This window comes from Rhodamnia argentea, chromosome 11 (assembly GCF_020921035.1).
Source record: "Rhodamnia argentea isolate NSW1041297 chromosome 11, ASM2092103v1, whole genome shotgun sequence".
In the NCBI taxonomy this organism is placed as follows: domain Eukaryota; kingdom Viridiplantae; phylum Streptophyta; class Magnoliopsida; order Myrtales; family Myrtaceae; genus Rhodamnia; species Rhodamnia argentea.
Genome location: NC_063160.1, coordinates 8,730,065 through 8,802,153, shown reverse-complemented (window position 1 = coordinate 8,802,153; position 72,089 = coordinate 8,730,065). Strand labels below are relative to the sequence as shown.

The following is a 72,089-nucleotide window of genomic DNA, read 5'->3' as shown; positions in this document are numbered from 1 at the left end:
ATGTCGTGATATGCAGTATAAAACTAGGAGGAAATGAATCTGAACTTACATCATAATCATCATGATATGAAACATAAGGGAAGCAACTCTCTTTTGATTCTCCAATGAGATGTCAAGAATTCACGCCAATAGAAAATGGCTGTGTTTCCCTTCAAATTTCTCCTCTCTCTTTCTCTCTCTTTCTCCTTAAATCATCAAAAGCCCAACGCACGGTTATCGACACATTGTACTGTTTACGAGAACGAAAGCATGTGGAAATTCGAAAAATGGTCTCGGCAAAATGCTGTAAACATCGGGGTGCGAGGTTTCGGATGCATGTGGAAGACAAAATGCTGCAACTCCCTGCTCGCCTGAGCCCCCCCATGGATTCGCGTTCTTCAAGGAGCTGCCTCTGCTATTTTACTTTCACTTCTCCGAAAAAATATTCTATATAAACTTAATAAGTGATTTGACGGTCAGAATCAATTATAATACGTTATTAACATTCTTTAGTCATATCCAATATAGATCTCATATATTCTTGAGACGTGATTGATTTGATCTAGCAGATTTATGCTAGTATTTTTTATATATTTCCCTCCGCCGGACCCTAGAGATGCCCTGAACAATATTTATCATTAAATAAGTACAAGTATCAGCTTTCCAACTACTTAGCGTCGTTGGGCCAAAACATAATGAGACTAGCATAACTAAGAAAGTGAGTGTGACCAAACTACTTAGCTTTTGGATCTTAGGGCAGCTTTTCCCACGTTAGCTTCTTATTTAAAGTTTTTGCGGCTGCAAACAATTCAAACAGTATACCTTACCCAAAAAAAAAAACAATTCAAACAGTATATTGACCCATTGGAAGCGTCTGGCGCCGTCACATGCACTTGTAAGAGCTGCATGCCCCATGAGCCGAGAGAAAGAGCCAATCTCCGGGCCTCGAAAGTGGAACAGCACCAAGAATATTCACTACCAGTTGGAGTATCTCGTGGAATTTTATGTGCTTTCTAACCTTATATTTCCCCAGGTTATTTTCTTCTGCTCATGATTAGAGAAATATTCCTACTCCTACATCTATATCTTTCTAGCTTGCAAAGGTTATTTCGCAAAGGAATATTACTTCTGTGTGTGAGCTGTATTTAATCACTGGGATTCTTAGACAAGATAAAATAAGCAATTAGAGAGAGCAGTATGTCTTTCTATTGGAAGATCGGATATATTATGGAGAACTATTGTCCCGATTAGTGTTTGTTATAACTCACACTATACTAGAGCTAAGAAATTAAAAGAAATTAATAGACCCGCCCTTCTAGTGGAGAGAGAGATGCTGATTTCATCTATTGTAGTTGTTGTCTCACATCGCTTGACAATGGGCTCCATATGCTCTTTATATTCATGTGATCACCTCCACCTATTAACTTTAGCTTTTGGGTTGGATAATCTAACATGGTATCAAAGCCGGTGTTATTCCTTTCGCGAATGTGTCTCTACTCCGATTAGTCAAATTCCATGTGCCCTCTAAGTCTTGCTGACCCCATGATCAGTCATTACACCACCATGAACTTAGCATGACTCTCTCTCTCACACACACATACTAAATTCCTTTTTATTTTCTTTTCTCTATCTCACGCGAGAAATTTTATCTAGGCTTATTCGACCCTAAGTGGTATGCTTTTTATCGTTGGTCCATTTCCCTAACAAAATGTAGGGAATATTATCAAAAAAATCTTTAAATTATTATACTTGTGCCAATTCAGTTCTCAACCTTTTAATATGGCCAATTTAGTCCTACACACTTTGATAATTTGTCAATTAAGTCATTCCGATCAATTTAAGCCGAAAATCGTTGACGTGAACACCGGTCGTCTTATATAACATCGCCGACGCCGACGTGGGAAATCATTCTAATTTGTTAATTATTTTGAATTTTTTTCTTTGCTCTATTATTTTTTGTGTTGTCGAGGGTTGCCGGTAACCCTCGACAGCCGCAAAGGCCTTGAGCAAGGTCACGATGTCCTCACCACTAGCAAGAGAAGGCCTTCGCAGCCAAAAGGGCTGCAAAGTTCGCTCCCAAGGACATCGCGGCATCATCTGTTGAGAAAAATCCCTACGCGGTTTTGAAATTGACAAAACAATCCAAGTTCTCTTTTGTTTTGAGATAATGCCGTAATTTACTTGTTTTGCATATTATCCTTTGTTGCGAGGATGCACGGGATTGAATCTGATAAAAGGATTTGGCTCGGATGTTGTTTCTGAGAGTCTCAAACGCTGGTTCGAGCTCGGACGACAAGCGGGGATAGCTCGGACGTTGGAATGATGCTCAAGCTTTGAGAGAAGTACTTCATGAGCAGTAATCAAAACCTCAAGAGGAATACAAATTGAGCTTAATTGATGCACATCAACGAACGCCATCGAACTGGATCATTCTTGAAGATTCTCGGTGATAGAGATCAATCAAGGATACAGAACCAAGAAGACAAACAAAGACTTTCCAAATGGAAGAAACCATCTATGGAAACCCGGGATCATAATTGTATTGGCGATTTGATCAAAGTGGGGAAGACTTTCCTTTGGCGATCCCCAACGGCTAAGAGATCTTCTTTTGGTAATCATCTCGTCCAAAAGGATAGATTTGGAGAGATCTCTTCCGGATGCCTTGCAACGGCTAGATTGGAGGTGGAAGAGTACAAAAGACATCTCGAAGACGAAGGGAGATGAGATCGGCGTTAAGAGGGAAAAGTGTTCATAATTCCTAGATAGAGTGAACTCCATTTCAATACACTTCTTGATCCATCTATTGTAATTGTCGGGAGGTGTACACACGAGTATTGAGCACTAGGTGTGAAGTCCTGCGTATCAAGGAGATCACCGATCCAGAACCTCCGAGCAGCTTACTAGTGGAATCCAGCCGATTGGGCACGGCCCGAAGAAGTCGACGTAGGCTTAACCAAAGCCAAACCACTATAAACCCTCCGTGCAGTTTTCCTTATCTCTTACTTTGATCACTCTAGATATATTGTGATAGCTAAACCGCACACGAACAACACGCATTGATCACATTACATATCCCGCATCAATTGAATTACTTACTCGTTGCGATACACTCTGTCTCCATCATCCGAGATCTCTGTTTTACATTGTGTGATCTAAATTCCACAATAAATTCTTAAAATCACACTCTATCACCTATTTACCCTCTCTAGGTGAAATCACTAGCCACCAACAATTGATATCAGAGCCCGATGCTCATATTTTGTGAAGTGTTTTTACTTCTGAGCTAAAGATCTTTATGGCTAGCAATTTCTCTCCTTCTTGGATCGAAGGTGGAAGTAACAACAGACCACCATATTTTGAAGAAAAAGATTATAGCTATTGGCGTAACAAATTTAAAGCATTCCTCAGATGCCGGGATCCTCAAATGCGGGATGTCGTACAAAGAAGAGTAAAACCAACTACGGAGACTATAAGTGCAGGGGACAACACAACGCCGACAACCGCTCTATCCGCAACCGAGATAACCAAGAGAGATGCTCTTGATGCAAAGGCTATTTATTCATTTTACAGTGTATTATCTCCTACCGAATATAGACATATTGCATATTGCTCCTCATCGAAAGAAATATGGGATAAGCTTCACGTTACCCATGAAGGAACAGACAGAGTAAAAGAGACAAAAGCCAATTTTCTACTCAGACAATATGAAGCATTCAAAATGAAGCCCGAAGAGACAGTGAAAGAAATGTTTGACGGGTTCACCGAAATAGTGAATGGTCTCACATATCACGGGAACCAGTTTTTGGACCGATGAGAATCAACAAGCTATTCCGAGCTCTTACAAAGAAATGGGACAACGTTAAAACTTCCATTCGAGAGACTCAAAGAATATCTCCCTTGTCAATGGACGAGCTCATTGGAACTCTTCAATCTTATGAAGAAGAAAGAATCAATGATGAAACCACAACTAGAGGTAAGAAGTCAATTGCCTTAAAATCTAATGTTGATTCCGACGTTCCAGATTCTCAAGACAAGGATGATGAAGAACTAGCGCTCATGGTCAAAAGATTCAGAAGAATGGCTAAACAAGGTAGGAACTTCAAAAACAGAATGGATCTCGGACGATACAATTAGAGAAGATAATCCGAGATTAAAAATGAAAGCCAAGAAGTCATCCGTTACGAATGTAAGAAAAGATGCCACATCAAACCCAATTGCCCACTATTAAAGAAGAAAGGCAAGGATGAGAAATCCAAGAAACCATTGAAAGTAGAGACTTGGAGCGATACCGAATGTGAAAGTGATGAAGAATACGTAAATGTCTATCTAATGGCGGACTCGGATGATGACCTTGAGGTAACTCATTCAAACATCTCACCTAATGTATCTGCGTATATAGATGAGCTATGTTTAGAATATAAGGCTACTCTCAAGAAACTTTCTGAATTGAAAAAGGAAGTAGCCGTTTTTAAACAAAAGGATATTTCGCAAAAAGATAAAATCAGTTTTCTCGAAAAAGAATTTTGTCAACTAAATGAGAAATTCGACTTTATATCTTGCGAAAATGCGCAATTGAAATCAAGGGTGGAAGCTCTCGAAAAGGAAAACGATTTCTTGAAAAAGGAAAGAAATCCTTTTGAAGAGGAAAACGTCTCTCGAAAAAAGGAAAAAGATCTTTTTGAAAAAAAGAGAACTCCATTTTGAGAAAGGAAGTTTTGGAGATACACAAAAAAATTCTCATCTGGTTCAAAAACTTTGCAACATATACTTTCTATACAAGTTCCCTACTACAACAAGTCGGGACTTGGTTTTCAAAAGGAAAGTGATCAGAAAAACTATTTTTCGACAAGAAAAGAAAGACTTAAGCAGCGACCTTCTAAACACGCCTACGTAAGTCACTTTATGAAACAATTTGTAAGAGTTGAAGGACAACATCTCTCGGGATGTTCAAATTGTGGTGATCCAAAACATTCCAGGAGTTACTGCTTAAAGATCAATCGACCAACACGTAACATTCTTAGATACACTTATACAACTAACCTCAAAGGACCCAAACAAATTTGGGTACCAAAGAAAAAGTGAGAATCTTTGATCATTGCAGGTACCGAACAAAAGAAGAGATAAATGGTACCTTGATAGCGGTTGCTCTAGACATATGATCGGTGACTCATCCATGTTCATTAATTTTGAAAAACTTGATGGAGGAAACGTTTCCTTTGGAGGCAACAACAAAGGAACGATTATCAACAAAGGAACTGTGAAGATTGGCAATCTACTCATCAAAGATGTTTCATTAGTCAAGGGTTTGAACTTCAATCTTGTTAGTATTAGCCAACTATGCAATATTGGATACAAAGTTTCTTTTGCAGAAAATAAGTGCTCAAGTACAAGCCAAGACAACAAGTTATCATTTACCGAACGAAGATATGGCAACATTCTGGACACATCGTCCGAGAATGAAAAATGTCTTCTATCCGTCAAAGATGATCCAGAACTATGGCACAGGACACTAGAACATATAAACTTCAAGCAAATCAACAAACTTTCCAAAAAGAAGCTTGTGAGAGGACTCCCAAATGCTAGATTCGAAAAGACAAAACTTTGCAAAGCATGCACACTTGGAAAACAAGAAATTCCTACAAATCCATAAATGAAGTCATCACTACCCATGCTCTGCAGCTGTTACACATGGATATCTTCGGACTTACTCGAACACAGAGTATTGGAGGTAAAAAGTATTATCTTGTTATTGTGGATGACTATATTAGATTCACATGGGTATTCTTTCTTACTCACAAGAGTGATGCATTCTCATTCTTTAAAACATTTTCTAAGAAAGTTCAAAATGAAAAAGGTTATTCATTCACAAGCGTCAAAACCGATCACAGAGGTGAATTTGAAAATTACTATTTTGCAGAATTCTGTGATCAAAATGGTTTTCAACACAATTTTTCCTCTCCATATACTCCTCAACAAAATAGAGTTGTTGAAAGGAAAAATAGATCCTTGCAAGAAATGGCACGAACCTTTTTAATTGAAAGCAAAGCTCCACCCCATTTCCGGGCTGAAGTCGTTTCAACCGTCAGTTATATTATCAATCGTGTTTTCCTCAAACCATTGATTGAGAAAACTCCCTATGAACTCTACAAGGGAAGGAAGCCAAATATTTCATACTTTCATGTGTTTGGATGTAAATGTTATATTCTTAAGAATGCAAGTGATCGGACCGGTAAGTTTGATGAAAGATCATATAAAGATGTATTCTTGGGATACTCCACAACTAGTAAAGCTTACCAAGTCTTCAACAAGAACTCTCAAATAGTCGAGGAATCAATGAATGTGAAATTTGAAGATGAGCAAACTACTCGGACGATAGATGTTGAAGAAATAATAAGATCCGAGAATCAGAAATCATCATTTGAGAAGGAAAAACCATCATTTGAAGACGCAGAACCGAGATGAAACCTCTCGAACATGGATAACACTCCGCAAAGCACATCATATAAAGATTCAAATGATGAAGATCTCACCGAGACCGAACGTTACAAATCAAATAGGAGCTGAAAATACAGATCCGGTCATCTTGCAAATCAAGTCATTGGAAATATAGATGAAGGAGTCAGAATTAGATCCAAACTCAAGGATACGATAAATGCCTTTGCTCTAGTTTCTGAAGTCGAATCCAAAAGAATCGAAGAAGCTCTTGAAGATGAAAGCTGGATCAAAGCTATGCAATAAGAGTTACAACAATTCAAACTGAATGAAGTTTGGGAACTTGTACCCGAACCAAAGAATCATCATGTTATTGGAACCAAATGGGTCTTCCGGAATAAGCTGGATGACAAAGGAAAAGTAATCGGGAATAAAGCAAGGCTCGTTGCAAACGGCTACTCACAGGAAGAAGGGATTGATTACGATGAAACCTATGCACTAGTAGCAAGACCGGAATCTATCAGATTGCTACTCGCTTACGCTTGCCACCATGACTTCAAGTTGTACCGGATGGATGTTAAAAGCGCATTTCTCAATGGATATATCAAGGAGGAAGTTTATGTCAAACAACCTCCAGGCTTTGAATATCCAAAGAACTTAGATCATGTGTACAAGTTGAAGAAAGCTCTCTACGGATCGAAGCAAGCACCCCAAGCCTGGTATGAAAGGTTAAGTAATTTTCTTACTAAAAAAGACTTCAAAAAAGGGAAAGTTGATACAACTCTATTTATCAGAAGGGAAGGTAAAGACATTCCGCTTATCCAAATATATGTTGATGATATTATATTTGGCTCGTTTAACCAATATCTTTGTAAGAACCTTTCTCGGACCATGCGGAATGAAATCGTAATGAGCATGATGGGAGAACTCAAATTCTTTCTAGGACTACAAGTGAATCGGACTAATCAAGGCACACTCATACTTCAAGAAAAATATGTCTTGGAACTAGTGAAGAAGTTTGGTCAAAATAACTGCAAGAAAACAGAATCGCCGATGTCTACCTCATCCAAATTGGATAAGGATGAACAAGGCAAACAGGTTGATCAAAAGCTATACAAGAGCATGATTGGTTCTTTGTTATACCTTACTGCTTCTCGACCCGATATTATATTCGGTGTGTGCATGTGTGCGAGATTTCAATCTGATCCTAAAGAATCTCATATGTCTACCGTCAAAAGAATCATCAAGTACATAGGAACTAATCCAAACTTAGGATTATGGTATCCCAAAACATCAGATCTTGTATTACATGGCTATTCGGATGCTGATCTTGCGGGTTGTAAGTTGGATAGAAAAAGTACTTCGTGCACATGTCAACTTCGGGGATCTATGTTGGTGTCTTGGTTCTCCAAGAAACAGAACACCTTAACTCTATCAACTGCAGAAGGCGAGTATGTAGCACTAGGGAGCTGTTGCGCTCAAATCCTATGGATGAAGCAACAACCGAAGGACTTTGGTATTGAAGCTCACAACGTGGAAATCGAATGTGACAACACAAGTGCTATCAACCTCACAAAGAATCCAATTCTGCACTTGCGAGCTAAACATATTGAAATCAAGCATCATTTTATTCGTGATCATGTGCATAACTGTGATGTTAACATTCAATTTGTTGATTCTAAACATCAATTAGCTGATATATTCACTAAGGCACTTGATAAAAATACATTTGAGTACATTAGACAATAATTGGGTATTACCATGAATCCTATTTGAGCTGAGATCTAGACAAGAGAAATTGCCTCAAAACTTGAAAATAGCATCCGAAGACTTTCGGCGACTTCCGAGCTTGAAAGCATCACCCGAAGGAACTCAAGGATCTCAGAACTTAGAGGACCATTTGAAGACAACATCTTCCGAGCAGATACAACAAAAGATTTGATCGTTCGAAATCTTGGCTCGTAAGTCGTTTTTATTTTTGACAACAAATAAGGTACGCATCAATACAATCTTCTTAAATATTCAGCCAATATTATATGATTGTACTGATTATTCTGATTGAATATTTGATTGCCTTGATTGAAATTAAATTGATTGAGCTGAAATATTCTCAAAATACTTTCAAAAGAATTTTCTATTTTATCAAAATAAGAATCGCCTCCTACACCCTAAACCTTTTCTACTCACTCACTCTTACAAATCGCACTCTCGCTCTTACGAAATCCAAAAACCCTAAATCTCCCAAAGCTCCATGATCAGAATTGCCCGACAATTCTCATTCCTCATGGCGCCCAAGAATCCTTCGGCACAGAAATCATCAGCCATCGGCTCTCGCCGTTCTGTTTGTCTAGGATCCATAGGACAGAGAGCATCCGGCGACGTTCTAACCCATTACGACCTCACCACCTTGCCGAGCGTAGCCGAAAAGCGAGCACGAAGATTGATCGGTCACATGGCGTAAGTTTCGCCAACGGGAGTGACGGAAGAGAAACGCAAGAGGATTCAGCAGCGAATCTCTTCCACGGTAATCCGAACCCCCGAGGAAAACGCTAGTTTGCCTGTTAACAAAAGGATAAAGCTAGCTAGGGGTCTATCGAATATCATTAGAGGGATGCTAATTGATGGTAGGTCCGAAAGTGACATTCTGGAATTTGTGAAAATGAATGGGTTCTTCAATGAGGAAGAGCTGTACAAATTTTCTAAGATGCTCACTCGTAAAGAAATAGGGCTAGCTACTAGGGTAGGAACCGAATTTCTGAAGAGTAGTCCTTTTGGAAAGGGAAAAGGAAAGGTTGGAGAATCTGTAGAGATTGAGCAGGGAAGTGCTCAAAAGGAGGAAGAGATTTCTGTGATCGAACATCCGAAGGATGATGATGATGATGAACTGATTTATTCCTTTTTCAAGGCCGTACCAATGAAGTTTTTTGCTGATGAAGAAGAGGGAGATAGGCTGTTGAAATCGAAAGAACATCAACAGTGCTACAAGGCACTACTTGCTAGAGGCATTATACCTAATAGACATGTTGATTCAGACTTTTTTGAAAGGAATGGTCTGCAGATCCTCTATCCCCTCACCAACTTGCAGCTCCACAACTTCTGCTCCTCAACCACTCCAACCTATACTGAATTGACTTCCTATTTCTACTCGAACTTAACAATGATTGATAGAAATGCAATTTAGTTTTCCTACGGGGAGCAGAACATCATTCCGATTGTTGAAGACACAGCAGACATTCTTCAGATTGAGCTGTTCAATTTCACCAAAATTCCCGTCTCAGATGAAGATGTCTACAAGAAGCTGTCCGGCAACCCCGATCTCTCAAGAGCCAACAAGCCACATATTGAGCACCAATACTTCCCTCCGAAGACCATCATATTGCATAAGGTAGTTATCAACTGCTTAAGGCCAAAGGGATCCTCAAAGACAGATGTCTCAAGATATGAGGCAAAGCTTATCCGGGTCATTCCGAATGGAAAACCCCTTTCTCTACCTCACCTAATCTTTTTGCACATGAGGAGATCGGTGAAGAAGAATAAGGGTCAGCTGCCCTACGGATCTCTAATAAGAAAAATCTTTGAGTACTCACGGATAGTGGTACCTCTAGAACTCATATCCATAGAGCTTCATCAAGGAAGTGTGGGAGAGACAATGTTCACAAAAATGGGTTACAGATTTGACGATGGAAGCTGGAGGAATAGAAAGAAGAAGATGATCCCCATAGATCTTCCTCAGAAGGAGCCTACTGTTGAAACTCTACATAACAAATCAGCAGAAACATCCTCGGAATCCACTCGAAAGAGGAGGATCAAGATGATTACTCACAAATCAACCAGACCTAGCATCAAAAGAAGAAAACTTGTTAAGGTGTTGCTTGATAGAATTGAAAAGGAGCACATCTCGGACAGCTCAAGAACAAATGATACAGAATTAGAAGAGCTGATCCAAACGATCGTTAGATCAACATATGAGGATGAGATTGCCATTCAACTGGAGCAGCAGGAAAAAGAGAAAGAGGACATAGAAGAAGGAAGAGATACAGTGAGAGAAGAAATATCATCTCTCCCAGAACAAAGAACAGAGATCGAGGGGCCACTTCCTCGAGAAGGAACGTCGGAGAGAGAGCAAACCGAAATGTATACCGATGCTGCTGAAATAGCAAATCTCCCGAGCAAATCTACTTCATCATCCGAGCACCATGTAAGGACTCAAGGGGGGTCAACAAATGTGGGCACTCGGATGGATGAAACAGACAGTGCCAATGACTCAGACCTTCTTAGGGAAATAGCACGAAGGCAACAAAAGATGGACCAAAAATGGTCGGATCTTTGGATCTCTCTACGCACAGTAGTTGAAAGCCCGAGTACAAAGGTAGATGCTGAGGTTGCAAAAATTCAGAAAACTGTCCATGATTATTCAGAATCTCAGCTGGGCTTCTTGGACAATAGGATCCTCACTCTAAAGCAAGATCTGGACCTTAAGCTAAATCGCTTATCCAAGTTTGTCCTAGTTCAACTACCTACGGACCATGCCTCCACTTCAGATCATGCACCATCATCTTCTCATCCAAACCAAACACCAAAACCTTAAACTGTTTTTTAAAACATTTCATGTTTGAATCAGTATTCTGAATCTCACTCTGAACACTTCCTTTTCTCTTCTGATTCATTTGATTGAATAATTCATTCCATATTGGAATGTTAGCATGATTGATTTGAGTATACTGCATAGATGACCTAAATAGGCATCGAATTCGGGGGGAGCAACGTTTTATCTCTACAATTTGTATCGACTATGCGGTGTCACTCCCTTTTGCTGATGACAAAAAGGGAGAGAATGGTATATTGTGAGATATATGTGACATAATTGTGTTATAACTTGTGATGTCGTGATGTGATATGTGCGATATATGACTAACTTGTGATGTCGTGATGTGATATGAAAAATATGTGAATGGATCGTGTGAAATCAATATGTGATATGCTTGTGTATTCTAGCAAGAATCCCTCAAATACAGGATCTCAAGTTAAGCATGATCTCAGAAAACATCATCCGAGAAGCGGTACCTTCTCCTAAGCTGAGCAGGTGAACAAGTTCTCTTTTCTCAAAATCACATATTTCACTTGACAAGTTAAACTTGAAAACATTGGTTAAATAGGGCAAGCTCCGAGCATCTGACGTAACGTGATGCTCTGAGGAGTTATAACCTTCATACTCGCATCGTATATGAAACTATCACATATCTCAATAACTATATGCACTTAGAATACAAACTCATCAATTGAGATAGCACAAGTTTTGAGACTGCTCATCGTCGTATATAAATACATGTTTTTTTTTTCAGAACTTATTCTTGCTAAAAGTACAAGTAACGAACCGCTAAAATTATTCCTTAGCAAGACCCTCACTAGAGTAACTTTGCCAAAGTTGCTCACCTTTTTAACTCAATTACTCGTTACCATTGTGGATCGTTTTGTGATCATCAAAAAGGGGGAGATTGTTGAGAAAAATCCTTAAGTAGTTTTGAAATTGACAAAACAATCCAAGTTCTCTTTTGTTTTGAGATAATGCCGTGATTTTCTTGTTTTACTGATTATCCTCAGTTGCGAGGATGCACGGGATTGAATCTGGCAAAAGGATTTGACTCGAATATTATTTCTAAGAGTCTCGGACGCTGGTTCGAGCTCGGACGATGAGCGGGAATAGCTCAAATGTTGGAATAACGCTCAAGCTCTGAGAGAAGTACTTCACGAGTAGTAATCAGAACTTCAAGAGGAATACAAATTGAGCTTAATTGATGCACATCAACGGATGCCATCAAGCTGGATCATTCTTGAAGATTCTCGATGACAGAGATCAATCAAGGATGCGGAACCAAGAAGACAAGCAAAGACTTTCCAAATGGAAGAAACCATCTATGGAAACCCGGGATCATAATTGTATGGGCGATTTGATCAAAGCGGGGAAGACTTTTCTTTGGCGATTCCCAATGGCTAAGAGATCTTCTTTTGGTAATCATCTCGTCCAAAATGGTAGATTTGGAGAGATCTCTTCTGAATGCCTTGCAACGACTAGATTGGAGGCGGAAGAGTACAAAAGACATCTCGAAGACGAAGGGAGATGAGATCGGCGTTAAGAGGGAAAAATGTTCATAATTCCTAGATAGAGTGAACTCCATTTCAATACACTTCTTGATCCATCCATTGTAATTGTCGGGAGGTGTACACACGAGTGTTGAGCGCTAGGTGTAAAGTCCTGCGTATCAAAGAGATCAACGATCCGTAACCTCCGAGCAGCTTACTAGCGGAATTCAGCCGATTAGGTCGTCACCGAAGAAGTGGACGTAGGCTTAACCAAAGCCGAACCACTATAAACCCTCTGTGCGGGTTTTCTTATCTCTTACTTTGATTACTCTAGATATATTGTGATAGTTAAACCGCATACGAACAGCGCGCATTGATCACATTACATATCCTGCATCAATTGAATTACTTGCTCATTACGATACACTCTGACTCCATAATATGAGATCTCCGTTTTACGTTGTGTAATCTAAATTCCGCAATAAATTTTTAAAATCACACTCTATCACCTATTCAGCCCCATGTAGGTGAAATCACTAGCCACCAACATCTCCCACTATCGTCAAGGGCCGCCTTGTCCAAGGCCTTCGTGACTCCTTCTAGTCGCTAGCGAGGCAGCCCTTGCCAACACAAAAAAGATAAAATTAAAAGGTTCACAAATTACAACAATTCCCAAGCCAGCGGTGCTGCGTAGGACGAATGGTGTTTACATTATTGATTTTCGACCAAAATTGACTAAAAAGACTCAGTTGGCAAATTGTTAAAAAGTTCGGGATTGAATTGGCACAAATATTTGGCAAAATGACACAAATAGTTCTCGAACTTTGACCCAATATGCATTATAGTTCCTAAACTTTTAATTTGACCAATATGGTCCCCGAACTTTTGGGACATGTTTTTAGTCCCTAAACTTAAATCAATGAAAGGACTATATTGAACATCTTCTTATAGTTTAAGGACTAAGTTGAACATGTTCCAAAAGTTCATGAACCATATTGGTCAAATTAAAAGTTTAGGAACCACATTGTACATTGGGTTAAAGTTCAAAGACCATATTGGTCAAATTAAAGTTCAAGGACTACATTGCATATTTGGTCAAAGTTCTGGGACTATTTGTGTCATTATCAAGGAAATATCATCATATATACAATTTGCATATGGTTCATATGATGCAGCTATGCAGTTTAATAATGTCATGTATGCATGAAATTTTTAATTTTTCTCGTCGATGCTCTTATTATTGCCCTCCTTTTCCATTTGAAACTAGGATATTCTCCAAAATTTAGGGAAAATTAATTGACTTGAGCCTAATGCCTTGATACCTTACATAAAATGCATATTTGGTAATATGATGAGAAATGATCTAAGAGGTTTTGTTTTTTGGATTAATATCACAAAAAATCGTAAACTAGTACATATGTGATAAATTTACTCCAAACTAATTTCTGGGTCACCAAAAACCTCAAACTAATATAAGGAGTGACACATTTACCCTATATTAGTTTCTATCAATTTTACTGTGAAATTGCTGAACTAGATAGCACATAACAATAATAGACTCTGGTACCAAGTTAAGATTGTAGTTCTAGGTTAGGACCTGCGTATGGTGAGAAGAAACTTATACTCATGGAAACCTCCTTAGAAATTAAGTATGTTCCCGTCCTTCATGAATCTCCGGTTTCTTTGGTCCTCCTCCCGAATTTCGAAAGTCTAATGCTTCTAAGATGGATTATCTCTATGAGGTATCCTATATATAAGATAGTAAGATTTCTCAAACCAGTCTTCCCCTTATGAACCCTTATTCTGCATTTTTCAAACCTTCCTCTTTCTCCCCAATCGGATCCATTAAGCATTTCATACGACATACTCCTCGCACTGTTAAGGAATATGTTCGATCTTATAAATTTGATCGGCATCCCATCATGGCCACCCAACTTGAGCAGTTCATTACTCCGCAAATTTCGCAAGAATTTCCTCTCCAAAGGGCTCGGTAGGGTTACACTCACCTCCATTTTGGAGCTATTCGTCTAGCCCTTTCACTTCCATGCACGAAAAGGCTTACTTGTTGCTGTAAGAGTTGCTCTGCTAGATACTAGTTTTTTGGATTACCAACATGCCCGTATTGGTACTATCCAGACCACCCCGAATGTTGGAACTGTCTTTGTGACCTTTTTCCCAAACTTTAATAGTTCTCTTACTGATCCCAACCTTCTTTTGGCCTTCAAAGTATAGCTACAGATTATTGGAGCTCCTCGGACTCCTAATACTATAGATGTTACTCTCCATTACCATATGACCTACTGGGTACAAAATCATGCCATAGATCTTAATCGCCCTAACTACGAAGATGCCATATTCATCTCTACCGATCGTGACCAAGCCTCCTATATTCATATGCCCAAACAAATTCCTAGAAACCAACTTGTTAAGCTTCTTCTTGACAATTGGGTAACCAACTATAAGAAGCTTCACCGGAATGCCGGACCGGTTCGGTCCTCGGAACCCCAATTTATCAAAAAGAAAGATGGTTCTATTACCATCAAGTTTACCAAGGAAAAGGAAGATATTTCCTCTGTTTTTCCTTCTTTTCCTACTATCGTGTGTTTTACTCCTTGTCCGACTAATCCAATCAGTATGAAATGTCTAGATCCAAAGAAGTTTGTTCGGTCCTTTGATGCGGATGAACGCCCGATCCATTACTACAAGGATACCACAGGACATTGTTATTGAGATATTGATTGTGCTTGTTCTTCCCGCCCCAAAAGAGAAGAAGAAGATGATAGGTCTTCTTCCAAAAAGAAGAAAAAGAAGAAAGGCTCTCTTTACTAGAGGTACCTTAATGGTGACCCTACGGTGGGACCATTAGGCGAAGATGGTGGCAAATGGTAATACATGATTGAGTATGGTTCACCCAAACCACCTTAGATTACTCCACCACCACCCTCTTGTCCGGATGAGCCTAAACCAGCACCTCCTTTTCCACCTCCTCCAAAGAAGTCGGCCACTTCTCCTTTTTATAAACCCATTCAGAAATGGGTCAAGAAGAACTCATATCCCATTCAACTTCCCTAGCCCTATATATGTGCCCCAAAACCCGAACCACCTTCGATTTTGCTTAGCATCTGTATATTCCAACATGAAGACTTCCCACCATTACGGTCTTCAAACTAAGAATCCAGTCCTTCTACTATTAAATTTCCTCTCTTGGAAAAGTTTTCTGATCCTCGCCAGAGGTATTACCATGCGCCCAAAGTACCTGCATCCAATGATGTTGATATTCATGGAAGGCGCAAAGGCCCTACTCTTGCCAAAACAGTCCTAAGGCGGCAAATAGAAAATGCACTTGCTCAGAATGTGGCACTAAGTATTGTTGCAACCCGCTTAGATCGAGTAGATCGAAATACTACCCTGTCCAAGAAGATGTTAGAAGATTTTCAAAAGAAGCTTTATTTGCTTGAGACAAAGCAAATTCCACCGAGCTATTATCTAGAAGATCAGACCCCTAAGATTGAAAAGCTCAAACGCCAAATCTAGATCCTCCATAATGAAAAACCTCTTTTCACTAGTGAATCTCTTCTATTCCCTTCTTCGTTCTTAGCCTCTCGAACAAAATCTCCTGCTCCATCGGGATCCTCCTTTGTTGTAATCCTTAACACAGCTGCACCACCTCAAAAGGAAAATGTCTTAGCCCTCCGTGCACAATTAAGGAAAATGGACCAAGATAGACAAGCTAAAGGGAAGGCTACGGCCCAACCTTCAGCCCTTCCTACACCTTCGGCTCCACCAGCTCCAACCCCTCCCGCACCCTCGGCTCCACCGTAACTACCTTCATCACCACCATCCCATCCACCTAGTCAGTCATTCATGGTACCGAATCCTTTAGAAGGTTTTTTCAGGCACCAGATTCCCTCAATCTCTGCTGTTGATTCCATCAATCCATAAGATAAATCTTCTTACTATGATTCGTCTTCATCCAAAATATATGAAAACTCTTCTCGCTCGGATCCCCCTCATCCCGCTTCGATATAATGATGGCGAGATCCTATCGTCAAAGAAGAAGAGATGGTCTCGTAACCAGAAGCCTTTCATATGCCAAATGTCGAAGCCCATTCGACATCTTCTTCCTCATTAAAGTACTTTACCTTTGATGACCTCCCATATCATAAGTGGCCCGAACGATTTGAAGAGTTTCATGCATGGTTGATCACTAGGCATCTCATAGAATCCAGCATTTATGAAGTCCTCCTTGAGTTCACCAGTAGATTTATTGGATCATTGAAAGATTCGTGGAAAGCTGCATCAGAACAAGACTAGATCGGCTTCCTCACTATGTCCCTTAATGAAGCCATTTAGCTTCTCCATTTAATCTTCATTCGCCAACCCAATGATGTCACGGAACTCGGACGAAAAGAGTTCTTTGAACGAAAATGCTGCTCTATGGCCAGGAAAGATCTTGATCGACATTTCAAAGAAATGAATAAGCTCTTTTATCTACTCGGGAGCAGACCCAAATCTTAAATTTGTATTTCTTTCTTCTATTTTGAAAGAAATCAGCCTAGTAGTTGAACAAATTCTACAATCAAGACATAAAGCCTGGCAGATGCCACAATCGGAGAACTCCAGCAAGTAGTCAATGTTGCTCTCGAAGAAATGTGCTTCAAAAAGTCTCTTCAAAACTTATCTCCGAGAGAACAGAGATCTTGATAGAGTTTGTGACAAGCCAGATTTGAAGATCAAATGTTCTAAGGATCGCAATGACCCTTCTTGTTCTAGTCATAAAAAGAAGAGACACTTCAAAAAGTTTTCTTTTGGCAAGAAGAGGCATGGTAGAGGCAAATGGAAATTCCTTCGAAAGAGAAATCATTCTTCACATTCATCTCGAAAGGAAGCTAAATCTGACAAGTGCTATATCCGCAACAAGAAAGGATACTTTGCTAAAAATTGCCCTCAAGCAAAGCGTCAAGACAGTTACATGATCCAGCGAATAGCCCAAAGCATAGGGATTTCCCTTAAAGAGGATGATGATATTGAATCCATATTCTCTATCGATGATGAACCATCATCAAACACTCGTTTTACCCTCAAGGCCTATTCCTCTAATTCAGATGATTGATCTCTAGGCGACATTTTTGCTTTCTTCCCTAATTCTCCTTTGACTCATTCTATGTCCAACCCCCCGTTTTCCATTCTCCTTATGTTCCCATTCAAATCTTCATCCTTAGTTCTGATAAACCTATCCAAGTGATAGCTCTTATAGACACTGGTGCTACTTCATCCCTTATGGATGTCAAAGTACTCCTAAAAGAACTATGGACTCCTTACACAAGGTATTTCAATTCCGCTTCTAGTGATACTTTCACAACCAAATTCCACAATAAACCAATTACCCTTTAGATCTTTCCCCAGTGTTCTATCACTACAAAAATCTTTGGCTACAATTCCCCTAATAAGGATCTTCTTATTGGTTGGGTAATTCTAGATCAACTCCCATAATTCACCATTGTACCCACCGGCTTACAATTCAAAAATCAGTTTCGAGAGTTTGTGGATATTCAAAGACTTTTTATTATCCAACTAGAAATCCTTGATCCTATCACTCAAATTCTTTTGTCCTGTTACTCTAAGTCTCACTCAGAGTTCTCCCAAGCTTGCTCCCATCCTCTCCGGAAAAATCCATATTTCTTTGTGAGACTTCCCTTTAGGAAGAATGAAGATATCAATCCAACCAAAGCTAGTCATTCTAGCATGAACCCAGAACACATTGCTCTTGCTCGAAAAGAATGTGCTAAATTGCTTGCTTAGGATCTTATAGAGCCCTCCGATTTTCAATGGGTTTGTGAAGCCGTTTACGTTAATAATCAAGTAGAACAGAATCGTGGCAAGCTTCGGTGGGTAATCAATTATCAGCCTTTGAACTAGTTTCTCTAGGATGATAAGTTCCCCCCGCCTCACTAAAATTCCCTTTTCTCAGCCTTGCCCAGGCTAATATCTACTCCAAGTTTGATCTTACAATAGGATTTTGGCAATTAGGCATCCATCCACAAGACCGCCCGAAAATCGGTTTCTATATTCCTAACCAGCACTTCCAATGGACGGTTATCCCTTTTAGACTCAAAACTGCTCCTTCTCTTTTTCGAAAAGCCATGTGCAGAATCTTTCAACCTATTGTGGCAAATGCTTAGGTCTATATTGATGATATCCTTCTTTACAGCCTTGATGAAGAATCTCACTGTAAAATCCTCACTCGGCTCGCCGAGATTGTTCAGAAGCATGGCATCATGCTTTCCTAGAAAAAGATAATTATTGCCCAAAAGGACATAGAGTTCCTTGGAATGCATTTGAAAGAAGGAACCTATTATCCAAGCCCCCATATTGCGGAAGAGTTGCAAAAATTTCCCTCAAAAGACCCGATGGTCAACCAGGTGCAAACATTTCTTGGGATAGTCAATTATCTCTTAGACTTTGTCCTGAAAATTTCCAAAGCACTTCATCCACTTCAAAAGATGTTGAAAAAGAATGCACCTTCTTGAAGTCCAAAGCAAACCAAATTCATTGCTTATTTGAAAGAGACATTGCAACACCTCCCTCCATTACGGATTCCATCCACTGGCAAAAGAATCCTCTAGAAGGATGCTAGTAACAAGTATTGGGTAGCTATTCTCCTTGAAGAAATGAATGGTAAGCGTAACATTTGTGCTTACAAAAGTGGATGTTTCACCCTTGTAGAAATCCATTACCATTCCACTTTCAAAGAGATCCTTGCTATTAAGTATGGAATCAAGAAGTTCGAGTTCCACCTCATTAGACATCATTTTCTCGTGGAAATGGATATGTTCTCTTTTCCTCATATGTTGAAGTTCAAATAGAAGTAAATCCCTCATCCCCAGTTGCTAAGATGGGCAAAATGGTTCTCAAAATATTCTTTTGACACTAAACATCTTGCAAGAAGCAAAAACATTCTTGTAGATTTCTTGTCCGGACCCAAGCAACCACTTTCCTCAATCAATATGTTTGTCAAAAAGGAACCCATGCGAGACACCTTCCGTGTTGTTGACTTGAGAGAAAACCAATTGAATTCCCACAAATACCCTCCAAATGTTCTAGATCTAATTCGAGTTAATCGACTTGATCAGAACTTCAAAACCCAATTTTGGCATTATCATTACCATATCTTTAAAGATTATGGTGCTTTAATGTTAAGACCCAATGGCCGTCATTCTGACTACCCATTCATTCACCCTTTGAAATGGATTCCGGACTTTGATTTCCCTAAAGAACTCAAATAGATGTTTTGGTACATGTTTAACTTGTACGTAGTAGCCATTGAGTTTCTCACGAGATAAAATCATCGAACCATGTCCAAAGCTCTCTTGGGAGAAAACACTAACTAGAAAAACATGATTGACATGTTACTTTGGTTTCAGCCTCTTTACCCTTGGAGAGAATTGTTCGGATTACAACGGTGTTAAGGAAGACTAGAAACAGAGAGACATATAATCATACTTTTTCATGGACCATGGGTATTTGTGACCAACATAGGGAGTGTAAGAAATGATGCAGCAAATATTGGTACAACTACATATAAACCCCAACCCAGTCGGCAATTTGCTCATATTCACAGAACCTTATCAAGTTCTATCTCATCAAATCTTCATGAATATCGAAATCTTTGGAGGATTTTGTGCCAAGAAAATCGCACTATTCCCCCAAAGTTATGGCCATACGATGTAACGTATGTTTCATGGGACCAAGTTCACATGCACGACAGCACCCGAGAAGCTTTGCGGGTTTTTTACCAATATTAGCCAAACTCCTTAATGGATATGGATTCCCAAGATCCATGGGGAGGACCACCCTCCTAAGACCCATATGCCTTCAACTCTCAAGATATTCCATTCGGTTCCCAAGATATTCCATCCAGCTCTCGGGACATTCCGTCCGGCTCCAATTATTGGAGTATCCAACTAGATCCAGAATTGGATACGAAAATAGACAAGTATGAAGAAGAACACCTTCTGCATGCTTACAAGAGAGAAACGGATGGCCCGGACAGCTTAGACTCTAATAATGCTAATTATTATCCCTCATAATTGTATGCTTTAGTGCTACAATGTTTACATCCTTTGGTTGGCTTTTTAGTATCTTAAAAAGAGTGACAAACTGTGTCCACATGTCTATACATGTCCGTAATAATTGGCCCATGTCTGCCAAAAGTTGTTGAGTCATATACTGTTATTGTCCACTAGTGTCGGTAGATCTGCGTATCCGCATTTCAATAATTGTGTTTTTGTCTAATAGTCTTCTCATTTGCCTATATAAGGCCCTTCGAGTCATGTAACTAGGTAGACTTTGCTCGCAAACTTAGCCTTCATTGAATACCGGTGTGAAGTTTTCATACAATGAGTTTCTAAATCATTCTCTCTTCTTCTCATCCAAGCATGGTTCCTCGATTTATAGAATTGTTTTGTTAATTTGGTAGTACGATGTGATTCAGTATGCTCTTCACTTGACACCTTGAGTGGAACCTTGGAATTAGAAATTTATGGCATCTTGAAGGTTGAGCTTCAAGATTGAGCTTGGAAGCTAAAAGCCAATCCCCTGAATGTTGGCCAAAAGCCTAGTATTGGGGATAGCGTACTTGCTTCAAGTTCAAGCTTGTCTCCGCTTCCTTTTTGCTAGCAAGTCCACGTGAAAATCGGGGAGATGAACATATAGATTTTGGAGCGCATATAAGTAGACCTTCTCTTGGTTTGGTTCATAGAGCTTAATGATAGGAAGACAGTTACTCTTCCTTAGTCAAAAGCATAGGCCAATAGATAGATTTACCTTTCTACTTGTCAAGTCAACTTAGTTATTGACATGTGTCATCTAGCTCAATAATTTAAGGTAAAATTGTAGAAGCTAGCGGAGAAAGTTGTATCATACACGTACCAGTCTAGAGCTTTTGGTAACCCAAAAATTAGTTTGAGGTAGATTTGTCACATGTGTACTTAGTTTGGATTTTCCGGTAATCCAAAAACTAATATAAGGTAAATTTGCCACAAATATACCAATTTTGAGTTTCTCGTACTATAAACTTTTGTTCTTTTGAATTTCAGTTTCCGAAATCTCCGGTTGAATGGAGTTTTCTTCAATCGGGGATGAAGGAAACTCCCTCTTAACTGATCTTCTAATTTGTGGGCTATAAGCAAAAGACATCATTCACATCCCACCGAACTAAAAATAAATGTAGAAGATGTATGTACTGTATTCCCAATTCACCAATTAGAAAATCGGTTTGAGGGAGTTTCCTCCAATGAGAAACAGAAGAAAATATGGTCCTTACTTTGTTAAACATCGAATTTGTTTTGGGAGGGGGTTGGTTTACAAAGTTAAACATCAAAGTTGGAGGTCACCAATTTAGGCCTTGCCATTTATCTTCCTTTTGAATTATTTGGTACATTGTTGGGCCAAATGTGAGTCCATTTCGTGAAAACGCTAATCGATTAATGAGCTTCGGTTTGGTCGGTTGGCCGTTAGATTAGGCCCAAACATCCATTGTCTTTGCTCATGTGCTTCCCTGCCCTGACCTTAAGGCGCAGACACTTCGACCTTTCTTTTGAATTTGTACTAGCACCAATTCGCTCTACACGCGTGCATTTATTTAGGAATTGGTGGGTGGCGATTACCAGGCCATAGGTTTGTGAAAGCTTTTTATGGAAAATCAAATAAATCGCAAGTAATGATCTAAGAGGAAGAGACACCAAAAGGTTCTCTCTCTCTCTTAATTATGTAAGAGGAAGAAAATGGGTAGTTATATAAGGAAGGGGGTGAATTGGGAGTTATTGGAGATATATTTACTATGTCCTTTGTTGTCTTTACCTTATTTAGCGTAAGGGCAATTTTGGGAAGAAAAAAAAAAGTGAAACAAAAGTTACTTTTGACTTGAATACATGTGATCAATGAATAGAACTTGCGGAAAATCGGTGGACAACTGTATTAAATTGGATGTATATTTTAATTTGTAAGGAAGATGATATAAATGGTTCTTGAACTCTGACCAAATGTACAAATTGGTCTTTCAACTTATAATTTATTCAATGCGATCTCTGAACTTTTCATTTGCTTAACGTGGTTCCCGGGACTTTTGGTACATGTTCATGTAGTCTTTAAACTATATGAAAATGTTCAATGTTGTCCTTCCGTTAATTCAAGATCGGGAACAATATTGAACATTGCTCTATAATTTATGGACTAAATTGAATATGTATCAAAAGTTCAAGGACCACATTGAACATATTAAAATTCGGGGATCACATTACATATTTGACCAAAATTCGAGAACCATTGTGTCATTTTCCTCGGATTGTAAAGGTGAACAAATTTGAAAAATTGTTGCTGCAACATTAGCAATGCGACGTCACCAAAAAATCATGCACCTATGCTATACCGAAATTTCGCCATGGTACATAACTTACTTCCCGAAAAAAAGATTTTGAATCGGTAAGTGCGGGTTTTTAGTGGTACTGGGTGGCTTTTCTTCAGGAATGGTAGTTTTGGAAAGAATAAAAAGTAAGACGGAGCAGTGTTTCAATTTATGTTACGTTTATTTCGTGAAAAATGAATGATTTAGAAAAAAAAATTCTAAAAAGAATCGGTTATATCGCTTACAAAAATGAACGAACAAAAAATATTTTTATTGTCCATGAAAATATTTAGACATAAATTATTGTCGGTAATGAATACATGATTTTAGGAAAATATTTTACAAATCATATAATTTTTGCGAAATGAACAGAGTCTTAAATACAAAGATAATGCATGTAGTTAGATGGTGTGTTCGTGAATTATTAAAGAAAAGCCCATGAAGTTAGGTCTAAACCATCTCCCCAAATTGGCCCATTATCAACTCCAAGCCATGTCAAACATGTGTTTGGTTTGTCTCTGTCTCACAACTTATAATTTTTACTGTGAATCCGTGTACTTTCTATTCAATATCGTTTTCGAATATTACAAGTACCTAGTACATATATTGTTTAGGCTTGAAAACAAAATGCATCTAAGCTTACCCAACATACTTAAATTTGATAAATCACTTCTGGGTCCCTCAAGATTTAAACACTAGATCCATCTTGTTAACGAATTCTTTACTTTGGAATAGTTCAATTGTCAAAATATCGCTTACATATAACCAGAGAACATTCAGTGCATCAAATGTTGCAAAGTTTTACTAGTATGTTATTTAAGAAGTGACGGTAGGCGCTAGTGAAATGGAATCCTCATGCAATTCATCTATGTATCCAAATGAATGTTCGGTTAAAGAATTCAGAGGTAGGCTAAGATAGGTACCTTAAATAATACGACAAGACACTCAGTAATATCAGAAATATAGCGAAAAATCCTAACATGACAAGACATGCTACAATAAGCATAATGTCCATATTTGAGTGAGTGAACGCGTTTACTCATATAAGTCTCAGTTTTTTTCTTCTAAAGGAGAGTTATGATGCTTTGGTGCTTTACATCACTTTATACAAAACATAATACGAATATCACATGTTTATGCAAATTGCTAATGCTTTCGCTTTGGTTAGTTCTCCATTTGAAAGAGTCAAAAAATGCTGATGCAGCATGTCGATATGACAAGATTTATGTCTTTTTAACTTTGCTTCGTAGTTTGTCCTATAAAGTAAACTTCAAGAGGTCATTATTTAAATCACATAAAAAGTTTGGTTAATTACGTGCTTATTTTAAAAGTTCGGGATAAATAGGAAGTCCCAATCAAAACAAAATTCTACTGTTATTTGAGGTCTAAACTACACTTGGAAAAACGATCAAACTGTGGCCCTTGTAACTTGTAAGCATTGCAACCGATTTTAAAACTTCAAGGGAATCACTGTCAAAATTAAGATTCCATTTATTTCGTAAAAAATAAATGATTTAAAAAAATCATTTTTATAGCTTAAAATAATTAGCCAATAAATAATATCTTCATCAAAATGAGAAATTAGAAAAATACTTTTAAAAAAATAATCATTTGTATCGGTTGAAATAATTAGCCAATGAATAATATTTCCATTAGCGACACCAATTTATGTTCAAATAATTTTGTGGACAATGTAAACATTTTTCGTTGATTCATTTTTTAAAGTGATTCAAGCAATCATTTTTTTAAATAATATTTTTCAAATAATTTATTTTTTGCGAAATAAATGCACCCTTGATGAAAATAACAAATAGAAAGGCCAACTTACCACAAGTAAAATGTTATTGGCCCATTGTCACAAAATTAGCGAATTAGTCACCCAATAAGTACGTGCTGGAGTCGACGCTAGAGGAAGACACTGCAAACAATATGGAGACTTTAGGGGGCATATGACAAAACTCAAAAAGTCAAGGGGCAATTCGTATTGTGTTAAAATCTCATCGGGGCAAAACATAGTTCGCCTCACAACTCAGGTATCATCAACTAGGTCGGCAATGACTGCTGGACAAGCTAGAGGATCATTGCCGGACTAGAAAAGGCTTCGGGGACGACATGAAGTGATGACATTTGCAACGAAAATCATTCATCCGACCGGACAAAATCAACAAAAACCAGACCTGTTCTATTGACAAGATGCAGAACTTGGAACACAAATTATATCCCAAAGATAGAGGCTAGAAAAGTAAAGGACAAATCCAACCTGTAAGTAAAGACAATCAAATAGTCTTCTCACTAATCATAGCCTAGCAATAACTCTTTGAATAAGTAGCCTGGCAACCGGCCTTTTGGGTTGCAGTGTCAGGTGAGAGTGCAGACCGAGGTTCGAGTCTTGCGAATAGCAAAATGAAAACACTACTCTTAATTAGCAGGTGCAATAGACCTAGTGTGTCATAATCTAGAATGAATCTAGAGCTAAAAAAGGAACAAAGAAATACTGTAAGATTCCACTATGTGTTGAATGCAGAGGAAGAAACAAAATTTAGACCCCCAAAAGCAGGCAGTGCAAGAGAGTACGATTCTCGCAGCTCTAGTCATTAGCTATCTACGCCCGAAAAAAAAAAAAGACTTACTTGAACTCAATATGTACATGATTCCAAAATCTTGCTGAAGAAGCAAGTTGCTAGTCAGCATGGATGAAGCGCTCATAACTAGTCCCATCAAGCGTCTTCAAGACGTCGTTCCAGTTCTTGATATGGTCCGACAAGGGCCCACTATGTATCTTGATCTGGCGGCTCGTCAAATCCTTCGTCGGCAGGTCAAGGAACTCTTGTACTTCATTCAGCTTCTGCCCATGAGAGGAAAATGAACGTCAATGTAACAATGGAGATACGTTGATTTGTATTGCAGTGAGTAGCAACAGTAGCTTTTGAATAAGATGCAACCACAAACGATTATTAACACTTCGGTTCATCATCATAAACTAGACTTCAAGTAGAAAGTTCTAGATTCTGGGCTGCATTTGCAGGATTTGCAGTATAAATGCTGTGATGTATAGTAATCAGTTTGAATTAAGGATGCTTGCGAGATGTCATGGTACAAGGCACTTACAGCCCAATTCTTCATGAGATCCTCATAGTACAGCACAATGTGCCTCGTGGAATTGTAGTATGTCAAAACCTTGAAAACGGCCGACTCCATCTCCTTGAAATCATTGATCAACGATGAGGAGTTGATCGTAGGTTTGTAACGCGAGAGAGTCACAGCCTGCAGTCAGTATCCAGGAAATGCATTCATTTATCAGTGTGCTAAGATGAGTTAGTGTGGGCATGTGCATGTGTTCGCGTGCCCTTTGGGCGAATATGTCTGTGGAGAGAGAGAGAGAGAGAGAGAGAAAGACCTCTTGCGGAGAATGCACATGGGACTTGTGGGTTCCATTCAACAATTTAGCATAGCGGTCGTAGGAATTTGCAAGCACTGAAACCTTGCGGCGCAGAAGATTTCTGCGGAAGAGGAAGATTACAGAAACACGCCAGTGGGTAAAGTACTGCCCAATTTCTATATGGTGATCCATTACTCCCTGCAAGATTTGTAAGCAAGAAATGCTGAATTTCCTTAAAATATCAACCACCAATATGACAAGAAGCAATATTTTTGAGGTATCGATAGAAAATGATATTGCCCAACCCAGTCATGAACTTATGTTCTATGCATTTGGAAAATCTGTATGCTCTCAAATGTTTAATTGTGCCATACATTTTGGCTTGAGAGAGATCTTTTCACAACATTGATCTAGATGATGATATGATGCATGCACTTCTTCCCCTTTTTTGTTGGCCCAAGTGGTACACAGCTTCTACACCAGGTAGTTCTTGAAGAAAATGTCTCCTTTGGCATGTAAATCCTAGGGTTCCCAGAAATTCTGCAATTTTTTAGGTATGCGCATTACCTTTCATGCATTTGCTATTACTAGCACACTCAAGATTTCAGCAGAATTGCATGAATCAAAGACTCTCGTCACCAATTCATTGTCTCTTTGCTAAAGCATTCACCTTATATAGTTCTATGCTCTAAAGGACTATGGGGTGCTCTCTGATTTTGTAATTGCCACAATATACCGTCTCTGCTTTTTTTGTACATTCTACATTCAGTGACACAGAACCCATATTATAGTAGTTTCCTCGATCCGTTTTGGTCGAAAATGTAAGTACAATTGTATAATTCATGAATGAGGTCCATGATATTTACCTGATTAAGCATCCACTTGAAGCCAACCGCAGCAGAGCACTCGTTCTTTGAAGCGCTGCTAAACCAATCCAAGTTGTAAACTTGGTCAAGAGTCTGTAAAATCGAGGAAACATTCTTCCTCCGATCCATGATGGAGAAAATCTCCCCATTGGAGCTCACGTTTGGGTGGCTATTTAGCAGTGTCTCGAACCATCCACTTCCCGATCTCTGTGTTGATATGATAACGAAATATCGCACTGGATTATCTGCACACTCAGCCCTGGGATCAATTAACACTGAAATCAGGCGAAACCCAGCGAATCATCATTCCTTAAAAAATAAAACCTCAGTTTCGTGTTGTTATTATTACCTGCTAAAAGTTTCGGGTTTTGGATAATGGATTGAGGTTCTATCAGATTGTTTCGTTCCATGAAGCTCCCCAGGTTCCTCAGTGATTTGGATGTTCACCAGATTTGGCTTGGCATGGCGGTTTATTTGCTTCAGACAGATTGAGCATATGTACACCCCGCAAAACATTGAAAATGCCAAAACTATCATTCTATATACTAGAGGCGATTTCTTTGGAGGTTTAATGATCAAAGTGTCCTGTCAAGCATGAGAAACGAGGTAAATGCCATCAGATGAAAATTGATAATTCATTAAACAGAAGCATGATAATCTCCTCACAAACTGGTATTAGCAATTACTATCACGAAACTATACAGGGAAATCAACTAGAGGAAATCAATGCATGTGAAGCTAATGCAGTTAATTAGGCATGGAAGGGCAAGAATCGATGGTGGTGGGTTTTAAGTTTTGACCCCGAAGTAAAATCAGTGAACAACCCAGTAATTGAAACAGGGAAACAAAGCGATTAGCCCAACAAGATCGCCACGATTTGAGTTCTAACATTTTTTTTTTCCTCTCAAGTTGAGTTATTTTTCTCTTCCCCGCTCAAAAACATGAAAACAACAACGATCAATCAGCTGCTTCTACAAATAAATACTACTTCATTACACCCTAAAAAGCAACAGTTTTTTAACAAAGTAGAGTGGAAAACTGACTTTTTGAGAACACCCATCTCCCTTCGGCCAAAAAAGATAACACCCGTCTCTCCTTTGGGCCGAGAAAGACAGAATCGAATCACATTCCACAGAGCAAGGGGAAACAAGAGAACACATAAAAGCAAAGTTCACAAGAAACAGAAACAGAGGGAAGGAAAAAATCACACCTTGTTTAAGAAATATATGACTTCTGCCATCGCCAGGAACCCGAGACACGACCAGAAAATACAGAAGGGTATGTATAACAAAGATGGAAAATTTTCCCCAGCAAAGCACAGACTTTTCTTCAGTTGAGCTTGAGCCCTCTTCTTCTCCGTATACAAGGGGCTCTGAGAAGGCAGAGTCAAGAGACTCGGACAGAAAGAGACAGAGACAGAGAGAGAGAGAGAGAGCGGGCTGACTCAGCAGCTTGCAGGCGAGCAGCGGTGCGTTTTTCATATGTTAGTGCCTCGTGGAAATCAAAGCCATCAGTACCATCACTTTTCTCTTTCATGTTGTTCCCGAATTTTTCAATTGTGTGGTGAACAGTGGTCGAAAGATAACAGCAATCATGATTCTTCTTATAAAGAAAAAAAAAAAAGTAAACAAAAACTCTTAAAATTTATGTGTAAAATGAGTTTTAAAAATTTCAATAATTATAATTATGTCACAATTTTTCTTTTTAAATTACCGCGTGATTTACTTTGAAATTTCAGCTGTTGAAGCTACAAGTTGGGCCGTTCGGTTTTGGTTTGGACCGGATCGGTCCAGGCGCCGTACGGTCGCATTTGCCGTAATTGAAAAGCGCGCTATCTCTCTCTCTCTTACCAAATTCAAAGACAAAAATAAATGGTAATCATTCGAAATTGCTAAAATAAAATATGTAAGAAGGCTCGGGTCTTTGGCGTATGTTGGGGGTTGTGTTTGGGAACAGCTGCATTTACTTCTTCTCCTTTTTCAGCTGCATTTACTTTACAACAAGACCTTTGACTTTTTTGTTGTGTTCCCAAGGATAGAATGGTTAATTACATAAATTTTTAAATTGATAAATATGTGATAAATTTATTATAATTAATTTTTTTGATAATTAAAAAATTAAATAATATATTTATGATAAATTTACCCTTCGTTAATTTCAATTAAATTTTACCGTCAAATCTCCGAGTTGAATGACAAGTGACAATTGAAGGGTTTATCAATTTGGAGTTTTTACTCTCTGTTTATCACTGGTGTAACAATTTGAGATTTTTCATGATAATAACTCAATTTAACGGAAACTAATCGATAGTAAATTTGTCATGAATATATCAATTCAAGATTTTTAATCATCAAAAACTTAGTTTGGAAAAAAAATTCAACTGCATTTTACTTTGCAACAAGACTTTTGACTTTCGTTGGGTTCCCCGGGAGAAAGAATATATGGAAAACATTTTGTATATTCCAACAGTGATTCTGCGTCTATAATCTATCATCATTTGATTGAAATGGATCGAATCTGGACGTTTATAGTAATTGAATTTTTTATCGAACGGTGAAAAACCCAAGAGGATTGATGTCTCCCTCTTGGGAACAATAAACTAATCCATATTGGAAATATAAAAAGAAACAATAATAATAACTTGTGGTTCGCATTATAATTTCTGTAAGCACTTATTTGAAAATGAACATATAATTTCGCACTAGATTCTCGAAATTGACTTTTCCGCTTATTTTTTGAGCAATTCAAATTTCATATAGAATTCTTGAAAGAACAATGCACCCTAAATCTATCGACACACGTCAACAAGGCATCGAACAAGTTGGCGAGACGCTTGGGCCTTAAACGGTTAAACCGATGAGGTCATACGTTCGACTCTCAACAACTATGTCTTGGGGGACTTACTTGGTGGTACTGGCAAAAAACTCCCACCATCCCAAGGAATTGTTTATTGCACGTGGAAAATCTCGGATATCAAAAAACACACAATACAAAGGATTTGTATGCATCGGGCTTGTACGGATCGAGTGCAACAAATAAATTTCCTAAGTCCGATGACCAATTGCGAGGTGTTGTCCCTTGATAAGATGTAAATTGTTATGAAATATACATATATATATATATATGTATATGTATATGATAGTTTATAATATTGTAAATTTAATACTTATCGTTCCCCTTCGATTAGTTTTCTACCTCTACCACTGTTTTGCTAATGTTTGAAATTTAATAGAAGAATGTAATTCGATAAGATAAAACTGGTAAGAAATCATGAAGTCTATTCTATTCTTTCGCTTTCGATGAAAAACTAAATATGATGTGGGTGTAGACAATGGATCATATCGTTCTCTATTCCTGGCTGGAGATGGAAACCCCCAACGAATCTTTGATTGATGGATTACGAACAATTGCCGAGTGTTGCCCCTTGATAATTCCTTGGCTAAAAATAATTGCTTTTATTACTTACAAGAGGAATGCACGAAAAATATTAAACATAAGTTGTTGTCAATAATAAAGGCATTTTTCATTAACTAATTATTTCAAACGGTATAAGAGATTATTTTCAGAAAGATATTTTCTAAATAATTCCTTACATGGGTGGCAAATCTCTCTCTTTCCGTGATGGTCACCATGCCAATGGCCGTCGTGGGAGCCGTTGGTAACTCCATTAATATCTCTCTCTCAATCATGGTGATGGTGCTTACTATTATTAGAATATTTAGATATTAAACCACGCATTCGTCCGTCGGACGAATGCATGGTTTAATATCTAAATATTCTAATACAGTAGCCTGATCGAAACCTAACCGAAGGTTTTGGTCAACGTATGTTAGGATTTTCGTTATCATTATTTTTTTCATCGTATCCTAAGCCTACCAAATAATTAGATACTTCTATTTCGATATAATATCATGTTTTTACAAAATCAAACATATAAGACAGTGAATTTCATCCCAAATTTCGTCCTATCCGACTTTGTTTCTCGTGGACCAAACGCATGAAGTGCTTAGTAGCAAACTTAAGTTAGGCTTGGATAAAGAAAACCAAGACACCGTGGTCGGAGTCATTAGCCGCGGTTGCACAACACTTATCCAGGCTCATCGTCCATATTCAAACTTTGCGCCTAAACGGCTAAACATCAATCAGAATATGCATGATCTGAACTGGTTTTATATGTGAATTTCAAATGCAACCTAGATAAGGTTATTCACAAGATAAAATCTTGTATGTCCGATAGTCACGTATTGACTTCACTTAATTCACAAAGAAACCACTCTACATTATTAAGAAAACCTCCTTTAGTAAATTTTGATATTGACAAAACTGTTCTTAGTCTAATTGAATCTGATAAATACATCGTTGTATCTTATTTTAGGTGATACGCGTGAGAAAAGAAGTGTATATTGATCTTAGTTGTATATTCAGACTCAAGGCAAAAGTATCGCTTATCTGTATCTAAAGGTGTTCAATCATGTTATCCAGATTAAGTGAAACGAGACTTATGTAGCTTCAACCACAAATTTGAATGAAGATTCATATGCAAGCATCAATAATGATTCTATTAACTTCAAGCTCTATGCTCTCTCTATTCAAATTCAGAAGACTCGCTCTGTTTCTCAAGACTTTTCGGATACAAAGAAATATTCAGATCCAAAACTATTATCATTTAATGACCCACTTTTGACATATGCTATATGTGGTTGAGAAATCCTTTCTTAGGAAGTTGTGAGTTTCAATTTGGAAGATGGTTCTACAACGGATCGTAAATCATCTTAATTTGGAAATTACCTTCATAAACAAGCTGACTTCCATAAATGAAGAACTCTACTTATAGAAATCAAAGATTTGATTATATGGGCAACCTAATCAGCGGGGTTTAGCTTCTACTCATTCAACGGTTACTTAATCTTCCATATACAATCTCACTCAATTGAAGATTGGAGATGCCCAATTAAAGATTGGAAAGTGATCCTTTGAAGACCCGTCCAACGGCTAATTTGGAGGTGGAAGAGTATAAAAAGAGATCATAGTATTGTTATGAGTGCATGAGTTCAGAATAAAAATTTTAAAATGCAAGAGAGCTTCAAATTCTAAATACATTTTTTTTTTCTGATTTCTACCTTATATCATTAAGAGGCTTTGTAAGAGTTATTGAGACAAGATAGCATGATATATCAAAGAGAGTATAATCAATTATTGTAAACCCTAATTTATTCATCTAGTGGAATCCATCCTATCGGCTATTAGTATAAGAGAGCGGACGTATACTTGATCTAAACGTAAACACTATAATGATCATGTGCAGTTTTCTCTATCCCTAAAATCTTCTTATTGTGTTTGATAGAATATTGCATATTGGTGTTCCTATTTGTAAACTGCATACATTTAGATTCCGATTTCACGAAATATTTGAGTTGATAATTTCATTCCACTATTTCAAGTCAAATTCGTTTAAAATCAACTATTTACCCCATTTAGGTGATATTACTAGATACTAACATATATTGAGGGAAAAAAACAAGTCCACACAAAAAATTTGTTTCTTTAAAGAACTTTTAAAATTGTGAACTCAAAAGCATTATGGTGAGTGATTTGTGTTTATTCACCTATTATACAAGAAATACGACATATGTTTCTAATTCCTAAAACAATTGCTAGTGAGACAACGATAATACACGGACGAATTGAGACCCAATCTAAACCCAAATCTATATGTTTCTTCCTTTACCATAATTTTTAATCTCTACATACCGATCTAGCTATATTTAGGTTAAATTATTCTAAAAAATCATCGTTCGTATCACTTTACAATGAATGAAAAATATTTTCATTGTTTTAGAAATTATTTAGATATAAATTATCACCGACTATAAAAATAATTTTCATTAACTAATTATTTTAAGTGAGACAAGTGATTATTTTAGGAATTTTTTTTTCTAAAGCATTAATTTTCCAAAAAATACACGTGTCCTTATTATATAGAAATATTTCATGAGAGGCCCTCATCCCCATCTCAATAGTTGAGAACAAATTCGTGGTTACACATTAGTGACAATCTAGATATTCTTAGGAAATAAAAGAAACCCTATCTTTCGGATGAAAACAGGGCAAACTGCTGATAAGGGTTTTTTATGAATACTTGGGGGGGATTCGCATCTCCGGGATCGAGGGTAAAGTCTTAACATACAAGAAATATTTAATTAATAAACTGGGAAATAGTTTATGTATACTTCCACGTGAGGTCTTACTTATAAGATACGAGGATCTTGGGAGTCCAGCTACAAAGAAGGAGCATACGATAATTCTTGGATTATGACTTATCATGCATTTCTTAACTCAAATTACATAAAATAATTTCATCACTGTGACGTGCACTCAACGAGGGGAATACCTAGTGCTTTGCGAAGGAGCATTAGGAAATTTATTACGTAACTTGAAACTACTCGTGACACGTGAGCCGCAACTGCTTATCTCTTCGCTGCATCAATTGCCTAGGGTGTCGGAAGGAACAAGACTTACTCTATCTTTGTTAAGAAACACTTGCATCAACCCTAAGTAACTTGAGTCCCCAGACACATTTGGATAATTAAATCGAAGCAAAACCTAACGTGAAATGCATACGATCTGATGATTCGTGCACTTTAAGTTCACCGGGAATTCCAAAAGTTTGATCCACATGTAGGGTTGTTTTCCGTTTAGAGACCCTCATAGTAGTAGAATGATTTACTTTCCGTGGCTTTTTTTAACGGGTGCTTCTATGTTTTTTTTCTCGGGACCGTTTTTTTATCATAACTGAGGCGTAATTACATGCATTTTGTCATATTTCTCATACAGAGTGATTCACAATAAGTCAACGACCGAGATATATCATTACGTGACCCTCAATAATTAACCCCTCTAGTAACCGATCGTCCATAGATTGTAGTTGCGTCCTTCTCGATGGGGGGCCATGAAAACTGGTAGTTGAACTGTTGCGAAGAGGAAAGGAGAATATTACCGGTTTTTAGCGATGCTTATAAATGTCGCATCAGCACCCTCCCATTTTGGCCTCCCGTTTGTGTTGGCTAGGTTTTAGAAATGGGTTGAAAGGGCCATGTAAGTGCAAGTGACAACAACAAATGAACCGTCTTGAATTAGCCCCACAACAATGCAACTGACACCGAAAGTCGTCCGAAGCTATTAGTTTCGTGGTCTTGTAAACGGAATCGAATGGCCCACTTTTAGAGAGATAGAGAGAAGAGAGATTGCGTACAAGGTCATAGTCTTCGGAATGAATCATGATGACCTGATTCATATTGAACCAGGGAAAAGCAGTTGATTCGACACTCACAAAGGCAAGAATCGCCTAGGCGACCAAAGAAATGCACAATTACATTGTGAATGCTTTGTTGGACTTAGTTCACCTCCCTTGTGGAGGAAGTTCAATGAAATGGAAGCCCAAAGGCTTGAGCCAAATTAATGGGATGCTATACTTGACCTAAATATATGGTTATCTCTCTATTAAATGATAGTCACAAAGAGTGATTAACGTGAGGCAGTAACGAGAGAAAAATGGAGAGAAAAATATCTAGGAAAAAAGGGTATTGTTCGATTTTCATCATGCAGATAACATGAGGTTGATTCGTGCTCCCAACTTCAGGTTCTTCATGGGTTGAACCGAACCTGCGTTTTAGTGAGATTTATCTTTGATCTCTTGTGTAATTCATGTATATTGATTCTTTCGATAGATACATGGATTTGTATTGAAACCAAGAATGGTGCTCTTGAAGTTGTTGGACTAGGTTCACTCCCTCCTTGTGGAGGAAGCCTAATGAAATCCAAGCCCAAAGGCTTGAGCTAAAGATAATCCATATGTAGAGATTAATGGGAGGCTATATTTGATCTAAATGACTAGGTTTTCTCTCCATTTAATAGGTAGCCGCAAAATGATTAATGTGAGGTGAAAACAAGAGTGAAAGAGAGCAGAAAATCTGGAAAAAAAGGGTGCTATCAAGTTTTCACCAAGCCGATAGTCGGAGGTCAATTTGTGTTCCCTACATCAGGTTTTTCACGGATTGAACCAAACTTGTGTTTTAGTGAGATTTACGATTGTTCTCTTGTGAAATTCATGTGTATTGCCAAGAATGATGTTCTTGATGTTGTTGCTACCATGTACCTGTAGTATTAGTTAGAGAGACCTTTGTTCAACCAATTTTGTTGATAGTGAATATTTTGGGTGGACGCTGGTCCAATAGTTTTGATCTCCTCACATCGGGAAGGTTTTCACGTAAAATTATCTTGTGATTGTGGGTGCTTGGTATTAAAATTGCTCTATTGTATTTTTCCCTATTAGGTTTACATAAGAAAGGAGATTATTTTGTTTTGCTGTGCTAATCCGATATTGTTTGGGTTCCCATTGTTTCTCCCAACATGCTTATGCTCATTTTTTGGCCTTTTCACTACTAAATCAATTGCCATCACATTTCCATTTATCATTATGAGTTATCTATGTTATTAATTAGGATTTTAGTTTCTCATAGAATCTACACATTTACTAAAAATAGACAAATCGATCAGACATTAACGTAGCGATTATAGAGAAAAAAAGACACTAATCTCTGTTAAAGATGAGCGACTTTATTTTGAATTATAAAGTCAATTTTTAACCTAAATAAGCTCAGCATGAAACCATCGTCCAAATATAAGCAAATTCCAATATACCTTATTTTTTATTTTACATGACCAACAATCCTTGACGAAACATAAGTAAGAAGATGGACTCTTAAGTCAAGATGTCTTTCGAAACAAAATTCTATGCATAGGACTCAACAAAATTATTGAACGACTCAAAGACTCATTCTCGGATAAATTAAGGAGCACTTAATTAATCGAGTATAACTTCCTTTGGAAGACTCTAAATAGCATGAAACTTGATGCATTGGAAACTCGACACATAGAGCTTTTCAACTCATGTACTGTGAGACCAGATTGTAGCACGAAATTCTCGTCGAAAAGCCGAAGAAGGCGATTCTTGAAATTCTGCCAAAATGTTGTTGTATTCTTAAGATAATTCTTCATCACAAACGTAAAACTTGAAAATGTCCTCACAAAGCCCAAAAAAGAAAAAAGAAAGATAGTCTGATAAACTCACTTCCCGCAGATTCATATACTTCCAATAACCTGCTGTGTTGTTTCTCGTGGTGACATGAGGACTTGGCTCTAAGAGATGTTAGGTAATTTTTTTTTTTTTTTTTTTTTTTGGTAACCGAGGTGTCCGCGCGGCCGGCGAGCTATGGCTCAAACCAGCGGTGAAGCACGACTAGTCCTCGGGGGTGGCTAGCGCAGCATCCCACCGCCACGACCCCCCGCTTAAATCACCGACGCCTACGAGTTTCGAACCCAGGACCTCTCGTGAAAGGAACCGGGCTCAAACCATCGCGGCCACCGATGGGTGGGTGATGTTAGGTAATTTACTTTTTACAAAAACCCAAATTATCAAACGGCATATGTCTTAAATTTTTCACTCATTCATAATCCGATGGCACACCTAAAACCTAGGATGCCTACGTTGAAGTACCATATAGACCATCAAAAAGAGGAATAATAAGCATAATAACATAGAGTTGGCTAGAGGAAGAAAATTCCCCGCATATACTATCTTTATACAAGAAGACCTTCTATAGGCATGGATCAAATAATGAAGCCCCATAGGTTTTGACTTTCCACAAAGTTGGATAGGTATAGTTATGTATTTTAAGGGCCCAGTCAGTCTTGTCCAAGATGCTTTCACTTCCTATGGAAAGACCTCAATGAGATAAAAATTCTTCTCCAGAAAAGTTTTTTTAGTTTTTTTTTTTAACTTTTGTTTTAGAGATATCCATTATCATAGAGAAACAATTATCCCGACACAACGGGATCTTGATACTCCAGGAACCGGCACCACAAATTCTCATGAGTCGAAAAAGTTCAAGCAAAATAAATATAAGAGGAAGTGTCAAAATTTAGATAAATTGACTTGTACGTTGATATCATATAAGATAATTATTTTTCCTGTGTTGCCACCTAGGATTTTCATATAAGGAAAATCGCTAATGTAACTCAAGCGGTTGATTTTTAAAAGTGTGGACGCTTAAATGATCACCGGGAAAATTATGGCATTAGATTGAGTGCGGTACGAATGTTATGACACTATTAGTGTCATGGATTAATACAACGAAAAACTCTAAATTGGCACACATATGATAAATTTATCTCAAACGATTTTTTTTTGCCACAAAAAATCTTAAACTAGTATACCTATGACAAATTTACTCCAAAATAATATTTTGACCACAAAAAACTTCAAATTGGTACATCTGCGACATATTTACCATCCTTTAGTTTTCGTTAAATTTTACAATCAAATTGCTAAGTTGGATGACACATAACATTTAACGTGTGCACAAGTTTGAGATTTTTACCCTCTATTTATCACAAGTGTATCAGCTTGAGGTTTTTCGTGGTATTAACATAATTTAACAGAAAACTACGGAGGGTAAATATGTCACAGATGTACCAATTTAGGTTTTTGATGGTCAAAAAATTGGTTTGGAATAAATTTATGGCATGTGTACCCATTTGGGATTTTTTTGTGGTAAAAAAATAGTTTGGGGTAAATTTATCACAAGTGTACTAGTTTGAAGATTTTCTAGTTCACAAAAATATTTTTAGGTAAATTTTATTACCGGTATATTAATTTTGGATTTTTTGTGGTTTAACCCTAGTATCATTATCTTAATTTAAACTATCTATCTTGATCGGCCCATGGACGAGGAAAGTCCTTTGAAGAAAGTTTTGGGCTTGGGAAGGTTGCGAACTTTGTCGAGGCCCACTCTTTTCAGAACCATCTTTGACTTTGGGTCTGGTCAAACTACAACACTAATTGTGCTTAATCCATGTAATTGGGCCAATAAGCCCAAATTTATGACACAAATGAAACAAAATTTCTAGGAAGTACGGTCATATACAATTTGAGTCCTTCCTAACTCTCAAAGATTCCCAACAAAAAAAAAAAAAACACTCTCAAAGATTATATTGTCCCCCATTTATGATTAGAGAAAACTAATAAGTAGGCGTGTCAAGAACTGAACTGAAAACCGAGACAAAATTGAAACTAAACTAATCCTAATCGAAAATTCAATCTTTTTGGTTTGGTTTTTAGTTCAGTTCGGTTAATGGGGAAAATATGTAGTTTTTTGGTCGGTTCAGCTTAGTTCGGTTTAATTCGTGTTATAGCCGAACCGAACCAAAAGAAATTTGGTTTATCACGAGTATGTGTGTCTCTCTCTCCATCTTCATCTCTAACTATGGCTTTTTGTCTCTTTGAAGTGCAACCTCCATTAATTTCTCTCCCTCCTTAGAGCAAAACAGCAAGATTCACTTGCGTCGTTTTGTGATTCCTCTTGAGGTCTTGTCTCTTCCTTCTCCCAGCAATTATTAGCCATTTTTCTGGAGGATTTAGCGATCTTGAACTCAGGAACAGAGCCTCCATGGGCCTCCAACCATCCAGATTTGGAGGCTCGACGCCTCCATCCAGACCTGGAGGTGTCTCCACCAAATCGAAGGAGATGATGACATGCCAAGGTTCTGGTGCATCGGGCGGCTAAGAGGTGACGCTATTGTGGCGTTGAGTTTTCGTGTGTTGTGGATGGCCAAGAGAGGGGGGGCTCTGTTGTTCGTGGCGACAGCGGCAGTAGGATTGGCGTGGCGTGGCGTGGCGGAGCTCAACGGTGAGACGATTCCCAAATGTGATGGGATCCGTGTTGACACCTAAATTTTGATTGATCTTTTTCAATCGTTTCTGCATAAAAAATTAGAACTAATTTTTGGTTCTAAATAAAAATAACAAAATCATCTTTCACGTTTATTTTTATCATCCATTGTATTACATTTTGCATTTGATTGGATATGCAGTATTTCGAGATTTTGGGCTTAATTGAATCATTTGAATTATTTGGATTGAGCCCACAAGAGCACCAAATTCGGGCAAAGTCCATAACTATCAGTAAGGAGCCGAAAATTGGTAATGAAAGTGCCAAGTAGGAAAATTGATTAATTAAAAGAAAACTTGGGTAAGGAGCCGAAAATTGGTAATGAAAGTGCCAAGTAGGAAAATTGATTAATTAAAAGAAAACTTGGGCAATAATTCGGTGATTTGTAACCCTAAATCTGTCTCTATAAATAAGCATGTCTAGGGTTCACAAAGAGGGGCCAATTCAATTGAAAAATACGGCAGATTGAGAATAGAGAGAAAGGGAATTGAAGATCGAGGAATCCTTCTCGGCGGTGACTCCATGTCGACACCAATCCTTTCACACCTCCCAGTGTGCCGCAATGCAAGTTGCTCTTGTGGAGGAGTACTACTAGTAAACCAATTCCTCTAGAGTTGAAGGTTGGTGATCGTGGTCTCTAGAGTAATCAAGTGGTGGTTTTTGTTTCTTTTCTTTTTTATCACATCTCAGTAGTCAAAATTGGAGATTGAAACCAGAGAAGGCAAAAGCTACACAATTCTAAGTAGAAAGCTCCAAAAAAGGAAGAGAACAAAAGGAACGTGGAAAAAGTAAAAATTCTGGTCCCCGCATTCACGTGAAGATTGCTGCTTGTGCCGAAAAGCTGCTGTCCAAGATTGACGCTTTAGTGGGCTTGGTTTTGTCATCGAATTCCCAGAAAACCTGCTGCTGTTTTGGGTGCCAAATTAGCTGCTCTTTGAGCTGCAACTGTGTTCCATCGAGTGTCAAATTGGTGTTGGCTGAACCATCCTTAGGCGTGCAACATCCCGTAGCCGATCGGTATAATCATCCAAGTTTGGTGTGCAAGTTTTCAATTCAAGCTTGAATTAGGCATTATCCGAAGCAAGTCGAGACAAGATTTTCCGAAAGCTCATGGGTTAGTTCTTTCACGTTACTAAGCCAATCTCAGCCATCCCACTACCTTATTCACCAGCATTATTGAATTTTCACAAAAAGACAAACAAGGCACCTGGACCATCTGGACGTGTCTTTGCTTGAGGAGATCTTCATGCTTTCTAGCGTGCTCATATTAGCCATAACAGCCCCCCTGTACCGTCGCCCAAAGTTGCTCACTTGCCGAGGTGCGGATCAATCTTGTTTTTGCGCTCAATTAGCTCATATTTTGAGGTTAATCAGCCCTATTTTTTCGTCGTTATTTGGCGCTTGATATAGCTGCTGTTTGTTTATAGAATTTCTCCAAACCGGAGCTCAATCGGTGATAAATTCGGGTCAAAGGGCTGCTGTTCTTGGGCGAATTTACAGCTTGCATAGATGCAAGAATTTGGCTCGGAAAAGGTATGATTCTTTAACTTTTGATTGCTAAATGATGCTTGTTTGATTGGTAATTGGCATTGTTGTTCTTAGATCTCTTTGAACACATCGGTTTTTGCAATTAAAGTTAAAAAAGATTCAAGCTTTTCTATTCATTCTATATCAAGAACCGAAGATAGATTGTTGAAATAAAATTCTGATTTTTTCAACTTGTTCGTCAATTTGGTCGAATTGTGATACTCTTGGGAATTTATTAAGCTTAATTGGAAGTTTATCTTTTCTTAAAGTAAAACTCATTCAAGCAAATTTTTATGATCAAATTGAATTGGTTGAAAAATTGAGAATTTTGCCGAATTAAATATGAAGTTTATTTTTTCTTTTCCGGCACCGCATTCTCTATGGCCGAATTCAACATGCTAACGGATAACCATTGCTTCAAATTGTATCCTTGATTGGTTGTGTGATATTATCCTTAGTGAATTTTACCTTACCTTCGTATTGTGGATGAAGTTTAATAAACTAAACTTTATCTAATCTTTGAGAATATTTGAATTGGATAATATCCGACTTATCTTGGATAATCCTTTGCTTTGAATGTTTATCTCCGACATGAGAATTGGTTGGATGTTTATTTGGTAGATATCTTATCTTATCTCTTGTGAATTTTTCTAAACTTGTTTGATTAGAGATAAGATTTGATTTGGATTGCATATATATCCAAAATTTTTGAGAATTATCTAAAATTAATTTTTTTTCAAATCTTAAAGATAATTTTCTCAAATTGAAATCCGAATTTTGGATGAGGAAAGGTGGATCCCCAATTTCGAATTTTCGGTCACCCCTCCTAATTCTCGAAAATTTAAATTAATTGGGCCGTTTTTATTTTTTTTTTCATCATGCTTGTTTGCTTTTGGTTGTTATAAAGTTTGCACAATTTTAAACAAACATGTCCATAATATATGCTCTCCTATGTGCCTAGACCCGTTGGAAAAATAAATCATACGTCTTGTCCATGATCTTATGGAACGGGATGATAATTTAATATAGAAATTCGTGTTCTGCCCTTTGGCGAAAGAGGTGTTGTCTTTTATACGGATATCCGTATATTGGCTCGAATTCTCGAGGATAGAGCGGATAAAATCTCGTTCTAGCCCGGATCTTTGGAAATGAGAAGATTTTCGAAAAATTCGGAATATTATGGTATATTATGGGCATTTTTGTTTATTTTTGTTCAAACTTTTGATTGCTTTTGTTTTGCCGAAAAACAAAACAAAAAAATCAAATCATTTTATCATAGTGTTCATATCACATTTTTTTCAAATTAATCATCAAAATCACATCGATCAATCGGAAAGGATTTTTCATGAAATTTGTACCGAAAGGGCGTTAATTTTTCCAATTAGCATAACCAAGTCCCCAGGCTCATTTTCTCTGGTTCACGTAAATAAAATAGTTCTCCCACTATTTTGTTAAGGTTTCTAATCAACCTTCTGTAAATGATTAGTGGTGGCTCCGATTGAATATTTTTTTCATGAATAAACCTAACTTGCGATTACGTAGGACTTGGGAGGGTCCGAATTAGATTAGTTAATTTAATTAACCCGATAATCCGTTAGCCTAAATTTTGGGTCGCGACAATGCATTTGCGATGGTGGGTGGTCGGGACCCAACTGTCAATTGCTCGATGCCTTCATGGTTCCGTCAATGGGGGATGAAGGGAAAGGGGTGAAGGAAAACCTATTTCATGCCGGTTGAAGAGAAAAAGAAGAAGAGAAAATTGAAAACCGAATTGAACCGAACCAAATTGAATTTTTGGTTTGGTTCATGGCGAGATTTGGTTTAGTTTGAACTTGCACCCTAACGATTTAGTTAGATTTTCTTAAAAAGTCGAACTAAATTGAACCATTGACACCCCTACCGATAAATGACTAATAACAAAAATGATTAGAGGCTTCAACAAAAAATGAAGAATACAACATGGCTCGTATCTGAACACGATACCAAAGATTAATGCTCTAGTTGTTTTGGACTACCATATTACCATTCGCCTTGCGCTGTTTATTTAATGTATATACTTTTGTATCTTGTGTTTTATTTCATGTATATGTGATGATTATAAAAAAAATGCACAATATATTGAACTTGTTTGATAATAACTCTGTCAGGAGTAAATTTAATTGTTACTTTCAAGAGTTAATACCACAAAAAATTCCAAACATCCTAAATTAACTTTTGGATCACCAAAAATCCTGAATTGGTACATGCGTAATACATTTACCCTCAATTAGCTTTTGTCAATTTTATCGTGAAATTGCTAAGTTGGATGACACATGGTAATAACTGAGTTCACCTACCAACTCCACTTAAAAATTCGAGAGATAAACAAATAGATTTCCGGGCATATCTGAGTAGATCTTCTACTAGTGGTGGAGTTTGGTTCATAGAACCTAATGATAGGAAGGCTACTACCCTTCCTTCGTCAAAAGCACATGTGAATAGATAGATTTACCATTCCGCTTGCTAAGTCAACTGAGTTATTGCCATATGTCATCTAGCTCAACAATTTTACAATAAAATCTGACAGAAGCTAACGAAGGATAAATGTGCACGGATATACCAGTTTGACATTTTTGGTGATTCAAAAATTATTTTTGGGTAAATTTATTACAAGTGTACCAATTTCGAGTTTTGGTGATCTAAGAATTAGTATGGGTAAATTTGTCACATTTGTACCAATTTATAGCTTTTTGTGGTATTAATCCTTTTTTTTCACATTAATTTTACGATTTGAAATTAATTTGTTAACAACAAATTATTGACATATTCAAATTCATCTTAACACATGCAGAATTTTGTTGTTATCTTTCTAGAACCAAATTTATTAGCTTTAATAGTGAAGCTCATAAGTACTTTTTTATTTCTTGAAAGATTGTCGAGACCTAAAATTAGGTTTTTAGGCTAATGGATTACTACGTTAATTAAATTAACTAACTGTTGACACCTAAATTTTAACTAACATTTTCAGCTATTTTTGCATAGAAAATTAGAACTAATTTTAGTTCTAAATAAAAATAATTAAATCATTTTTCGTGTTTATTTTTGTCATGCATTTGCATTTGCATTTATCGGACTGGCGGTGGGTGGATTTGATTAAAACCTCCGAATTAGTTAGACTAACAGTTCGGTGACCAAAATTATAAATGCTGGATAGAAAGATTGATTTTCAAGATACCGCGATCTTGTCACATAATCGGCAATAATCATGGAGATATTTGTACGTGGATTTGAGGAAGTGAATATGCGGAAAGAGGACAAAATTGATTCTGTGGATTTGCGCACAAGACTTGGTCAACAAAGAAAAGGTTGAAGCAAAAGGAAAAGAATCAAATATATTATATCGTGGATATTCTTTGAAAACCCTAGCTATTCCATCTAGAGCATACACGGCTGAGAGAGAATTCACGTAAAAAAGAGGAGAGAGAAAAGAAAAATAGGGAGTTGGTTTTCGGCCAGCTGCTCTTCTCGTGATCGTGTCCTCCACGTCTGCCGATCTACCGCTGTTCAAGTTCGGGTGGTGCGGCCGATTCGCCCGAATTCCTTGCTGTTTTGTGCCGAAAGTAATCGCTGTCCAAGATCGCTTCGAGCCACTGTTCGGAGCTGATGTCCGGGACCGATCCACCTCTATTTGGGCTCAAATCCCTTTGCTGTTCGGGCGAGTTTTCCCTGCGGTTCGGCCTTAAATCAGTCACTTTTTGGTGCCCTTTCCTTTGTTGTTCGGTCCTGGGTTTGGTCGCTGTTTCAGTGCCCCTTCCGCTGCTGTCCAAGGCGAGTTTCGCTGCTGTTTGGGCGTGTCTTCAAGGCATTATACGACCTAGTTTCTGCTGCTGGTTGGAGGTAAAACCACTGCCATCCGGGGTGGCTTTTTCACTGCAAATCAAGTCAAAAAAGTGCTGGTTTTGGGCGATCTTTACAGCTTGCTCAGTGCGTATTTTTAAGCTCGATAACAAGGTAATTTTTCTCGCTGTGTTTAGCAATTATGTTGTCGATTGGAATAAACCTTATCTTCTGCTAAACAAATTTTCTGAATTGCAAGTTTTGATAATTAAGAGAAAACAATTTTGCAAGATAAAAAATTCTGGTTTTCATTGAAATTCGAAAATTGTTGCTTGAATTGCTTTGATTTTCTTTTAGGCACAATTTTCAGAATAAAAAAAAGACCTAAATCTAAATTAGGAAAATTATTTTCCTAATAGGCAATGGATTTACTAAGTTGGACATATCCTACCTGTTGCCATTCGTGTACGATCTTCCGGTTTAGGAAAGACGGAAAGTTAGTTAATCCGATGTACTGCCATTTAGATCCAATTCGCTATCATCATAAGCCGAATTTAGATTTTGGTATCTTAATTTTTTTCAAAAAATTCAAGAAGTGGATATTCATGATTGATTTGGTTGCTATCTTGCCTTGTTTGAAATTTTTTTTTATGGATATTATTTTGATTTTAATTCTATTATCTAAGAGTCCTAAAAGATTTAGTGAGATACGGTTTCCTAGAAACCTTATCGAATTAAAGCTTTAGGAAGATTTGGTTTCTTAGAAACTTATCTTATTGGATAATCTAGGAATAAAATCAAGATAGCGAAGTCTTCATGCATATCCTTATTTGGTCAAAAATTACAAAAGGACAATTTATGCATATCCCCTACATGTCTTGGCATATCCCCATGTTTAGTATATCTCATGTTTGCATATCATATTTTTACTTATCATATTTTTTTTATATCTTCATATTGCCGAAAATTCACATAATACACAAAAAAATCAGCTCCTGTCATCTTGCATATCTCATACATGTCTTGCATATTTTCTGCATATATCATGCATATCCATATCTAATGTTATATTTTTTGCATTTTGCATATCATATCTTGCATATCTTGTCATATCATATTTCCTTTGCATATCTTATATCATCCATGCATATTTTCATGCCATATGATATGTCATATTTTCGAGTATTATTGCATCACCTACCATATTTTCGAAAATTGCATAATCATTCATTATAATTTTAAAAAATCATGCATTGCATCACTTGATATGTCATATTTTTTTATGGGTTATGCTACGTAGCAATCATGTTTAGTCTTCATGCATTTAAAGCTAATATATTAAACTTGCAAGTTTAGTTTGTTCGCTTCTATGATTGCTTGCATACCGTCCATGTCTTCCAGGATTTTTGCTTAATTGTTATTGCATATAGGCCATATATCATTTGCATGCCTTAATTCAAGTAGTTAACTTTTTGCATATGTGGTAACTTGACTCTAAATTTGTATGCTTTGCATATCTCTTGTCATTTTAGATAGTTTCATTGCATTGATTCATTCATACCATTGCATTCATTCTAAATCAGTGAAAATACAAAAACACCTCATTCGAGCTTAAAGTAAACATCAATCAAGCTTGGGTTTCGAAACTTAGGATAATTTCATGAAATTTAAGGTACCGAAAACGCATTAGTTTTAATTAACTAGTGCAACCAAGTCCCCGAATCCATAATCTCTAATTCGTAGAAGTAAAATAATTCTTCCGCTATTTTACTCGGGTTTTTAATAAACCTACAAGAAATGATTAGTGGTAACCCTAAATTTTAAATCATTTAAGTAAACTAAAACTGCGATTTGGTAGGACTTGGGAGAGTCCATATTAGGTTAGCTATTAAATTAACTTGATAATCCATTAGCCTAAAAATGATATTTTAGGTCACGACACTAACCTAGTTCGGTCTCTCTCAAGCTCTACCAATCACAACTTAAGGTTCAATTATCATGCAAAGATTTTACATTTGGAGTCAGCACTAATCAATTTACGATAAATTGATTAGACACCTAAATAAAGTACTCGGAGAGATACTTTATTTATACGAACCAGAGACTAATGAGTTTGTGAACTTGGTGATGCTAGATTTCTCTAATGCCTTTACGGTACCTTTAATTTTCATTAAAATGTTTAAGCAAGCAGCTTGGATGAATTTTAGTCTAAGACCCTAACATGTGAGGCAATCATGCAGGTGCGCAAACATTATTTAACACCTAACAATGAAAGCGTTAAATAAACTACAAGATCAAGGAAAAGGGAAGTACCCGGACGCTGCGGGCTAAATCCTAACACTTATCTCCCAAGCGTAAGACTTAGTCTAATGCATTATTTTTACAATTTTCTCTTGTTTAAATGAAGAATGCAAATGAAATGAAATGCTTATGCAATTACTCTAAGATGACATGAAACGACATGTAAACATTTATTAAAATGTCCTAACTCTAATGACATGAAAAATTTAATTTAATTAGAATGGCATGAGATTATAATTAAATATAATGTAAATTGACTAAATGAACCTAGTCTAAATGGCAAGGAAAAAATGGGATGAATTTACCTCAAGTAACATGCGACATTAGATTAAATGACTTAAACGTGTGAACTAAATTAATTAACGAAAACATGAAAATTATATGAGGAAACCTAGTCACGATCCTAAGTGACATGCAAGTAATGACATGGCATACGATGACACAGTATTTTAAATGACATGGAAAACGACATGGCATACATGCAAATGACTTGGCATAATGACATAGCAAACAATGCGACATGCGTATGATGACATAATCAATATACATGACATGGAATATTCTACACTACATGAAATACATATGCATGAGATATTTTTGGCATTTTTGAATGAATTTCTGAATTAATAATTATTGAAACAAAATCTTCCCTAAATGAAGATTATCCTAAATGTCTAGGAAATAATTTGAATTAAATCCTAAAATTATCTAGGAAATCTTTGTCCCTAATTCTAAATAGTTTGAATAGAAATCATCTATCTAAATGAAGATGCAATCCTAATCTAAATGAGGATATTTAAAATGCGCCTAATCTACTAGATATGAATTCTAGTAAATCACATCTTTCTAAATCAATGCCTTATCCTAAAAAGAAGATTGCTTTTTAAAGATAAGATTTCTAATAAACCTTACCTTTCTAATTCTTTCAAAATTTCCTCAAATTAGGAATTAATCCGATTGAAGATAAGCATGATTTTTCAAAATATTCGTCGGCTCAAATTTGATGACAATTTGAATCAAGGAATCATGTATATGTCGTTATATATTTCTTGGTTCCCGCACAATCGAGACAAATCTCATCATTGACATTAGTCTGATTTTGCATGTTGTCCGTAGGGAAATCACCCTAATTTGAACCGATTTTTTAAACTAGGGAATATGCAAGAGATATGAAAATATTCAAAATAGGAAATTGCAATATGTCAGAATATTTGCAGATAAAAAATTACCTAAATTGAACATTCCATGAGGATAACGTTAATTCAAATTAGAAACAATATTAGCAAATCAAATTTAGACAAGATAACTTATCTAATTTGAAATATTGCGGATATCGATTCCTTATTTGAATTCGATGGATCGGGAAAGCTCGGGACTAGTGGATGCATGGCAAGGCTCGGCAAACATCGGGGATGTTCATAGTGGTGGTCACGGAGCGGCCGACAGCACTACAGTGATTGCAATGTGATAATCCGACAGCTCTAGTGGTCCAGCAGAGGTGCACGATGTTAGCAGCAATGTCGGTGTTTTGGGTTCCGCTCTTTGGGATAGCACACCAGCAAAACAATGCCATTGGGGGCTCTCCAATAGCACAGAAACAACATCAATAAACAAAGGCAGCAGCGACTACAGAAGGGCATCACTACAAAAAAACACGGATTTAACCACGACAAATTTGCGACGAAAAAAAATCGTCGCTAATTTCCGATGAATATAGCGACAAAAACGATATTCGTCGCTATTTGCTACCAAATTAGCGACAATTTGCAACGAATATAGCGACATAAAAAAAATTCGTCACTAATTTCTGACGAATATAGCCACGAAATATTTGTCATCGTTAATTTCCAACAAAACTAACCACATAAAATATTTCGTCGCACATTAGCGATGAAAACGGTCATGAAAATACCATTCGTCGCTATATCCTTTGCGACAAATATTCGTCGCTAATTAGTGACCAAAGGAGACGTTTTGTCGCTAATTAGCGACGAACGTGTTTTTTTGTTGCATATTCTCACTGAAAAGTTAGCGATGAATATCCACGTTAGTCGCTAATTAGCGACGAACTGTTAATTTCATCCCAAAATTAGCAATATTAATAAAAATAACAAAGAAAAAATTAAACTTAGCAATGAATAACTATTTTCCTCGCTAACCTCCTATTGGGCGGGTAGCGATGAACCACTTTTTTCGTCGCAAATTCTCTTCTGAAATCGTAGCGACAAAGTTATCGTTCGTCGCTAATTAACGACAAACTTGATTTCGTCGGAAAATTAGCATTATGTAGGGACAATTCAGGTTTTCGTCGCTAATTTGGGTGAAATATAAATAAAAAAATATTCAATTTAGTGACGAACTAATATTTTCGTTGCAAAATTAGGAATATGAATAAAAATAACAAAGAAAATATGAAAATTAGCGACAAATAGTCATTTTCGTCGTTAATTTAGCGATGATATGTGGTATGTGTTACTAATCTGATTGAAATAAATATAAAAAAGTAAATATTAAATTTAGCGACGAACGGTTTTTCTGTCGCAAATTAGTGACAAATATACAATTCGTCGCTAATTAGTGACAAAAATTTACTTTCGTCGCTAATTAGAGACAAATAATTTTTTTGTCGCAGATTCGTCGCTAATTAACTACAAATCGTTGATTTCGTTGCTATTTAGCGACAAATTTTTTCGTCACTAAAATTGGTCGCTAAAGTCCACCGACAGTTTTTCGTTAGTAACTTCATGTTTCGTCGCTAATTGCGTCGCGAAATTCCTTTCACAGATTTTTATTGCTAAATTCCTATGCCTTTTAAAACCACATTACCTTCTCGCTCCGCACTCTTCTCTTTCGTCCGCTCTCTTCTCTCTTTCTTTTACCTTCTGTCTTCTCTCGTTTCTATTCTTATTTATGTCTTATGGTAATGATAGAATAACTTGTTGTTTATTTCACCATTTTCTTTTATTAATTGCTACAAGCTTCATGAATGTTAAGTAATTTTTCTTTTTTTTTAGGTTTTCGTCCATTTGAAGGCCTCGTAATCCAAGTGAATCTTTCAATTTTTACCAAATTGACCACTTTCTCCGACAAAAAATTCAATCAGATATTTCAGTAAGTGTTCTTGACGTTGTAACTTTTTTTTTCTTCAATTTGAAAGTAAAGTTGAGCTGATGGATTGAAATAAGTTATGGCGTCCGTGTAAAAAGTATAGTAATGCAAAATTAGCGACAGTGTTTGCGACATTTTTCCGCTAGATTGTTCATGTAGGGTCGTAGTGAATTTCGTCGGTAGTTGGCGGAGAAAGCGATTACGTCGGAATTAGCGACAAACATGTTGTTCATTGCTAATTAGCTAGGAAACCTCATTTTCGTCACTAATTAGCAATGGAAATAATTTGTCGTTGCTAATTAGCGACGAAACCTCATTTTCGTCGCTAATTAGCAATGGAAATAATTTGTCGTCGCTAATTAGCGACGAAACCCCATTTTCGTCGCTAATTGGCGATAGAAAATTATTTCCGTCGTGTATACTTAGCGACGAAAATGAGGTTTCGTTGCTAATTAGCAGTGGCCTTAAAGTGTTGTCACTAAATTCGTTACAAAAAATTTCGTTGCTAAATTCCTGTCTTATGGTAGTCATAGAATAAATTCTTGTTTATTTCACCATTTTCTTCTATCAATTACCATAAGCTTCATGAATCTTTAGCAATTTTTGTTTTTTTAGGTACGTGTCCATTTGAAGGCCTTGCAATCCAAGTGAACGTTGCAATTCTCATCAAGTTGACCGCTTTCTACTATAAAGATTTCAGTGAAATACTTGGGTAAGTCTTCTTGACATGGTATTTTTTTTCATTTTTTCGATTTCAAAGTAATTGTTTCGTCACAAATAGAATTTTAATTTTTACAATTTCATGGTTTTAATTAAGAATATTAAATAGTAAATATGGTATTTTTAATATTTTATGAGATTTTGTAATATTTATGCAGGCACAATGCAAAGAGACAGGGCTTGGATGTATAATAAGAACTTACCCGGACGTCGATGATTGACTGATGAGTTTCAGATTGGGTTAGAACAGTTTTTGGACTTTGCTAGTAGTAAATTTGAGTTCACGAATAGAAATAAGTTAAGATGTCTGTGTAAAAAGTGCAAGAAGAGTAAATTTCATGTGTGTGACAGAGTTAGAGAACATCTTTGTAGATTTGGGTTCACTCCGAACTATTATAATTGGGCTTACCATGGTGAATCATTTATATCCGATGAAGAATATTGAAGAAGTGACCAATTTTCAGTTAGGGAAGAATGTACCTATTATAACCAATTGAACCCATACCAGGAGATGGTGATTGATGTAGTTGGTCAGAATTTTATTTTAGAATCGAACCATGCGAGTATTGATTTTGCTCCTACATTTGAACAAGTGGGTATTAGCTATGTATCACAATTGGAAAGGGCAGGAGTAACAGGCTTTAATGAGAATGTGGATAATGAAACTTCTACATCTAATCAGTTTTGGGAAGTGTTGAAAGTAGCAAATGAACTTTTATGGGCAGGTTGTTACAACCACACTAAGTTATAAGTGCTAGCAAGACCGTTAAATATCAAGGCAGAGCATAATGTGTCCGAGAATTGCTTCAACTCTTTTGTTGACGAAATACATGAAGTAATGCCTCGTGATAACATCATGCCAAGTGATTTTTACGATATGAAGAAGCTAGTGGATAACTTAGGCCTTACAGTTGTAAGGATTGATGTATGTAGTAGGGGTTATATGTTATATTGGGGGGATGATGAAAATGTAGAATTTTGCCAATTTTGCAGCCAACCCAGATACAAGATTAGCAGGAGGCAAGGTTGTAATCAAAAGCGTATACCATGCAAGCAAATGTTTTATCCGCCCTTAATCCCCAGATTGCAAAGGCTTTATGCTTCTCAAGCTCTTGCGGGACATATGGCTTGGCATGCAAATCATGAAACATAAGAGGGCCTAATGTGTCATCCTTCGGATGCAGAAGCATGGAAACATTTTGATAGAACATACCTTGAGTTTGCGATGGAGCCTCGAAACATCGGGTTAGGTCTCTGTGCTGATGGATTTACCCCATTTGGGAAATCGGGAAAAAGTTATTCATGTTGGTCTGTTATCTTAACTCCGTACAATCTTTCACCTGGTATGTGCATTAAGACACCTTATATGTTTTTGACATTGATCGTAAATGGCCCGTAAAATCCTAAAAAGTTGATAGATGTCTATATACAACCATTGATTGCGGAGTTACGACAGTTATGGGATGAAGATGTTCTTACGTATGATGTTTCTACTGATCAAACATTTGTAATGAAGGTTGCTCTTCTTTGGACGATAAATGACTTTCCAACTTATGGAATGTTATCTAGATAGAGTACAACCGGGATATTAAGATGTCCGATATGTATGGAGAGATCAAAGTCATTCAGATTAAAACATGGAAAGAAGGCCAGCTATTTTGACTGTCACAGACAATTTTTGCCGATAAATTATACATTCAGAAGGAATAAAAAAGAGTTAATCAAGAATAGGATTGAAAGGACACCTCCACCATGGAGGCCGACCGGTGATCAAATTTGGGAGTGAGTGCATCACTTTCCCACCGTTGTTGAAAACCCCCATGGCATGTCTAATGCGTACGGAAGCACACATAAGTGGACTAAACGTAATATATTTTGGGATCTACCATATCGGAAGATCCATCTTATTCATCATAATCTTGATATCATGCACATAGAAACGAATGTTTTCGACAATGTCATAAATACTGTGATGGATGTCAGCGGAAAAACAAAAGACAACTTGAATGCAAGAAAAGATATGAGAGATATTTGTAATCGATCATCACTAGATGTAGATTGAGTAGCAAGGGAACAAAACCAAAAGCGGTTTACACATTGGACAGGGAGCAGAGATGGGTTGTTTGTCAATGGTTGAAATTCGTGCAATTTCCCGATAGATACGCTTCAAACCTTAGGAGATGTGTTGATTTGAATGAATGCAAGTTAACAAGTTGGAAGAGCCATGATTGCCACATATTTATGGAAAGACTAATTCCAATAGCTTTCAAGGAACTTCTATTAAACTTTGTATGGGGCGCCATCATAGAGTTAAGTAATTTCCTTCATGATATTTGCTCAACAGTGTTAAAAGTATCACACATGGAGAAACAAGAGAGAGATATTCTAATCATTCTTTGCAACTTAGAAAAGATATTTCCTCCATCGTTCTTTGATTCAATGGAGTATCTCTTAGTTTACTTGCCTTATGAGGCCAAAGTTGCGAGTCCCGTCCAATTTCGCTGGATGTATCCATTTGAGAGGTAAAATATTTTTTAAATAAATTTGAATTACTTTATTACTTAGTATGTTCTGATAAACTTCTTCCTATTGCAACTAGGTTCCTATATCATTTGAAGAAAAAAGTGAAGAACAAGGTATATGTTGAAGTTTCAATTTATAATGCATATATTGTGGAAGAAGTGACAACATTTGCATCATACTATTTTGAGCAGCACGTGCGGTACAAGGAGTGGAGAGCGGGGAGAAATGATGAGGGCCCCAATGATCCCAACTGCAAATCATTCTCTATTTTCAATTATGTTAGTCTACCAAGTGGTGCATGTAAGTTTCGTTACTTAATCGAGAAGAATGGCGGGCAGCCCATACATATATTCTGCTGAACTATCTAGAAGTGGAGCCATACTTCCAGTAAGTGTACTTTTGGAAATATATTTATTGTGTGTCAAACATTTCCTAATATATAAAAGGTATTTGTAGGATTTTTCAAACTTCAATGTATGGACTACCACCAAATGAGTTTGACCGTTTGTGCGATGAATAATTTGCAGCATGGTTCAAAACATATGTAAGTTGCCTATGGATGAAAAGCAAGTTATTGATATTTTATAAATCATTAATTAAAAAAATATTATTGACTTTGTATGTTTGACTTTAGGTTCACAGTAATCATGATCAAAGCGGAGAGCAAGGATTGCTATATCATCTGTCATGGGGTCCACAATCAAGGGTACGAACTTGGCCATCATATTTTGTAAACGGGTATAATTTTCATACTCGAGAGTACGAAATGGGAAAAGCTACAATGAACAGTGGTGTGTGTGTTCAGTCATCTAATGGAGGTAATGCAACAAATGATTTTTATGGCTTGTTGGATGAAATCATAGGGATAGAGTACCCTGGACCATTAATACGGGTTGTGTTATTTAAGTGCATATGGTTCGACCCCGTCAAAGGAATGAAGGTGTATACAAAGTTTAATTTGGTTGAAGTAAATCACAAAAAAATGTATATGAAATATGAATAATTTGTCTTGGCACAACAAGCAATTCAAATATATTATGCATCATATCTTAGTTTGAAATGTGACAAAGCTAATTGGTAGGTTGTATATAAAACAAAAGTTCGAAGGAAAATCGAGAAACTCCGGAAGGATATAGCCTATCAACAAGAGGAAGTTTGTAACACGGTTGAAACTGAGGAATATAACATTCCGACTTTACGAGATCCATGTGGAGTAGTGATAGATGTGGATCTAACTGAAATTCGCGAATCAATTGAAGAAGGTATTGAAGAATCCGATTTTGAGACAGAGGATGAAGATGATGCTCATGAAGAAGATGATGATGAAGATCAAGATCAAGATGACGACGAACGTGAAAATGAAGATGATGAGGAAGATGAAGATTAGGATTTTTATAACTTTTTACTAACTATGTGTAATTATTATTATTATTGCGAAGTATGTTATTGTTGTTCACATTATTACTATTTTTATTATTATGGTTGTTATTGATTATTATTATTGTTATTATTATTAATGTAATAGGGCGTCCGAAAAGTTTTGTCGCTAAATGGTGACGAACCACACAATTTAATTGTCATTATCATTATTATTGTTATTATTATTGTTGTTGTTGATTAATATATGGCCAGCTATGTTTTTATATTTCATTTTTATTTTTCGGGAAAAGTTCGTCGCTAATTAGAATTTTCGTCGCTAAATTCGTTGCTAATTAGCAATGGAAAAAATTCGTTGCCAAAATCGTCACTAAATTGAGCGATGAATAATTGATTTCGTCGCTAAACTAGGGACGAAATATATTATTCGTTGCTAACTTAGCAACAAAAGCAATTATTCGTCGCTCAATTTAGCGACAAATATAATATTCATCGCTAATACTACATAAATAAAAATGAAAAATAATTAGTGACGAATTTATCCATTTCCTCACTAACCTCTTACTGAGCCATTAGTCACGAACGACTTTTTTTTGTCACAAATTAGATTCTCATGGTTTTCGTCGCTAATTGTTAGAAATATAAATGAAAAATTATTCAATTTAGCAACGAATAACTTTGTTCGTGGCTAATATGATATAAATAAAAATGAAAAAAATAATCAGCGACTAATTTGTTATTTTTGTCGCTAACCTACTATTGAGCAATTAGCAACGAACTACTTTTTTCGTCGCAAATTCTATTCTTCTAATTTAGCGACGAAAAGTATATCTCATCGCTAATTAACGACGAATGTTGATTTCGTTGGAAAATAAGAACGATGTAGCGACGAATTATGGTTTTCGTCGCTAAAATGGTAGAAAGATAAATAAAAAATTATTCAATTTAGCTATAAATAGCTATGTGCGTCGCTAAGTTAGTGACGAAATATATTATTTGTGGCTAATTTAGCGACGCACATAGTTATTTGTAGCTAAATTAGAGACGAAATATATTATTCGTCGCTAATTTAGCGACGCACATAGTTATTCGTCGCTAAATTAGCGACGAAATATATTTTTCGTCGCTAACTTAGGGACGAATGTTATATTTTGTCGCTAATATGATATAAAAATATGAAAAAAATAATCAGCGATGAATTTGTTATTTTTGTCGCTAACCTCCTTTTGAGCAATTTTTTTTAAGTCCCGCCAGTAGCCCACTAATGCTCTCTCTCTGCTCTTGATTTTTGGCTACAAAACACACTCCCTCTCTCTCTTCTCTTCTCATTCACCCCCCGCGTGAACAGAACACACCCATTCCTCACCGTGAGTTCCCCCAACTCAATCGCGACCCCATTCTGTCCTCCACCCCGGCCGAGCAACCGACGTGCGACAGCGATAGTCGTCCGGCCTTCAACCTCACCCTTCCAATTTCACTTCGCAGCTTCCTTGCCTCAAAGTCATCCGAGGCCCCCGCTCGCCCTGGATTCACGACGCTCTAGAAGAAGAAGGAACGAACTCTAGCCCGACGTTGCGTATCCTTTTCTCGCTTGAGCTATGGGCAACATTTAAGGCAAGTTATTTTTATAGGTCGCTGTGTTGGTGCTGTGGTGTTGTTCTTCTCGTTTGTGGATTTAGATCCGACCCTCATTTGGTCGGGTTAGTCCTTCGTGCTGCTTGTTTGTTTGTTTGTTTGCAGCATTGCGGTTTTTGTAGATCTAGTTTTTCTCTGGATTTGAGTTGTTGGCTCAAACTTAAGGAAATTTATGAGTGAATGCTCCAATTTTTCTTGTTGATGGTGTTTAAAAGACCACTGTATACGGTGTTGAAAAAAAAAAAAAAATAGAGGTCACTATCTTCATGATCGATCATAGAGGAACTTTCGAATGAGTGGATCAAACTCATGCTCATATTTTCGTTTTAATCTTTTCGATGGTTCTAGATTAGAGAATGTGTTTGATTTCCTGGAAAACCAATACAACCCAACGACCTTAGATTAGGAAGGGTAAAATTTGGGGGAAAGAAAAGATTACATGTCATCCGGTATTGCATTCAGACATTTTCCTACTAAATATCTTCTAATAAGTGGAGAAAACCCAACCCATTTCGCTCTTTAAAGATGATATACTAGGGCAAAAGTCACTCACACTCTATATGCACCCAGCTAACAATATCAAAGCCAATGTTTATACCTAGTCCTAGTAGTGGGCAATACAAACTATGCCCTCTCACCATCTTTCCCAGTTTTCCTTGTCTTTCCTAAATATAATCGCATAAAAGAAAAGACAGAAAAATGGGAATAGGAAACTTGTTTCACTTATATAAATGAACGCAAACGGAATTTTAGATAACAATGATGTTGTCTTCCCTTTGTCCCCCTTCATATTCGTGCGTTCCCGTCCTTTGCAATGCTTCCGATATTTCGAGGACTTAAGTTAGAGATTCTGTCGTCATTACAATTTTTGGACAAACTATGAACTTGTGATGACTTCGAAACTTTGACATTTTCACTCATCCGGACATCTATGTATGACTTCGATATTTTTCGCACGTTATTTTCATTATAATGCTTTTTTTTTGTTTGGGTTTTTTGCCATTGTCTTCCGTTAGCTGGATTGCTACATAGTACACAAATTCCTTTCCCTATCCCTTTGACTTTCAATATTCCTTGGTCTTGGTAATGTCCATTGGAGGACATTACCAGGAATGAATTAGCAACTATTTTCATCCGCCAAATACCCCCCTATACCACATATCTAAGTACCCTTGACATGTCATTAGTTAAATCATGGTTGAGTGCTTAATTCACATTATACATGGATGAAATGCAGCACGTTCTTGTATGAACACCACTAAAATTGAGTGTTCATTTATCGTCTTCTTCAAGAGTTTAAGCTGTTATTGAGTGTTCCTTTTCATGCACTCGACGATACCAGAGATGAATCTCTCATCGCCTAAAATCATATATGACTACATAACAAAGGTTTCTTGTTTCCGCAAAGCACTTGACAGGCCCAGGTCCGGGGATGGTTAAGAATGTCCTTCGTAGTGAAATCATCAAATGGCCTAGGACTTTTATGTAGCTAATGCTGATGATTTGATGTGTATCTTGGGCACTAATAGATGAGATTTTGTTCATGGAATGTAGCTTTTCATGTGGAGATACCATCTCAAATTTTCTATAAGATAGCTTTTTGCTCTCCGAAACAAAATGGTAAGCTTCATGATGTATGTCATTATGTGTCCCTAATATATGTTCTTATTCTTGCTGATATTTGTCTAACCTTCCTACGTGTCGGCCTCGTGGAGGTCACATTTGTGGTGCGGTTTCACAAGGAAGACCAGTCCCTTCCCCTTCTGCTTCTGCTTCCCATTCCTCGTCTGTATCCCTTTCCTCTTCTCCTTCCCTTTCATCTTACCCTCAACCACTACATGTCGATGGACAACATGTGGCCCTTCCTCCGACCCTTAAACACATTTCGGGGGACCACTTAGACACATCCGAATTGAATGTACTTCAGTTCCATCTGCTTTAGTTCTACCTTCTTCAGTGGCACAATTGAATGATGAGGGAAATACAGCTGAAGAAGATAGCCGGTTCATGATATACCCATATGGAGATTCGTAAGTAGTTCATTTTTTAAGTAAATGTAATATTTAGGGTCGTCGTTTTGTTTGGGTTTTTGATATGGATGTGTCTTGAATTGTCTATGTTTGCGGATTCACGTAAGCTACGTACGTTGTCCAGGAACTTAATAAAATAGTGAATAATTATTGGAGGGGGGCGTTGATTAGTTACGGTGGCGCTCCAAAACAAGTGAAGGATTTGTGGGTGGAACGAGTTCAAGGTTAGTTTTGTCCTTCTATCTTCTCACAAACTAAGTTCGGTGTAAATAAAGTCGGTTGTTTTTCTATTGATTACAGCGAAATTTCACTTGGGATGAATTGGAAGAGGATGAAATTAGAAGAATTTTTAAGAAGAAAGTCGGTGATCACATACGCAATGCGATGAATAAAGCAAAGAAAAAAAATGTGAAGCCAGATTTTATTACTGGTGATGATTGGACTGAAATAATGAGAACTTGGGAAAGTAAAAAAATAAGCAAATGAGTGAACAAAATGCCAAGAATCAAGCTTCTAGTTCTAGTGAAGGGTCTACGTCTGCGACATATGCTAGGGGCTCTATCAACATTGGGGAGCATAGAAAAAGAATGGTAAGTCTGTTAAATATGTTGTAAGGAAATTTAATTCAATTACTCATTTATGTTTCAATTTTGTAGGCACATCAATTGGGGACCGAACCGACGTATGCAGATACATTTGAATGCACATTTCAAAAGAAAGATAAGACATGGACTGGCGACCAAGCAAAATCTGTTAATGTATGTAAGGTTATACTTAGTGAGTGCCATTTGGGCCCGTGGGCCCGGAACCGCCCCGGAACCGGCCCGTTGACCGGCCCGGAACCGGCCCGTTGACCGGGCCCACGGTTCCGGAAACGCGGGAACCGGCCCGGAACCGGCGGTTCCGGCCGGTTCCGAACCGCAAAAAAAAAAAAAAAATTTTGGTGGGCCGGGGCAGAGAGCCGTTGGGCTCTCCGCCCGGCCCCCCTCCCCCTCCCCCGCTTTGGGCCGTTGCCAACGTGCAACGGCCAAATTGGCCGTTGCTTTGTGCAACGGCCAATTTGGCCGTTGCTTTTCTTTTTTTTAAAAAAAATAATAAAAAAAAAAATGATTCTTGCCTATAAATACATATGCTTCCCCTTTCATTTTTGTCACAAATTCTCCGAACAATCTCTCGAATTCTCTCCGAAATCCTCTCAAATCGTTCAAATTCTCCCAATTCTCTCAATCCCGATCAATTCTCTCAAAAAATGGCAAGTGGAAGCAGAAATGCCGACAAGGGCAAGATGGCTATGGGAGATTCCGACTATCCCTTTCATGAATACGATCCTCGTGAGTATGCAAGTTGGGAAGACGACGACGATAATATCAACTATGTCCCGATTCCGAACGTCGAGCACATCCCAACACAAGAAAGTCTTCATCCTCCCACCGGTGTCGAAGAAACGTCAACGGCAAATGAGCCGGAACGGAAGGGCCGAGATAATACATCGGACTTGTGGCTACACTTCGACAAGGTACGTGATGAAGTCGAAGGTAAGTATAATGTAAAATGTAAATATTGTTCGCAAACTTATAAATTCACGAAAGGAGACGGTTACGGAACATTCCGTCGGCATTTGACGAAAAAACATCCAACGCAAGCGGGGATCGACAATACGCAACAACAAATTTCCGGGTACGCCACTTCTAAGCCTCATCCTTTATTTCGTTTCACTGAAGCACTTTATAAACAAACATTAGGTGAATATGTTGCCCTTGATCATGCTCCGTTTAATACTGGTGAAAATTTTAATATGAAATATTTGATAAATACTGCGTTGGTTCCGCAAGCGCCAACTATTCCAAAAAATACTCTTAAACGGGAAGTTTTTCATCTTTATAAAAAAGGAAAAAAATCTTTAGCAAAATTTTTTGCGGAATTCAATGGACGTGTGCATATAGGTAGCGATATTTGGAGTGATCCTTGGCAAATTCATTCTTATATGGGTGTCACGTGTCATTGGATAGATGACAATTGGATGATTCAAAAAAGACTTATTGCATTCCGAGTTTTTGATGAAAGCCATTCGGCTCATAATATTTATAGAATAATTAGGCAAGTTTTAGAAGAATATAATTTAATAAATAAAGTATTTTCAATTGGTTTTGATAATGCCGCCGCAAATACCGCTTCTATTCCCGAATTAGAAAATATTTGCAAACCCACTTTTGGCGGACAATTTTTTCACATTAGATGTGCTTGTCATGTTTTAAATTTATGTGTACAAAATGGTTTACGAACTCTTGACACTTCTCTCGCCCCAATAAAAAGTGCAATTAAATTTTTATGGAGTCGTCCCCAATGTATGAAATCATGGGGAAAATTTTGTAAACAAAATGGGAGAAGGCCAAGAAGATTTCCAAAAGATATTCCGACTCGTTGGAATTCTACGTACGAGTTGCTTCTGGCAAACTTTTGAATATAAAGATTTATTATGTATGTTTATTTCACAAAATATTCCCGAAATTACTTTACTTCCTCAACATTGGGACGTTTGCAAGAAAATTTTAGATATTTTGAAAATTTTTAATGATGCTACTAAGACTTTATCTGGTATTTATTATCCTACAACGCATTTATTTTTAATAGAGTGTGTTAATATTAGTAGTGTTTTTAGTGAATATGAAAAAGATACCGAATTAGGTCAAACTATTTTAGTAATGCGAGAAAAATGGTTGCATTATTATTTGCAAATTCCTCTTGTCTATTTAGTTGGTATTGTTTTTGATCCACGTATTAAATTAGACGGTTTACAAGATTATTTGAATGTGTATTATCATGATTGTTTACATTTGGATGATTCAATAGATATTTTAAATATATTAGGACATGTTAAAGAATCTATAGTAGCATTATATGGAGAATTTTGTAGTAGATATGGTTTAAGTGATTCGGATCTTTACAATCTACCGCCTCACGTAGCGAAGGTGGTAGTTCACTTAGTAGAGGGTATAATATGCTTAAGAGTAGGCAAAAAAAAAAAAGGGGCAACAGGTAATATTTCTGAATTAGAAAAATATTTAACCACTCAATTTGAGTTTCGTGATGCGAACATAGTACAGATTTCAAATCCTGAAGTGGTGGAAGAGTCACCAAATCGAGTATCCAGTTCTCGCCCTCATCGCTCGTCAAATATTAGCAACCCCTTCTTCAACGGTTGCAGTTGAACAAGCATTTAGTTCTGGAGGATTAATTTTGGACTCTCGCCGTTCAAGATTAAGCCCGGACTCTGTGGAAGCTCAAGCTTGTGTCGGCGATTGGACGAGGGCGAAATATCGACACCAAGAGTTAGATCGTGAACACGAATTTTTTAGCGATGATGTTGGAGATACCACCGCCACGGGTACCACAACGGGTAGCGACGATTGACGATGAGGTAAGTTGGGGTTCTCAAAGGTAAAAAGAACTACATGGGCTTTGATTCTTCTATCCCCAAGAAGATATGTAGGTCGCTTAATGATAATTCATTAAGTTCAAGCCCATTCCTTCTTTTTTTTTTTCCCATATTTTATTACAATGTACAATTTAATTGTATTTTATAATTTATAATTTATTATATTTATTTTATTATTTATTATTTTAAAAATTATTATTAAAAATGAATCGGAATGAACCGGCGGTTCCGAACGGGAACCGCCGGTTCCGAAGCGGAACCGGAACCGGCCCGGGAACCGGGCCGGAACCGCCGGTTCCGGTTCGGAACCGAACCGCCATTTTCCACGGCCGGTTCCGGTTCCACCTTTCGTGGAACCGGAACCGCCGGTTCCTGAACCGGAACCGGCGGTTCCACCGAACCGGCCGCGTCTAGTTATACTTTTAACTTTATAGAAACTAGAATGAAAACCATGAATGCTTTCAATATTTATGGTAGTTCCATATATGACGTTATTTTTTTTTTCATATCTATTTTGTTGATGTAGGAAAAATATGACGAGCTTTTAATGAGTACTGCTAGTGGCGGTGATGGTGGAGCTGCGTCTTAGCCAACAAACGACAATATGACATTATGGATGGAGGCATAAGGTGGAATAAAAAGAGGAAAAATATTTGGCATGTGATCCTTGTCAAGGATATACACATCAAAGGCTGCTGGAAGTTCATCATCCAACACGATTGTTTCAAGGAGGACACGACTCGAGGAGGAAATGACCCAATATTTGACCCAACCGAGACATATACTTGTAGAGAAGGACGAAGAAATAAAAGCGGTCAAACAACAAATGTCACAAAATGATGAGCAAATCAAACAGGTCAATGAGCGACATAAATCTCTGGAGACTCAACATAAATCTCTGGAGACTCAAATGTAATTGGCCCCGCGACACCTCAACCTAAATCAACATCGGGTTCCTCTTGTACCTCCCACTCATGAAATAGGTGATGGCCACAATGATGGGCGACACAATGAAGATGAGATTCCTGCTGATGATGATGATTTTGTCTATAGTTTCATTCACCCCGATTTGAGCTAATTAGCACACGGGAGTTTTGCATGGTTCTTCTTCGCGTAACTCGGTTGAGGTTACGGTTTCGAATTGCTTTTTGGCGAAGCGGGCGATGGAGACTTGCGTGGGGAAAAAGTTTCGACTCGGTAGGAGGATCGGTCGTCTGTCCTCGGGAGAGATCTATCTCGGTCCGTCGTTCGCTTGATTTGCTGATCCCCCACCCTTTTTTTGTTGTTGAAATTTTTGGCTATATTGGTTGACGTATGGATGGGTTGTGCAGGTACTCATATACCGACGAATGAAGAGGTCGCCATCAAGCTTATGAGTGGTCTATAATCTTCTTCAGGCTTTGTCATTTTTGAACTTGTTTAAGAGACTTACAACATAGTTTGATTGATTCATTTATGTTTCTGATTGATTGATTTTCAAGAGAGAAACAAAAAAAAAGCATCCTCAATTGCTATATGAAACAAAAGTGTATCGAATCCTGCAAGGAGGAAGTAATGGTTCCTTCTCCACGGCTTTAAATTCAATGTTGTTCCGTCAATGCTATTACCATAACTACTCATTCTCTGCCTTTTGCAGCTGGGATTCCGAATGTGAGATGGTCCGGTGTCGAGGGACAATTCAATGCACTTGTGATGGATTTGTTTGGACCCAGTCTTGAAGATCTATTTAACTTCCATGGTAGAAAATTCTCCTTGAAGACGGTTTTGATGCTTGCATATCAAATGGTTTGGATCTTTACTTGCACTTGCAGATTCTAACTGGAGACGAATGGTATAACCAACAAGCATCACGAGCCGTGAATTAGGCTGGAGGACGTGTTATTCGCCATCATGATGATTATGGAGCAATAATCGTGTTGGATGAAAGGTTATCATTTGTTCTCATCCAAGACCTTGAAAAGATGTCCTGGTATCTGCATTTACAAAAGCATGCCTTGAATAGAGCATATTCACATGCCTATAGCTTCATTTGCTTGAATAAATTCAAATTCGCATATCGCAAGCATGTTATGAAGATTAGGAAGTTCTAGCAATTAAAGCTTTTCGAGCTTGCTTGTTGATGGCCTGGCACATACTTCTGCATATTGGGCATACAAATTTTGTACCTAGGGAGCTCCCCTTTTATGTTCCCTTTGTTGTCTTTCTGTAGACAAATTTGTTCTCTCAATATGGGGCTCAAGTGAAAATGTACTTAGGCGGTTGTCAAATTGTTGCTGCAGAGTGGCCCCAAGCATCATACCTTGCACCCGATGCAAAATTTTGTGACTTCTTATAAAGCTATTTTATTCTACGTGGACTAGCGGGAGGGCACACACAGAGGTGCGCAAAAAAGAAGAGGAAAGTAGGTTGAAAGTGGATTTTCTTTATTTTTTTTTTTGGGGGGAGGAATTGATTGGTTAGAGAGTTAATAGGAGGGGTCATCAAGAAATTATTTTATTGTATGATCACAAATTATAAAATTTCGTTGCAAAATTCATTCCATGCCTGGTCGTCGCAAAATTCGTCGTTGAACAATATTTGTTGTGAAGTTCGTCGCTAAATTTATTCCTGAACAATGCTGGTGGCAAAAAAAAAAAAAAAAATTTGTCGCTAAATTTTCTAACATTGAATTGGCGCTATTTTGGAAATTTTCATGGCAAGTCGTCGCAAATAAGGGTACAAAATCAACTATTCTTTGCCCGACAAAATGAACTATTAATCGCTAAATTTAGCGACGAAATCAATTATTTGTCACTAAATTTGGGGATGAAATATACTATTCGTCGCTAAAATCAACTATTCATCGACGAAATTCGCTAAATTTTACCTACAAAACAAATTTGCGTCTCTAAAATTCACTTTCCTCGTAATTGTTCCTCGCTAAATTTAGTGATGAAAACAATTATTCGTCGCTCAATTTAGTGACGAATATTAACTATTGTCGCTACATTTAGGGACAGAAAATATTTTTCCGTCGCTAAATATAGCGACGAAAAATTATTTCTGTCGCTAAAATTAGCGACATAATTTTTATTTGTTGCTAAAATTTAGCGACGAAATACAATTTTTCATCGCTAAATGTAGCGACGACAATGAATATTCGTTGCTACGGTTAGCAACGAAATAATTTTTTGTCGCTAAATTTAGCCACCAAAATATGTTTTAGCGACTAATAATGTTTGTTGTAATTTAGCAACGAAATGAGATTTTCGTTGCAAAATTTAGCTACAGATTATATTTGTGGCAAATTAACGACGAAATTCATTTTTGTCGTTGCTAAATTTTGCGATGCCGTATTAGCCAAAAATACATTTTCGTCGCAAAATTCATGGCAAAAATAATTTAGCAACGAATTTTGCCAAAATTTTTCGTAGCAACTTTCGTCACTAATACCTTGCTAAAACTTTATAGTTGGTCGCTAGTTTTGCGACGAATGCTATTTGCAACGAACTCTTGTAGCCGCAAATATCGTCGCAAATTTGCGACCAACTAGGTTTGTCACAAATGTTGTCGCAAATCAGTGACGATAGTATTTCGTCACAAATTGGCGACAAATTATGTTCGTCGTAAATTTCGTCACAAATTAGCGACGAAATTTAATTTTTTTGTTGCTAATTTTTGCGACGCTATATTAGCCACGAATTTATTTTCGTGGTAAAATTCGTCGTAAAATACATTAGCGACGAATTTTGCCAAAATTTTTGTGGCAAATTTCGTGGCTAAAGACTTATTTTTTTTGTAGTGCGTTTAGAACAGTAGCAGAAACAAGCAGACCAATCACAAAATCGTGCAGAAAACTGCAGCAAAAATGGCAGAAGCAGCAGCAGATGCGGCGGCAATGACGTCAACCGCAGCGGTTGCGATTTTTTGCTCCGGCATAGTAGGGACAACAACTTCAGGGCCTTCGGATGGAATGGCATAATAGCCACACCGGTGAAGCAGTAAGGGCAGTGGCAATAAAGGCAGCAAGGCTTCGTTGGAGGAACTTCTTAGCCGTGAAGGCCTTCGGCTCTTTCTCTCTCTATTTTTTTACATGAATTTCTACCTCCTCTCCTTCCAATCCTAGTCATAACGACGTCTCATAGACAAAGTCGTTGAGTCAAGGGCTCGAGTTTTTTTTTTTTATATTATATTTTTTTGGAAAAATAGACCCAGGATCAACAATACAATTTAGATTAAGTCCCAAAGAATCAAATTACATAAAATTTAATCCCCTGAAGATTTCGGCTAAGCAACCCCATATGGGCTAGCCGATATTTTAATTCTTTCTGTGGGCTTATTCACTCTTTTGCGGTCTTAATTTGGCTTTAGTTGATTAATAATCGTTTAATTTAAAATTCTTTTTCTTTCAATTAAACCTTAATGGGTGGAATCAAGCTTCAAACAGGCCCTAGGCCTCTCAAATTTTTGGCATTCCCCATGACATGGCCGAACAATCTATGTTGGGTTTTGATCTGCCCATAAGCCAATTTCAATTCTGCTCTACTGCCGGTCCAATTAAATGTAAATGATATGCATGTTGAAATTAAGCTATACTAAAATGCAGAATATAGGAAAAGTGATTTAATTATTTTTGGTAGGGACTAAGGTTAGTCCCTAATTATATGTAGACCAAAATTTAAGTGTCACTAGTTGCCCCTCTTTGAGTAGAAGCTCCTAGAGGTTTCGCTTGAAGACAAATTGAAACTTAAATTTTGACCATGCGGTGCTTTTGTCAGGATCGCTAGTCCCATTTTCTGATGCAATAAGTGTGATGCGTGAATGCATATGCAAATGCAAGCAATAACTAACATACAATGAAACTTCTTACTTCTATGGATTGGTAAGAGAGGCATAATCTATAGTCTCGTCTCTCGGGACCCACCCATTCGCAGGTCTATGTGAGTGATATGTTGTCTCTTGGGGGTGTACCCATTCGCAGCCATCACCATGAGTCGGTAACTTGTCTCTTGGGGGTTCGCCAATTCACGACCATCACCATGAGTCGTATCCGAACCTTTCTTTGGTCGCGTAGAATAATAGCAAAGATTACGTGACTAGGACCAGAACCCCTCTTTGGTTGCCTTGCGCAATAATTTGCTCAAGACCCCAGCCTTTCTTCGGTCGTCTGAAATGAGGTTGGCCGTCTAGATGTGGCAAAGTTTTGTCGACTAGGACCCGAACCTTTCTTCGGTCGCCTGGACTGAGCTTGAACGACTTGATCTAGTTAAGCGTCAATAAAGGAAATGTCATTTGACCTGTTCAAATAAAACAAGATTTTGAGGGATGACTTGCACTGAGTCAAGTGTCAATATGTTGAGAAAGAGCACCTGGACTTTGCATCGGGCTATTCTGAAATTCATGTTGTACCTGCACATTTGGTGAGGTAATCATTACGAAACATACCTGGATTCTGTGTCAGGTAAACTTGAATGGAGTTCACTCAGGCATTGCAGCCAAAGGCCAGGCTGATTATATTGTACCTTTCTTTTCACCTAAGTCACGATTTAAAACAACACATGCGTATAAACAAAATGAGTATTGATGCTATGTGTTTTCAATGAAATTCATGTATGAATTCGTTTGTGTTATTAAGCTTCACTGGGGAAGTTTATAAACAAGGAAATCTATTTTGACTTTTTGTATACTTTGGACATATCGAATTAGGAACTTTTAGTCAAAATGGACTTTCACTCACTCTTATCTAAAAGGTTATTTTACCAGGCCATTAATGCAGGCATGAGAATCACCCTATTCTGACTTCATCATGCTCAACAAGGGCTTAGATATTCTCACAATTAGTATGACCTTTATCAATCTGAGGGGTCTTTATCGGGACCGCAATGAAGACTTGGTCAATGGTTTAGCAAAAGGGGACTTGTGCAAGTCACGACTTTGAAAGAAGTAATATTCATCAACTGCTCTAGGTTTACAAGTCAAGAATCCTATGAAATGAGATAGAATAATCTTGCTCGCACTTCTTCAAGTAATGTTTATAAACATTTGAAGTTCTATGTTAACTCACGTGCCTTTATATGAAGAGACTTTGTAAGAGACGTAACGTAGCCTCAGTTCTGGTTTTGAAAGATGAAAGGCTCATTTGCGTTGAAGAGGGGTGTAGATTGAGCAAATTGATGATCATCCTGATTCTATAATCGGTCCTTTGCTCCCGTGGTTTCACCATCGGTATTGTGACAGTTTCAAGATCCCATTCAGGGGATTCTTTGCTGCTGATTCCTTGTGAGGAATTGTCAATTTTGACAATTTAAAACTCCAAACCTGACTTGTGGATTTTCCATGAATCTCCATTTTCAAGCTTTCGTATGATTTCTTTCCTGGGAAGGCTTTAGCAAACTCCTGCTGGGACTCTCTTTTTCCTCTCTTTTTTCCACGAGAATTGGCACTCCAATACATTATGGATTATTTATCTTTTGTACCTTGATGCTCTGTAATGATTTCTCTGTTTTGCTACGATGATGATCACCAATTGGGTTATAAGAAATGAATCCACCAATCAAGTTGGTTATGCATCGGATAGAGTGTATAGAATATAGAACGATGTGCTCTTCATCATCCTAAGGCACTCGAGCTATCACTGGATTCGCATGTAATATATATCCTTGAAGATTGATGCAAGTGAGAGCAATAAAATTCTAACCATTTTCGAACTTACCACCAGTTGCGCCGATGTGGGGTGGCGCATGACAGGGGTAATTGGAAGGAAAATTCACTAGTGTTTGGGTTCAAAAGGGCTAAGTAATGGATAACTATTTTTTCTTTCAATTAAACCTTCATGTGTCGAATGAAGCTTCAAATAGCCCTATGGCCTCTCAAATTTTTGGCATTCTCCATGATATGGCCGAATAGTCTATGTTGGGTTTTGGTCAGCCCGTGAGCCAATTTCAATTCTACTCTGCTGCCGATATAATTAAATGTAAATGCTATGCATGTTGAAATTAAGCTATACTAAAAACGGAGAACCAAGAAATTACCTAACCCTGTACATTTGTAATGGTCACAAGTCTATCAGAGAGAATCTAGTCTTCTAGAATGAATATCCGAGCTCCATTCGATACTTGTTTGATCTTCCGGACAATTGGCATAGAATGACTAATTGTGATTGTGACTCGGGTTCTTAACCACAGTGAGATTAGTGGGCTTGTCATACTGTTTTTGTCCAAGGAACCTACGTGGAAGTAGACAATTATCATTCCTTGGGTAAATATTTAACAGAAATTATTTTGGGATAAGAAATGGAAAAACGAAGTCTACAAATAGAAAAGAGACTCCTCCACCTTCCAAGAATGTTGAAGCTCACTTCTACTTGCTGACCATGATTGCTGTTACACCAATTCTGTGGAGGCTTCTCTTTTGCTGTTGCACGGTACATCCTCCACCGACGCATGATGCTGGCCTTCGATGCTCCCGGTACCGGTGCTGTAGTTTTGGGTTCCTATGTGTCTAGAGTCCTATTGTATTTCAGCATTTCTATGCTCCTAGTTTTCATTGTTTTGTACTATTTTTTCCTTTGTTAGGGCTACATGTTTAGCCACTTTTCACTCTTTTTGGTTGCTGTTGCTATGGGCTGATGCGCCTTCGTTGCTCCTATGTATTTTGCAACCGGTTCACTGTTGAACCATCTCCGGCACTCATGGTGCCACCCATGGTTAATGGTTTTTTTGTGTCCGGTTTTCCTACTTGTACCTAGCCTTTTGAAAAGTTCAATACACACTTACCTTACAAAAAAAAATAAAATAAAATAGAAAAGAGACAAAAGCTCACGGTATGAACAGCCAAAAATTGGCGTCTACTTTTTTTGTGTGCAAAAACCTTTATAAATTAAAAGGGTTTCTATTAAAGTACATAAATTTTAAGCCATGCTTTTGTCTAACAGTTTAAATTTTTAGGATAGTTACTTTGAATCGCACAAAACATTCACATGTCGCTAGTGTTTACCTTTTCAATTATGATGAGATGGATGGTCCCTAAGCTTCTCTTCAATATTCAATGGGATTCCTTAAATTTTTTAGTTTTGTTCTAATCCTCAAACTTCAAGAATTAACTTGGCAATAATTTATATTGAATTGATGTTAGATTTCCATTTTGGCATCCGCAGTAGCTTACATGTGGTTTCCACGTCATCACTCTCTCACTCATTATTTTGGCACAAAAAGAAAGGAAAAAAAAAAGATAAGAAAAGAAAACTTGCTAATTTGGTAAAGCCACGCCGCAATCCACATCAATATTTTGGATCGAAATATCAATACTGTGATAGTTCACATAAGAAAATACACATGGCGTGACCCTATACTTTAGCAAATGACTACATTGACGAAATTTTAGAAGTTCAATGATTAAATTGAATGTAAAAATTCACAGACTACATTATACATCGAAGATTTAAATATCATTCATGTCATTATTTTTCTGTTTTATGATAAAAACCGTACAGCAAAAGCAAAAAACATGATACCTTAAAAAGAATGATAACAGAAACGAGAAAGGGATAAGTGGCTCCTTGATCGTTTGCTTGTTGGGTGCCCGATGGGGGATTCTTATACTTTATGCCTAACATGATAAGTGAAGTAGCTAAAAATGTATATATGATATGGTTAGTGTGTCTTCGAAGCATCAAAATAAGTGTCTTGTGATCATAAATTTTCCAGCTCCATGCACGTAAGCAAACTTGATTATTCAAATGCGCATTCATCTTCTTCAAGATTACAAGTTTAGAATATTAAACAAACTCGAGCAGTTCCATGATCATAAGATAACTAAACAAGACATAATGCATCCAGACAAGGTGGATTGTCATTGTCATAAAGAAATATAAATTAGGCATGTGTCTGCATCGACATGGTCAATCATTTGAGATGAGTTCACAATGTTTCTACAGAATTCTTCAATACACACACACACACACACACACACACACACACACACACACACACACAGAGACCAAATATATGAAAACCTAACGAGAGAGCCCTAAATCCAAGGTTACGGCAGAGACCAAATATATGAAAACCTAACGAGAGAGCCCTAAATCCAAGGTTACGGCATACATAATGTGACCCAAGGAAGTAACAATAGGTTACGTGGCCATGTACGCAAACATATTGATAATAGTTTTCAGCATTTTGTGTGGATCGATGATGTTATTCTCTGAGATGTTGTGAAAGAGACCAAAGATATAAAACCTAACTAGAGAGCTCGGAATCCTAGATTACAGTACACAGAAGCGTGACGCAAGGAAGCAACAACCTTTTTGTGTGGATCGATGATTTTATTCTTTGAGAAGTCATGAGAGAGATCAAAGACATAAAAACCTAACCAGAGAGCCCTGAATCCCAGATTACAGTACACATAAGTGTGACACAAGGAAGCAACAATAGGTTACATGGCCAACTACTGAATATATGGATAATATTTTTTACTCTTTTGTGTGGATCGATGATATCATTCTTTGGGACTTCGTGAGAGAGACAAAAGATATAAAAACCTAACGAGAGAGTCATGAACTCTAGATTACAGTACACAGAAGTGTGACGCAAGGAAGCAATAATAGGTTACGTGGCCATGTACCCAAACATATGGATAATATTTTTCACTCTTTTGTGTGGATCGATGATGCTATTCTTTGAGGAGTCGTGAGAGAGACCAAAGATACAAAAACTTTACCAGAGAGCCCCGAATTGTAAATTACAGTACACAAAAGCGTGACGCAAAGAAGCAACAAATAGGTTACGTGGCCATGTGCCCAAAAATATGGATAATATTTTTTGGATTTTCTGTGGATCAATGATGTTATTCTTTGAGAAATCCTGGCAAGAGCTTGAAGTTCTAACATCAACTGTTACAGGGGTTTTCATGCACGTACATGATAAGCAATCATTCAATTCAAGCTGCGATGAAAAGGTGACTAAAACCTCCATGAAGTTAAAAAGGTGGAGACAAAAAGGCTATAATCATGAACTGACTTCTCCAGTACTTGCGTATCCTTGGGAGTGGAGCTAAGTGGCATTGGGTGAAGAATGAGTGGTGCAGAAGGAATGAACCTAACTGGTTCGCAGGCGTGGTGTGGGGACGTTTGCGCTAAAAAAGTTCTAGGTTAGAACGGTTATAACTTCAAGCAGCTCTTAACGCGGGATTAGCCGCCCTTAAATAAACTGATTGCAAGTTGATGCCTCTCTCCTGACAAGTTCATGGCATGCAGAAACCAATTGTTATATCGAAGTTGATTTGTTGCGTGGAACCAAACGATCGAACGATAAAATATACAGAACAAGAAAATAAATAGGACACTAGATGTACGTGGTTCGATCGTAGAGACTTACGTCCATAAAGAGAGCAGTAATGAATTCCACAATAAATCAAGCGATACATAGAGATTACAAACCACACTCGAGTTACTCAAACACTCTCAGTATTTTCTAAGCCTCAATTACATCTAAGAATGCACACATTGTTTAGTCCTCAATTCCTAACAAAATAATCTCTCAATCTCGTAAAGGAATCAAAATAAATCTTAGACTCACAAGATTTAATCGGTTTTGAAATTTGAATACTTGATGTAATTTTACGGAATAAACCCTACGAGCAAACACTTGACAAACGGCGCTTCAAGAAGTCCCTCTTCATTGGATCAACAACCGGCGCTGTCTCTT

The 72,089-nt window shown here is 37.4% G+C and overlaps 1 protein-coding gene and 1 long non-coding RNA gene across 2 annotated transcripts; one reads left to right on the top strand and one right to left on the bottom strand.

Moving 5' to 3' along the window:
* Positions 1-25,310: 25,310 nt before the first annotated feature.
* LOC115746995 (nodulation protein H-like) lies at positions 25,311-28,587 on the bottom strand. The gene is made up of 6 exons (XM_030683006.2): positions 28,353-28,587; positions 27,492-27,727; positions 27,143-27,401; positions 26,295-26,474; positions 26,006-26,161; positions 25,311-25,742 (listed from the first exon to the last, which is right to left on the bottom strand). Exons 1-6 carry the CDS (start codon positions 28,380-28,382, stop codon positions 25,578-25,580), a joined length of 1,026 nt encoding a protein of 341 aa, XP_030538866.1. The 5' UTR covers positions 28,383-28,587; the 3' UTR covers positions 25,311-25,577.
* Positions 28,588-38,694: 10,107 nt separating this feature from the next.
* Positions 38,695-57,535, top strand: LOC125312846. The gene is made up of 3 exons (XR_007196896.1): positions 38,695-38,706; positions 41,488-41,493; positions 57,394-57,535. It is a non-coding gene; the product is annotated as an uncharacterized LOC125312846 (long non-coding RNA).
* The last annotated feature ends 14,554 nt before the right edge of the window (positions 57,536-72,089 follow it).

Coding starts and splice junctions, on each gene's coding strand:
- LOC115746995 (XM_030683006.2), bottom strand. CDS start 28,382: ATGGCAGAAGTCATATATTTCTTAAACAAG. Junction 27,402..27,491: donor AAACCCGAAACTTTTAGCAG/GTAATAATAACA, acceptor AATTGATCCCAG/GGCTGAGTGTGCAGATAATC. Junction 25,743..26,005: donor ATCTCATGAAGAATTGGGCT/GTAAGTGCCTTG, acceptor TCTCATGGGCAG/AAGCTGAATGAAGTACAAGA.